Source organism: Xyrauchen texanus, chromosome 49 (assembly GCF_025860055.1).
Source record: "Xyrauchen texanus isolate HMW12.3.18 chromosome 49, RBS_HiC_50CHRs, whole genome shotgun sequence".
NCBI classification, from domain to species: domain Eukaryota; kingdom Metazoa; phylum Chordata; class Actinopteri; order Cypriniformes; family Catostomidae; genus Xyrauchen; species Xyrauchen texanus.
This window is the reverse complement of record NC_068324.1, coordinates 16,133,265-16,205,353: the sequence shown is the minus strand read 5'-3', so window position 1 is coordinate 16,205,353 and position 72,089 is coordinate 16,133,265. Positions and strand designations below refer to the sequence as shown.

General features: G+C 37.6%; 2 protein-coding genes and 1 long non-coding RNA gene across 7 annotated transcripts in view; all 3 read left to right on the top strand.

Annotated features, from left to right (window-relative positions):
- The window catches only part of LOC127640192 (nuclear receptor ROR-alpha A-like), a 429,438-nt gene extending 414,188 nt beyond the window's left edge, over positions 1-15,250 (top strand). For both annotated transcript variants that reach the window (XM_052122627.1, XM_052122628.1), the window contains 6 exons: positions 533-654; positions 985-1,117; positions 3,878-3,985; positions 5,543-5,653; positions 6,516-6,628; positions 7,859-15,250. In XM_052122627.1, coding sequence (XP_051978587.1) covers positions 533-654; positions 985-1,117; positions 3,878-3,985; positions 5,543-5,653; positions 6,516-6,628; positions 7,859-8,023 — 752 coding nt within the window. In that variant the 3' untranslated portion in view covers positions 8,024-15,250. The remainder of the gene's footprint in view (positions 1-532; positions 655-984; positions 1,118-3,877; positions 3,986-5,542; positions 5,654-6,515; positions 6,629-7,858) is intronic.
- Positions 15,251-17,496: 2,246 nt separating this feature from the next.
- On the top strand, positions 17,497-25,858 carry LOC127640204 (uncharacterized). 3 transcript variants are annotated; one of them, XR_007970080.1, is made up of 9 exons: positions 17,497-17,544; positions 18,289-18,467; positions 18,604-18,731; positions 18,907-18,977; positions 19,076-19,588; positions 19,931-20,112; positions 22,604-22,767; positions 24,130-24,259; positions 25,784-25,858. It is a non-coding gene; the product is annotated as an uncharacterized LOC127640204 (long non-coding RNA). The 3 variants fall into 3 exon arrangements; XR_007970079.1 differs by having other exon boundaries at positions 17,497-17,665; XR_007970078.1 differs by having other exon boundaries at positions 17,497-17,924.
- Positions 25,859-26,281: 423 nt separating this feature from the next.
- Positions 26,282-43,498, top strand: LOC127640197 (annexin A2-A-like). Of its 2 annotated transcripts, XM_052122636.1 has the most exons (16): positions 26,287-26,353; positions 27,006-27,056; positions 27,417-27,657; positions 35,927-36,746; positions 38,282-38,342; positions 38,699-38,789; positions 39,534-39,628; positions 39,728-39,841; positions 39,956-40,046; positions 40,135-40,214; positions 40,378-40,437; positions 41,434-41,527; positions 41,945-42,040; positions 42,527-42,585; positions 42,774-42,896; positions 43,052-43,498. In XM_052122636.1, exons 5-16 carry the CDS (start codon positions 38,292-38,294, stop codon positions 43,109-43,111), a joined length of 1,014 nt encoding a protein of 337 aa, XP_051978596.1. In that variant the 5' UTR covers positions 26,287-26,353; positions 27,006-27,056; positions 27,417-27,657; positions 35,927-36,746; positions 38,282-38,291; the 3' UTR covers positions 43,112-43,498. The 2 variants fall into 2 exon arrangements, 1 of the variants encoding a protein (XP_051978596.1); XR_007970076.1 differs by lacking the exon at positions 42,527-42,585 and having other exon boundaries at positions 26,282-26,353.
- The last annotated feature ends 28,591 nt before the right edge of the window (positions 43,499-72,089 follow it).

Sequence of the window (72,089 nt, the reverse complement as noted above, 5' to 3'; positions counted from 1 at the left end):
AGCTATGAGAAGTTGAAGAACTCATATTGGACTAATGAGTTCACAGTGTATGTGAGCACCCATATGGTTTGGACAAAAACTCTAGTTAATATTGTAGAGATGTCTTTATCGCGTCGTATCTGGTGAGGACACAGTGGTAATTCTGTAGCTAGGAATGTCAATAGTCAACAAGCTTCTTAATTGTCATTAAATCATAAACAGACACAAAAAGCAGGTCCTTGATTAGAGACTCAAATAAAACACTACTTCTATTGAAAGATCGTTTCTTCAACATTTCTGTGAGCATAATTGAATCCACCGCTTGGAACGACCTCTTCATACCATTAATTGGAAACAAATGCCATCTCTCTTGTGTGCACACACACACATATACTGTATACGTGCACATATATATATATATATATATATATATATATATATATATATATATATATATATATATATATATATATAGTACAGCTCAATATGTCTGTACAGTAAGTGCATTCAGGCATGACGGAGGATTTTGACGGTGCGTTGCGTTTTGTTTCAGAGCATCTGGCCCAGAACATTTCCAAGTCCCACATGGAGACGTGTCAGTACCTGAGAGAAGAGCTTCAGCAGATGACCTGGCAGGCTTTCCTACAGGAGGAGGTTGAAAGTTACCAGAACAAGGTACACCAGCTTTTTTGAAGAGAGACAAACAGTTGTTTCTATAAGTGACTGCAGCTTTGGTAATGTCTTCCAAGATGTATTCCACTTAATGCTGTAAACTTGCAGAAACATAGATATGGCAATGTTTTGGGGATTGTAAATGCCATACTGGTTACACATACAGAAAGAACTGCTACTTAAGATACAATTTTAGATGCTATCTGGACTTAAAAGCAAAACATAAAATGCAACAAAAGTGTAAAATATGGCCTCTGTAGTGCACTTGTTGAAGCTATGTTGAATTTAGACATTTTAAGTGAACAGGGTATTTGTGTTGTGTTTTCCCTTCAGCCCAGAGAAGTCATGTGGCAGCTGTGTGCCATAAAAATCACAGAGGCCATTCAGTACGTGGTGGAGTTTGCCAAGCGAATCGACGGCTTCATGGAGCTCTGCCAGAATGATCAGATAGTGCTACTCAAAGCAGGTACAGTGCGTTGGTGTGTTCACATCACTATCATCCCATCCTGGCTTGTTTTACAGGGCTCAAACACAAATAATCCTTTGCTGGAGTGTTTATGGTCATGTTTGAAATAGCATGCTCAACTAATCTTACTACTTCTACAGTACTGTATGTTTACTGTGCATTGTATGCCAACTATATTTGCCAAAATGTCAAGTATACAACCAGAGCCCACTGCAAATAGTATATTCCACAATTACATTTAAATTCAAATGAGCATTATTGGAACGACCATATACAATGTACAATGCCATGTTGCAATGTAATGTGGCATAGTAATATTTTAAGTGTTTGCCGTTGCATTCTGCATACTGTTTTACATACTATTTTTATTATTTTAGTCCAAACACAGTCTGTGTCACACACCAGGAGGCACTGTGCCTCAACTGTTATCTATATACTGTATGAGTGCTGTATGTCTGCAGGAAAACATGGTTTATCGGGACACTGTCAGTTCTTAAATATTGTGCACTAATGAGATTATATCCAGCATTGGAAACTGTCTACTCACATATGATGGGACAAATTGCTAACAAACACACACACACACACATGTTGTGTTTTTTGTTGACAAAAAAACAAAGACAAAGATCCCCCATTTAGCCTTAACAGACTGTAGGGGCAAGTGCTGTTAGCGAGCACCTATGAAGGCCGGAACGGTACACGAGCACACAAACACACACACACACACACACACACACACACACGCGCGCGTGCACACTGTCATGATCGCAACAGCTCTCAGTGTTTCTGTTTGTGTCAGGCACAGCCAAAATGTATAAAAATACTGAGTGTGAGCTCTCTTCTGGCATGACATTTTAAACCAGCGGTATCTTCCTTAAGCTCCATAATGGCTTCTATTAAGTGGCTTTTATCCTCTAAGCCCGTGCTCACTAAAGCACTCTGTTGTAGAATTGCTGTTCTCACTCACAACACTATAGCAGCAAGGACAACACAATATGTTTTTGTGTGTGTGTGTGTGTGTGTGTGTGTGTGTGTGTGTGTGTGTGTGTGTGTGTGTGTGTTAGCAATTCCGATTGTGTTTGGAAAACTCTGATTTCGCCAAGAGGCATGTGTATAACGTCACACAAGCATGTCGTCACCCAGGAAGATGTAAAAAATAAGTGACAAACGTTCACTTGTTTTAAATAATATCGATAAATGTGTCTAAGTTCCTACATTAAATGATATTTAAGCTTGTTTAACAAATGTTAGCAGAGTAGCAGTTGTTCAAAACATGATCAATTATACTCTCTTTTGATAATCGTACACCTGTAGCTCAAATGCTAGTGTTGCAGATTGTTTATGAATTGGGTTGCCATGAGACTTCTCCGGTTACAGTCAAACACCTGCCAAGCTAACAGGAGCATTGCTGGTTTGTTTCCTTAAATGTCATCTTCCGAACATCTGGCATTGGAATGCATTGATGGTTGGAGATCGGAGATATCAAGTAGGAATATCCCACATCCGACTTGAATGGATAGTTTTTGGTGAATGCTCCTATTGTGAATGTTCTGATCATATCATTAATCTGTTTGTTATTATGGAAACTTTACTATAAAGTTATGTTTGTTGACATTATGTAATGCCTTGGGTATTATGAATGAGAATAACAATTAGAAATTACAGCATTTATTACTCGTTGAATGTTAATTTATAAATAAAGTATTGTCCAATGTTAGCTCATAATATATTAAAAAATGGTCACATGATAACATTTTGCAATAAGGTTCCATTCATTAGTTAATAAACCAAATTAGTTAACATGAATTAGCAATATACAATTGTATTTGTTATTAACTAACATTAACTAAATATTAATTAATGCTGGGAGAAAAAAATGTCATTGTTTGTTCATGATATCTAATGCGTTAACTACGTAAAGTCTGCAATCAGAAGTCAGAGATTTCAATATGAATTGAGACATTTCTCATGTTCCACATTCATTTTAGGCAGATACCTAAGATGCACACCCCTGTGAAATTAATGCTATATGCTATTTACACCCCAGTGCAAATAGTGGCAGATGGTATTTGCACCCCAACCCTGGTGCAAATATTGGTAGATACTAATCACTGTACATGGTTAATTGCATTAAAAATATGGTCAAAAAACATGGTTACTATAATATTAGTGGTCTCATACAGTGATGCAATATACACACAAGCTGTGGGAACAAGTGCGATCGACAGACCCTTCCTCCAGATCAAATACTCCTCTTCACTCCCTGACATTCACTGTGAACAAATCACTGCAATGAAATCAACATTTATATGAATTTGTATCTGTTATTTTAAGTAGTATTAAAGGAAATATGAAGAGTGGAAACAGGAAATCGGATGGGAAAAAAGAGTGGGATAAAGTGCGGATTCAAACCGTGGCTGCTGGGACAACACTACACATTCACACGCCATCTTTACACCCTACACCACTGCAGCGACACCTAATGTTTGGATCGTCATATATTTCTGTATTTCCACCAGACTTTTGGGGTGCAAATAGCTGCACTGTGTGGCAGATACTATTTAAACCAGGGTGCAAATAGACACTAGTAAAAGACACACTTTTACTATATGTTAACATTTGTGTCATTTTGTTCCTTTCTCCAAAGGTTTTTAAAGAAACATCTAGGAAAAAGTTCCATTAGGTCTCCTGAGCTATGGAAGAGCAATTTCAGAGCAATCAAATTTTCATCTGGATTATTTCACTCTCGCTTTTGTGTAGGCTCTTTGGAGGTGGTGTTTGTCAGAATGTGCCGTGCCTTCGACCCTCAGAACAACACAGTCTATTTTGATGGAAAGTATGCTGGGCATGATGTGTTTAAATCATTAGGTGAGTTCAGAGTTTTATATGTGAAGTGGGAATGATTTTTCCAAGTCTCTTTGTGTTTGGAATTGTATGTGTGTGTTTTGTTTCTTTGTGTAATTTTTGTTTGGAATATTGTGTTTTGTTGAGGACTGAATGAGCCACACCTTACCACACGTGGCATCACCATTCAAATATAGTTAGAAACCCAACCAATTTGCCTAACTGCAAGCGGAGGCAGAGTCCGCACGTGCATATGTAGCAAACAAAGGCCAATGAGTCGGCACTACCTTCCCGTATTTGCCATACCTGGTGTAAAAGAATAGTTCACACAAAAAATTACAATTATTTTACTCACCCATATGTTGTTCCAGAGCTGTATGACTTTCTTGTTTTATACAGAATAACAAAAGGAGATGTTTAAATGTATATCACGTGAGAAATCCTGTGTTCATGTGAGAGCTTGAGTTGTTTCTTAGTGCAATGCAAATTTTACATGAACATACATGTAAACTATAAACATGCTTTTCTCATAGTATTCATAAACATGCAATGTTTCATGGAAAAATTACTGAAATTTCAGGTTGTTTCTCAACAGAATTGTGAATGATTCAGAAGTGCACATTATTCCAAATAAATATTCTCTATTTTCCAACCGCCTGTCATTAATAGGTCAAATTTTACCATCTAATCAATTCCCATTGGATAAAATCCAAATCCTAAAAAGTTCTGTCTGCAAAAGTGCTAAAATACCGAAGTAATATGGGCTGCGAATGCCATTTAATATTGACTTTAAACTGTCAATACTGATGATAGCGCTCAGTATTGCAGTTCCACGCCTGTAGCCGCTACATATGGCGAGCGTCTGGAAACAGCCTAAGCAAGATTGAGTGTCTACGGGGAGCATTTTATCAAACACACCATCTAAACAGCCGTAGCCCGGCCGCTGAGTTTCTCTTGTGTAAGCAAATAACATTTATGTTTGAATGCCGTGACATTTGTTAAATCCCTTCTGTGTAGTTCCTCATGCACATTCGAAACCCTTTGAGGCCGAAAGCTATTCAAATGCCAGAACTAACGCAAATGGGAGAAATCTAAAGACAAGAAAGATGTGTGTGTGGACAACGTTCAACCATATAACCATATCTCACGCTTTGTGTGTGGATGTCCTCAGTCTTACAACGACCGCTCTTATTCCTTGTGTGGCGGTATTAACAAGCCTGCATCTGTTCATCAAGTCTTTGAGAAAAGGAACACGAGTGTCTGTAGTCTATCTCTCTGTCTTTTTTGTGTGAACTCTGAGTCACGGGTTTACTGAAAGTCTTGTTAGTGACCCTAGTCGTGGTTACATAACTCCTCTCATTCGCTAAAGCATGATTAGTCAGAAGAAAACAAATGTAGAAGGAAAGATTATTCTGTAACACTGTAGGATATTATTGTTTTCATTCTGTGCCATCCCGACATATTATGCTAAAAGAACAAGCATCTACCCAATGCTGTCTCCTGCTTCGTCTCGATCCTGTCTGTGTCTGGGTTTTTTTTTCACTCTCTTTGTCTGTCTCTTTTTCTGTCTCTTTGTGACAGGCTGCGATGACTTGATCAGCTCCGTCTTCGAGTTTGGGAAAAACTTGTGTTCTATGCATCTCTCTGAAGACGAGATCGCCCTGTTCTCAGCCTTCGTGTTGATGTCGGCAGGTAAAACCATCTCAGCATGTTAAAAACTGTTACACACAACCACCTATTTACTAGTATTTACATTGTGCCAAACCACCACATATTTATGCCTTCAAGTGCACCATGGAAGCTCCTACGTCTGAGATGGGCATTGGTTATTAGTCAGAAACAAAACAAATAAAGAGGCGAAAGGCATTTATTAATGCATGGTATCTAACAAATAATAAATTAATTAGCATGTAGCAAACTGTGAAGCTTGAGTCATTTGTTTTTCATTAGCTGACATGATTATTTAACACATTATTGACATAAAACAATGAAATCGAAATAATTCCATAGTCTTTCATGCCATGATAAGGATGACTTTGTTGGTCATTAATGTGTTCGTAACTCCAATTGAAGGGTCGCATAAGTTCATTGTGTAACTTAAGGTGGTAGAGCGGGTTGGCCATTAATCGCAGGGTTGGTGGTTCGATTCCTGGCCCACATGACTCCACATGCCGAAGTGTCCTTGGGCAAGACACTGAACCCCAAGTTGCTCCCAATGGCAGGCTAGCGCCTTGCATGGCAGCTCTGCTGTCATTGGTGTGTGAATGTGTGTGTGAATGAGACGCAGTGTAAAGCACTTTGAATACCGCTAATGTTAAAAAGACGCTATATACGTGCAGACCATTTACCATTTTTCACATTTTCCAGAATGTTCATGCTGGTCCATTTTATGCTGGTTAGTGCTGATCTGGTGCTGGTCTAACTGGTGGATTAGCATAGGTGTTGTGGTGAAGCTATTCTGGTCTTTTTTTTAGCAGTATATACTTGTACATATATGTTTAGGTGTGTAATTATAACTAATGATGGCTTAAAAACAAACCCCACTTGTGTTTAGACCGGTCCTGGCTCCAGGAGAAAGTGAAGGTGGAGAAACTCCAGCAGAAGATCCAGCTGGCCCTGCAACACATTCTCCAGAAGAACCACAGAGAGGACGGCATACTGACAAAGGTAAACACATGAAGAAATAGGATATGATGTCAATAGATGTGTGTGGCAGGGTGGAGGGCGGGGCCGGGTCGTGATCCTACACACCCGGTCCCGTATTAGGCTAATTATGCCTAATACGGGACATGTCCGCTAACGATCTCTCTCTCCCGCACGGCCCTCTGCAGTCAGCCTTTAAACCTCACGGAGGCATAATTAGCCTAATATGGGACCGGGTGTGTAGGATCACGACCCGGCCCCGCCCTCCACCCTGCCACAATGTGTTAGTATTCAGTTGCCAATTAAGACCTAATTAATTAAAGACAACATTAAATGGCATTCACAAATTTGCATTCGTAGCATATTGTGTCGCATATCTTAGTACAACAGAATATTCAATGGGATAATCAGTGATTTTATACATCTGGATTGTATTGGATCGTGGAATGTTTGGCTGTGATGTTATTGGTTAATATAAGGGCTGTCAATTAACAATTAACATGTTAATTTAGTGTGATGAATTATATGAAAAATAATGCTTTAAAACACTGTAAATCATGCCTCCAACATGTATGTATACTCTGTAATAAGAAATGATCCTTATATGGAGACATTTCAAGCTGGATGTAACACTCAAGGTGTTTTGTGCGAATTTGTGGTAGTAGGGGGCAGTCAGCGCAACTCCAGCTGTACAGACAACGCACCTCATCAAATCAATGAGAGCAAGCAGCACAGCCTTCCACAGATGCGCTTTTGCACTCAAAGGCAGCTGGGCTACAACAGAATGCAGCGATCTCAAGACGCATTTTCCACATTTTTAAAGTACTTTTGACGTGACACGGCTCATCATGTAATTAATTTGATGAAAAACTGTAATAGATTGACAGCCTTAGTTAATATATTAAGACAAGTATTTTCAGAGACAGAAACCTATTAGATTTTGATAAAAGATTTAAAAAACTTGTTTACAATAACATGCACTGTTGCATCGCGCACAATAAGACAGGAATCAATTTTGATTTTCAAATTGTCTTCGGTGGATGACTTCACCTAATTTGTTTTTGGTCAAGCAGCCTAAAGATTAGCTAATGTTATCCCCCCAAAAAAAAAAAAAAAAAAAACCTGGGACCATCTGTGATATGTCTGCGGATTAGAGAGTCTGTCTGTTGCCTTTTGACCCAGTACCACAAGGTCCTTTCCACTGAATTTAAATAACAGACCTCTTTCTCTTTTACTCTCTCTCTCTCTCTGCAGTTGATATGCAAAGTCTCCACACTGCGTGCTCTGTGCAGCAGGCATACGGAAAAGCTGACAGCGTTCAAAGCAATATACCCAGACATTGTCCGCGCCCACTTCCCCCCATTGTACAAGGAGTTGTTCGGATCAGACTTTGAGCAGTCCATGCCCGTGGATGGGTAGCGCTTCCCTGCGCCCGCCCTACCCGGGGGAATTCACACCGTGGGGAATGTCAAGCATAAATCTAAGACACTTTATCAGTGCCCTGCACATACACACACCTGGACAGCCGACACACTGCACACACACACACTTTTCCCTTTTTCTCAATTTTACTTTGTTTTTTCTTTGTTTTGTTTTTTTCAGGAGGAGTTAATGGACTGGATTTGACTCCAGCAGTTTATTTTTGGGGTTTGTTCCCTCCTTTTACTGACACAGGTGGGATTTGGAGCCCAGGGGAGTGGATGAGAAGATGAAGACACTTGTTTTTCATACGCTCCCTCTCTCTCTCGCTCCGTTTCTCTCTCTTTCTTTGGCTGAACCTGTAAAGTCCATGCATACGATTCGAGAGCGGTCCCATGGCGATTTGTCACGATCAGCATAAATTGTTTTGACTTGTTTCCAAAATGGAAAACAATTCCCTGAGCGTATATTCTCCTGTATCCAGCATTTTAAATGTTTTTAGTAGCAGCAACAGACCTTACAGCCCTTTTCAAGCCAAGAAAAATGAAATGTGTTTTTTTTTTTTACTTCAAAAATTCAGTGACGTCTTTATAAGAAGAACTATTCCAGTAGTTATTGTAGCATCAGAAAAGTTCTACGTAGAAATGTATTCAGCTTGTGGCCCATACAGTATGCATGGTCCAGGCTCAGCCAATAGCTTTATTTTAAAAAATGTAAGTCTTGATGTCAGACTATAAACCAGCAGTGAATGAAAAATAATACGACATGAGCGTAATACAGGAGACAAAGGAGAGAAAGATGGAGAAGTAGTGTGAAGCAGAGCAAGTCAGAATTTGGTGTCGCAAAGCAGCACCTTTCTACGGACAATCGTCGAAAAAGAAGGCAGAATTCTGGTAATTCTAGTTAGATAAAGCCGTAAAAGGCGCAATTACTTTAAGCTGTCTGAGACTCCATCTGCCATAGTTGCTTAGTGATATCATTTAAGGCCATCTGCTATTAAGTCCCTTTTTGGAATGGTGTTAATGTAACGCAACGGTCCGACCACCAACATCGATGCAATGCAAGGGTCCATTCCACCAGTTTTCTAACGTATTACAGGGTAAACACTCATAAGTACAAAACTATACAGAAAAAAAAAAATGTTTATAGAATCTATTTTAAATAACATGTATGATATTAGTAGCTAGACTATTCTTAATTGTGAAAAAAAATGGATAAGGCACTTTTATTTGCACCTTTCTTTAATTTGAGACTTGTATATTTATCTAGTGATGTGTTGCATGTATAAATACCACGGTTATGGAGATTGAGTGCTAGAAAACCCTAACGCTGCTGAGGGTGGTGTGTGTGTGTGTGTGTGTGTGTGTGTGCGTGTTTGTGTATTTGTGTATTTATTTGTACGAGTTGGAGGTTGGTGCTGGGTAAAGGCCGATCACAAGCGTTCCAGAAGGGGACTATTTTTAAAGCAGCTTCAATGCTGGAATACTGTTCCTAGATCAGCGTTGCGTTTTCGGCACTCAGCAATGACTATTGAATTTTTTGTGCTAAATATACAGTACCCACATAGTAGAGATGCTTTGATCCAAGCTTTATCACAAAAAAGGTTTTCAACATAATTCGATATGTGCTCTACCAAATTGTTTTAAGGGTTCAAGCACACCATGCATTTTTGAAGGGCTGTTTAAAGAACCCTTGTTCCTATAAAACAAAAAGGGTTTCAGATCTGTTTATGAATTGCAGAGATATTTCAGTACGTCAGCCTCTGTTCAATTGCTCCATCTAGCGGTGTTGCTCCACATGACCATGGTTTGACTATTTTACACCACTCAGTCTGGTTTATAAGTGGTTGATCTGGCATCCACCCGTTCTTATATACACACTCTACTCCATCTGGACCTGGGATGAAAGTGTCTTTCATGTGAATTTTCTTTTTAAACCGGCTCTTGCAAAGGTCTTTGCCCAGCAACAATGCTCGTCTGGAACGTAAGAGTGAAAAACAGAAGAAAAGACAAATATTCAAAGCCTTGTCTGGTTGAAATCCTCTATTTTTGTAATATTGTACAGTGCTTATGAAGCCTATGAAAGACAAAAGGGAAAGAGTGAAGGATGATAAAGCACGTAATCCTGCAATAATGAATTAGAATTGGTGTGTTTTTTATGATTTTTCAAAGAACAAGACAATGGTACTAATAGTGCTATTTTTTGTAATACCTAAATGTCATGTGTTGCGCGTGTTTGTACGTCTCTTGAATGTGCCATAGTCAAGGGCATAGGTTTGGCTTGAACATTGGGGGGTTGCAGCATCAAGCATTTACATATTTCCATTGATCATGGTATAAATAATGGGGGGTTTAATTCCCCCCATCCCCTCTCAAATCTACGCCCCTGGCCATAGTGGTCTTTCCTGCTTTTTTGAGTCTGAAAAGAATTGTTGTAACATTCCAGTAAAACAATGTTGTGGCTTTTAGAAAGTCCCTAAATAATCCAGAAATAATAACATCATTGATAACTTCAGCGACCTACTAACAGACATTTTGACAAACCTTGAACTGATCTTGGTAGCTTGCTTATCGTCCAATTAAAAATCAGACACTTTCATTCCGTAATCACATGGTTTTTCCTATTACACAAAGTATTTTCCTCAGGGAAGAGTCTGTCTAACTAAATTCTGAAGCCGGTAGCTTAAACACGTTAGTCAGCTCTATGTTAACGTCAATAATTTGATCTCAAAAGCATGATCAGGGTCAGTACAGTAAAATCATTATATGTATGTGTACTACATCAGAATACTACTGATGGAAAAGCTTTATTGTTATTGGTTGTGAAATTCATTGATTGCGTCCCTCAGAAGTTATGATTACTACAGTAAATCATCAAACTGTGAACAACAATCCAGGTTCAAGTTTAGGTTCTTGTAAATCAGCAGCATGTGTGTACAACAAGGCTCAGGGAGAGTAATGGTGTGATAATTGAGAACACTGAAGCAGGTAATACCGAGGGATAATGAGACATATTAACTCCAAACATTAACACCTGCATAGACAGTATACTGAACAGTAGGTGCACTCTCGAAGACTGTTCCAAACCTTTTTTTATAATTTATTTATAATCCAATAATAGTGATTTCATTCCATAACAAAAAGTTACTAAAAACAGTTCAGTCTGATTTAAGGTACCTAACCCAATATTAGTTTGTGCTATGTATTTCTATGGTTATTAGATTATTGCATTGTTAGCTTAGCCACATGCTAACGTGCAAAACACTACTGGGAATCAGTTGTCGAGGTTTCACATAAGGAACCTCATTTGAGTGAGGTACAGAGTTGCTGCCAATGTAGAGCGTTCCAAATCAGTCACTTATTGGGTCCCATTTCCATCATGCTCCCTTAGAAGGCATCTGCCTATAGTAAACAGCAAGACAGAACTATAGATTAGGTTCTTCAGCCAGCACAAGAATCCAGTGATGGTGCTGTATGTTAAAACTCCCAATTGGGAACGCATGTTCATATGTTAAGAAAATTCCTGTCACTGCTTAGTGGCTCTATAGTTCATGTTTTTCAAACATTGCCCTTTGGGATATTTCCTCCTGCTTTTCATATTTTGCAATTTACATGATCATGTCATAGCTTGTTATTCACTAGCATCAGAGCTGTCAGGCCAAAAGAAGACAGCAATGCATCATAAACAATGCGAAAGTGTCATTTAATTCACTCGCACCACAGGCCACTGGCTTTATCGCTCAGCAAGCTCCAAGATCTAATTCCCTAAAGTCAAACAAAGCAAGATAACCACCTCAACCTTACTACGAATGTACTACGCTATTTTCTGGCAAGTTCATTTTTTTCTTCTCTAGATTGGGATTGTTCTAATTGTCACTCGTGATTGTTTGAGTCTATGTGCCAAATACCTCCTCATGATTTGCTCCACCTTCAGACGTCCACATAGGCACATTAGCCTACCGTGCGTGACAAATACGGGTTTCTAATGGGTAACCACTGATGTGGAGTCCCCTTTTGATGAACAAGCTTTGATGCACAGCAGATTGTTGTCCAATTACTCATATAGACGTGTCCTGAAGTTAGTTTGTACGACCCTTAGATGCACCACAAAAGCTGTTGTAGAAGTCACGTTTTGCCACATTTTGCATGTTGTATTTTGTCAGTTTAGTTTGTAATAGACATTTTAAAGCAATAGAGGCTATGAAATAGAAGTTTGGATACATTTATTTTTTCAAATACAAGCAAATGTACTTAAACATCTCCGGATCTGTGGTATTTTAGATTTGTAACAAGAAAAGCTGTATGTTTCTCTTATTGGTGGAAGATCCGTAATTTCCCCAAATTCGTTATTGTAAATTGTGAAACGTTCTTTTTTCTTCTTTTATGTATATGTGTGTGTGTGTGTGTGCGTGCGTGTGTGCGTGCGTGGTTTTCCCCTTTTTTATCCTTGTTAAAAGCAATATATATCTGTGGTTGCGAGAGTGCGTGTGTGTTTGTGCTATATGTAATGTTTGCTTAAGGTCAAACCCCAGACAAGGCTTTAAAAGATAAGATGCAGCAGGGTCAGATGGTGATTTGTATGTAAGATCTTAAGTTTTCCCAGAATTTAAAATGTTTTCAGTAGCACTAAGCTTGAACACTTTGAACAGCTGAACAAGCATGACACAATGCACATCAATGTTAACAATTCAATTAGATGCAAACAGGCCTATGCACTCACGTTTTATGTATACCGATTTAACTCCGTAAACTTTAGCGAAGGCACTTAGATATTCCGAAATTTACGTTCTAAGGATTTAACGTGTCATGCTTGTGGCGGCATTTCGATTTGAAGTTTAAAGTGTTACTAAGATGTACATCAATCGTTTGCATTTTATAAAACAATTATTATTATGAGAGTTTTCTTTCCAAAAGCACAGCTGATACGCTATTAAAAGTGAAATATGTTTAGAAAGTAGAAGAAATGAAAAGTCTTTAGCCATAATCGAATGTCAAGCAATAATATATATGTGTATTATTATTGATTTTTGTGCATAGACTTTAAACATCTGCATGTAAATACATTTCTTATTTATCGCGTTTGTTTGTTTTTCGGTTTATTTCTCTTTTTTCGCTCTTTATTGTCAATTTGTTTCATTTGTATGTTGACTAGTTCAGTTCCCTGGTGGAGAACTACGAACGTCCAATGGCCTGTAAACTGTACAGCTTAATTTAACCTTTTGGCTTTTAATTCACGATATTTAATGTTTTATTGATCACATGTATAAAAGTAACTTTGTAACTTCTGTCTGTACTGTATAGGTAAGATGAAAATACTCCTAAGACCTGCTCAGTGCAAATATGTATCTGTTTATCAGACACATCATGCTGTACGATATCTCTGTGTTTAGTACACTTCTCTCTTTTAGACTTACTTCGATTAGTGGTAGGGTGTGCAGACGTTAATTTTTGTGTTATACTGATGTGTGGTGCTAGGTAATTTACTTTTGTGAACCAAAATTATGGATTCATAGATTAGGCCGCCCTCTTAGTCCATTCATTAATTATTATTAATATTAGGACATGATAAATAATGATTATAATGATAACGATAAAGTTAACGATAGTGGTAAATTTTGCTTTCGAATACCAAGCAAGTACCTGTATCAGTGTGCTAGTCTTGGGACACGACTAGTTTCTTTCTCACTTTTAAGATTATTAGCTAAAGTAAATCTCTATGAAATGTCGCATTCTGAATCTTTGCCATGAAGAAAGTAGTTTGTGCTTAAAAAAAGACAATATGGAACAAAGAAGCAGTATTGATTGTCCGAACTTGTAGCTGAAACTGTTTCTTGTCCGGTTCGTGCACACAAAACGTTTACCAGTACTTGCGTATCGGACGCTGGAAGGACTTTAGACACATGATTCCACAAAGTACTGGATTGTCTTGAAGTTTAGCCCTTTTTTTGGCACCCTCAATTTCTTTTTAGTTTCTTGTACCTAGCAGTTCCTTAAGACTCTTAAGCATTTGTTTGTTTCCTCTTAAATTCTACTCACTCATAAGGTCTCATTATACACACACAATGGTTAAGCGTTATAACAAAATTGTACAGAACAAATGCAGTTGTACAAGGTTTTGTGCGACACTTCCTGTTTCTCTTTGTAGCAAGGCAGATTTAACTTGCAATAATACATAGAAAACTACGCTGAGTGCCTCTCAGTGCTACAGGATGCAGAAACTATATTCGTCCGTCGTTGTTTTCACTGTTTTCGACGTACTCAAATGACTGTGTTTGCACATGTAGGTGACTTCTGTCTTGTGTTATCAACTTTTCTTTTCATTGGCTGTCTTTTTATGTAAATGAGGTATATCATGTTTGTTTATAGCCATGGAAACAGCATTTTATTGTCTCATGTGGTGTCCTGCATTTCTTACCGACAGAGATCAGTCGAAGTTCTCGGTGTCAGATGTTCCTTTTTGCTTCTCCTCCGAACAACACAATTGAAACTTGGCTATGGGACATGCATTGTTGCATCCAGTCAATTGCACTCTGGTTGGATTTCTTGGTGAATGGCAGGACCCTTTTTGGATATTTGCCAAGACAAAATGACGGACAATAGGCAATCCACTCTGTGTTCTCCTATTCTTTCCTGCCATTTAGGTTAAAGGTCATAATTACAAAACAAAAAAATGACTAATGCAATGTAACTGAAGTGTTCATTTGTGTATGTAAAATTATGCATACTACACATCTGGATCTATTTACTGTTGTCTGTTTAATATGAGCTGAATGGGAGAGCTGGGGCAGGACAGGTTGGATTGTGCATGGGCAGCATCAACTGTGGGGAGGGGAGGGGGGGTGGGGGGGCAGATAACAGTTTGTGGATTTTTCTGTCACATGTTTGCTACTGATCTTATAATGGGGACAGTTGATCACGTACATTTTTATTCAGCTCTTCAGAACTCTCTTTAGGAGATAGTCTCTTCTCAATAGTGGTTTTGCTCCTTATGTTCGTCCGATTCTTAAATATGAAAATAAGTATTTTGATTCATTTTGTAAATACCGCTGTAAAGAAAAATAAGAAATTTAATGTTGTCTTTTAAATACTTTTCATTCTAATATGAATGTTGTTATATTGTACTTAGAAACTGTACCTTTAATATTACCTTTATTAAAAGTGCATTGGACACATCAATTTTAGATGTGATTTATGTGCTGTTATCCCATAATAAAATTTACCGCTTGTAATGGGCTCTTATTTCAATGTGTCGTACTTCTTTTTGTAGTTTATATTGTTGTAGATGTAGCTGTTTCAAGTTCCACACAACCTTCAAAGAAATGGAAAAAGTGGAGATTGGAGAATCAGAGAAACACAACATTACAAAAAAATATTCAAAAATGTTTATATTTAAATAACACTTGAAAACGTACCAGATAATGTGCAGTCAACCGGTCATTATCGCATAGGTGTTTTATCACTCAGAAGCTTTCTGTCCAAAATTCTGCTTATTGAATGGCTACTTAAAAAATACTGTAGTAAATAAATGGATATGCAATATTGATTTGAGTTATAATTATTTTAATATCTTATACTTCATGATATTATCTAATCAGCCAATCATGTGGCAGAAGTGCAATGTATAAAATCAAGCAGGTATGGGTCAGGAGCTTCAGTTAATATTCACATCAACCATCAGAATGGGGTAGAGTGTAAAGAGAATGGTGCAAAAAACATCCAGCGAGCGGCAGTTCTGTGGGTGAAAACGGCTTGTTAGGATAATGGCCAGACTGGTCCAAGATGACAAGAAGGTTATATTAACCCAAATGACCACACTTTACAACTGTGCTATGCAGAAAAGCATTTCTGAACATAAAACACATTGAACATTGAGGCGGATGGGCTACAGCAGCAGAAGACCCCTCCGAGTACCGCTACTGTCAGCTAAGAACAGGAAACTGAGGCTGCAGTGGGCACAGGCTCACCAAAACTGGACAGTAGATGATTGGAAAAACATTGCATGCTCTGACAAATCACGATTTCTGCTGTGACATGCGGATGGTAGGCCCACTGCAGCCTCAGCTTTGTGTTCTTGGCTGACAGAAGTGGAACCCGACGTGATCTTCTGCTGTTGTAGTCCATCCACCTCAAGGTTCGACGTGTTGTGTATTCTGAGATGCTATACTGCTCACTGCAATTGTACAGAGTGGTTATCTGAGTTACCGTAGACTTAACCAGTAGCTCAAACCAGTCTAGCCATTCTCTGTTGACCTCTCTCATCAGCAAGCCATTTTCGCCAACAGAACTACCGCTCGGTGGATGTTTTTTGGTTTTTGGCACCATTCTGAGTAAGTTCTAGAGACTGTTGTTTGTGAAAATCCCAGGAGATCAACAGTTACAGAAATACTCAAACCAGCCCATCTGGCACCAACAATCATGCCACGGTCCAAATCACTGAGATCACATTTATTCCCCATTCTGATGGTTGAAGTGAATATTAACTGAAGCTCCTGACCCATATCTGCATGATTTTATGCTGCCACACTATTAGATAATTGCATGAATAAGTAGGCATACAGGTCTACAAGTAGGCATACAGGCTGAATAAAGCAATTGATCAGTCCGAATCGAGTATTCCAGAGAACAATGTAATAATAGTGAGAAAAGTAACAGCTTAAGCATATCTTTTTACAAAGAGAAAACAAATGATAAATGTTTAATTTGGAGAAAACACACACACACACACACACACACACACACACACACATACACACACATACGATCAAATTAACTCAGCCTATTCTGGTTTTAGCTGGACTGGTGAAGATGGAATATACATTAGGATGATTATTCATAAATACAAAAAAGTACTGAATTTATTTAGTTGTTTGGTGGGGAACGATTGGGGGTCTGAGAGGTCTAAGTATTTACATTGGACTAATAATTTGGATTATGGGTGTATAGTGTTTCAATCTGCAGCCAATTGTATGTTGAAAGAATTTGACAAAATTTAATTTCAGGCATTAAGGATATGCACAGGGGCTATTATTTCAACACCAACCACAGCATTACAGATTGAAATGGGAGAAATGCCTTTAGAATTAAATTATTGGGTCAGTATACAAGGTCACAATCAAGAAAACCCAGCTAAAGTCACTATAAAATCATGTTGGGAGAAAGAAAAGCTGGAAGTTCAAAGTTTTGGATGGAAAATACCTAAGATATCGGAAGAAATGTAAATAAATAAGACTCCTAAACAGGCAACAGATGTTACTTTCAGATCTGAAAGTGGAGATTTAGAGTAGAAAAAGGACTTAAATATTGATCTGTTTCTCATGTTGTTGATATTAAGGGGTGGGGGCACATCGGATCTCGGCTAGAACCGCCACTGTAGATCAGTCAGGAGATACATTGTATTTGTACTAAGCGATTCATTGCTCCAACCAGCAGGTGGCAGTAATGCGCCTTTAGTTTTATGCCAACCGCCATAAAACATAATAAGAAGATGATTCGTATTTACGCTTTGTTGTTGTTGTTATAAAGGTACGTTAACGTGCGAGAGAGGTCTGAGTGAATCCCGAGACTGCACATCGTAAAATATAACATAACACTTTTTAAAAATCTGCCGCCATGGCGTTAAAATGGTAGGCGAAGACACAATTCTGTAAGCAAACGCGTTTTATTTTTAAATATTAATATAGTTGTATGTGTGCAACATGACAGGTTAGAAAACAGAGCTCATAACACTTTGATAAAGTTATAACTTTTAAAGGAATAGGCCTATTTCAGCTTGCTCTGGACAAGTTGTGTCTATACTGTTATAATAGTCATCAGGGATGATGCTCCTGTCACAATCCTGTTGATGTGTTTGACAAATTCACTTTTGCACTCACCATTAAGGAACAGTATGCTTTTTTACAAAGGTAAGTGACTTGGAGAAACACTGCTTGCTCAGTGCCCAAATGTATCATAGTTTCCGTATAATAACCAGTAATCATAATAATGGTATTTGTACCGCAGTGAGACAGATCCATTATTACAATGTTATTTGTTGAAAAATCTAAACGGATCCCTTATTTGCTGTAGTTTTAATTAGGTGAAGTAAGGTTCCTGACATGCCACCTTATAGATTTAGTGTGAATCTGCAACAGTTTGCCAGAATACAGTGACCCTGCCCTAATGTGATGTAGATCTACAAACATTAGCATGAGTATTAACATTGGAATTTTTTAATTGCCTTAACATGATCATATATTATTGTATTATTTGTGATAATTTCCTTCAAAGCCCTGATGTAAACAGTGAGGAGACAAGTGAGAAAAGGCCAGATGGACCCTCATCAGAACCAAAGACTGTCAAGAGTGAGAAAGCAGATTCAGAGCTCAGCCATGAATCAGTTGAGCCCATATCTAAGAGCAAACCATCTCAAACTGATGTTAAACCCAACCCTGTGAAGACTAATACGAGTAAGCCTTTCCCTGAGCCAATAGTGCCCTACCCCTTCTTTTCCACCCTTAATGCATATGACCGAAGGGCATATCTCAGCCTGCTCAAGACTATATAAGGCAGTTTTCATATAGTTAAAGCTTTCTCTCATTGCAGCACATCAGAATATGCTGGAGCGTTTGAAGAATGAGGTGGGACAATTTATGAAGTACGTTCATGATGTTTCTAGAGCATGTGCTGATGGGTACAACTATATGCCCTCGGGTGGCACTCGCTACTCTGAGGTATTGTTGTATTTATTTATTTATTTATTTATTTAACTATGAAAATAATCTGTCTGAACTAAAAACATTATGAACTTTAACTTTTTTGATTATTTTTTTTTTTGTTTCTTTTTTGTGTTTTGTTTGGTTTATTTTTAGGTAATTTTGTGATATTTTTGTACATTTTCCCAAACAGGAATATTTCACAGAAATTACTGGCTTGGCTGGAGGAAATGCAATGTAGTTATATATGCACTTCTTGCAATGGTAGATATATTTGTATCTTTCATGGTTTCCCCCTTAAATGTGTTATATATGATATATAGTTGTTTATCTTATCTATCTTAACTGTGCTTTCTTCTCAGGGTAAAATAGACATAATAGAGAAAACAACTGATGGCTGAAAACACCAAGCTTGCTGTTGACTATGAGATAGTTTCATCTGTTATTCCACCAGCTAATAACTTCCACCAGCTAGCTGTTTATACGCTTTAAGTATCTGTGACTATGTGATTGTTTATTATGCAGTCTAGCATTCTGTTAAATCAATCCTGCAACTAAAGCTATGAATACATTGAACCACTAGAGAGCACTGTCACACTCAGTTTGAATTACTGTTAATACTCCATGACAACAGACTAGAAGAACTGAAAATAAATTCCAAATTAGGTAAAGCAGAGCTCTTGAGTCTGAATTTTGAGCTTTCTTATTTGTTTCCAGGCTATTAGCACTGACTGTAATGCAGACAATCTCAGTGCTATATACGAGCCACATGTGTGTTTATCCAGAGAGGCCTTTCTCCAGCTCATAAACAATGACTCAGAGTTCAGTGAAGCATGTTCAGCTGCCTGTTTGTGTCAAAATGAATCCTACCAGAGGTGAGAGCTCACCAAGTGTCAGTATTAACCATGATGTTTGTGGTCTGAAGCCAGTTGCGCTGTTCTTTTACATTTTGAATACCACCAAAATTTGCATTAGCCCCATCCATAGCCATTGATGTTTAGGTCATTTTATTACATGGACATCACCACCAAATTTTAATAGAGGATAATGCGTGAACTTTAACACTTCACAGTTGTCTGATGTCAAATCTTACACTGCAGCACACTGTTGTAAACAAGACAACTTGGTGTTTTTTCAGAGACTGCTTTATTTTAAGTCATTACAGAATATTATAAACAAGAATAGTCCCTCACAGTAAATACTGTGTTTTTTAATAGGCAACAGTCAGAGTAAGACTGAAATTGATCCTCTTCTGCTGAAGCCAGAGATGATCTGGATAAAGAGAAGTCTGCTGTTTCATGAAGAGAGTGTGAAACTGGCACTCAAGAGGACAGTCTCTCGCCCAGTATTTTTTCTCACTACAGATGACCTCTCTAATGAAATTGACCCACCACCTGAGGTAAGATGAGCTCATTAAAGGGAAAGTTCCCTACCCAAAATGTTAAATTCTCTTATCATTTACTCACCCTCATGCCATGCCAGATGTGTATGGATTTCTTTAGCAGAACACAAACAAAGATTTCTTTGAAAAATATCTAAGCTCTGTAGGTCCTCACAATTCAAGTGAATGGTGATCTGACCTTTGTAGCTCTAAAAATCAAATAAAGGGAATATAGAAGTAATACATATCTTCAGAAGTGATATAATAGGTGTGAGTGAAAAACTGAATTTGTTTTTAACAATTTAAGTCATTTTTTATGCTCAATCTCCACTTTCACTTTCAGATGTGAAGGAGATGCCATATTCATTTAAAATTGGTTTATAGGACAATAGTTGCAGTTATGGTATTTTGGCATAAAACTTTGGTTACCAAGGGACTTTTTAAGGAATGCATCTATTAAAGAAATGAAAATGTATCTAACAGTGAGTGGAATATTTAAGATATAATACTTTATATGTATAAATTATAAGTTATACTTTACAGTGTTGGGAATGTTGCTCAAAATAAGTAATCCACCTAAAATGACTAAATACTGCTTTTAAAATGGTAATCAGATTTTCTGATTACTTCGTCGAAAAAGTAATCACATTACTGATTATTTAGCTTTTAAATTTCTTTTTAATGTTTTTGTTTTTTCACTCAAATTCAGAATAATGTGTATATTCCCTCCTTTTTCATTGTTGCACACCCTTCAGCTGTCATAGAAATGCAAACAGATGTACCTATGAACATGTGGATTCATATGTTAAATGTATTATAGATATTATTTTAGAAATATGCATAAGCAATGTGCTTAAAGATAATTACTTTAATGGGAATTCAGTAAATGTAATCTGATTGCAAGAATTTAAAATGTAACACATTACACTACTTTTTCAGACTTAAAAATAATTTGATTACAGTAACTAATAACTATAATTGTATTACAGCCAACATTGATGTTTAATTTGCTTTGCCCGGGAGAAAAGCTCCAGAAATATTGTTGAATTTGATGATGCTGGCATGGATTTTGAGGCAGATTTTGCAGACCTGGAATCATTTGGGGAGTCCTGCAAGCCCAGTAAGAAGATGAAGGAACAGGATGAACCAAAAACAGCCTTTACAAATGCAGCTGAAGCTTCTTTTCAACATACTTCAAGCCCCAAGAAATGAACAAACTCTCTAGATCCAACCAAACCAAAGACAATCTCAACTTCTAAAGAAAATCCTGCAGAACTCCTTGATTCTACAGCGGCTGAAATCCATGAAGAGTCCGACTTGTCTTTGACTGATGGAGAAAATGGTGTGCTCGATAAAAGTTCTGTTTCCAAAGAAGAACGTGTGAAGAAACGTTTAGAAGAGAAGATGGAAGTGCTGCCCACTGTTCAATGCCCCCCTGCCAAGTGACCAAGAAGAGTGATGAAGACAAGTTGGATCATAATTCGGATTCTGATGATGACCGACTGGTATAGATCATATTGGCACCCCGTCGAGACCCCAAACCAGATGATTGAACCATGTCCAGAAGTGTCTTCACCCTAAGTACTAGACCCAGACACATCAAACCCTTTGGGCAAAGAAACAAAGAAGGGTGTCAAAAGGCAGAGGATTTCTGGGGAGTGTGATCAGCTAGGGCAGATTTTTGCGAATACAGGCTGCCATGTTGAAATACACTCCGAGCAAGAACCACTGAAAATGCAGGTCACAGAAGACAGACCTCCAGAATACCGAACACACTCGCTGGTCAAACCTGGCGTCACTTCATACCTAGAGTCCAGAGAGGGTCAGGGTGAGGATGGCACAATGTTGACCCCCGTTCCTGTGCTTGCAACCACTCACTCATAATCAAAGATTACTCAGATTTCTATTCATAAGCATTTAAGTAAGGTTTTCAAAGCATTGATTTGCTTGGTCATCTCTTCTGGTAATATAATTAAAGCATCTTCAGGCCACCTCCAAATTTGTGTAAAGATACAATTCCCCTTTAAAATACATTGTTAAATAATGCGATTCTGACTAGAAGTAGACCGTTATATCGGTTTTACCAATTCATCAGTGCTGATAGTTGCTTTTTGGTTATTATTATTCTTCAGTGTTCCTCTTTGGCCAGTGTTGGAGGATCTACAGTTAGAACAGTTTGGTGCTGCAGAGTAATAGTGGCCTTTAGAGGTGAAATAAATCTGTTATCAGCCTTTCCATCACCTTAGTTATCAGAATCTGCAAAATCCACTATCCGTTGACCTTTAGCTCTACCTTCATTGCTGTCTGTTATCAGTGGTGGCTCTGATGTGGCTTTGGTTCTGTGAAAATGAAAGACAATTAGTGTCATGTAAAATCTATGCGAATGCTACATAAATAATCTTTTTTTATAGCATGTATTTCACTTCAGATATGGCTTTTGTGCTGCATTTACATTGTAAAGATGGCTTTATGGGAAGGAATCCAAAATCTGTGTCTGTTTCACTTGCAGGTCTTCTAAAGGAGGCAAGTGCAGAAGATTAATTAGACTGTGATACTCCAGCAGAGGGCAGCGTTCTGTACAAACTCTATGTGTTCAGCAGTGTGCACACACCCACCCGAGACACAATAGAGAAGGACCTCAGATGAGGTGGACCCATGATGTTTGTCTATGCTGTAAGTGTACTGAATATTTGTTTTGGCTCTGGTTGAGGGATACGCCCAAGGGTCTGCTTTTAAAGTTGAGGGCTTGTCAGACACATCAGCTCCTGTGTAATCACTCTCTTTTTTTATGTTGGCTTGACAAAGCCAGCATACTGTTATTTTTTTCTCAACTTTGTTGAGGGTTATTTCTAAATCTCTAAACCAAGACCAACATTTGTAACACTAACTCCTTAGAGCTTTGGCACAGATTTTCAGACTATTCTGGAATAATGGTTTTTGCACAGCAGACTATGAAAAATCTTACATTTGACGTAATGTTGAAATGGACCAGCGGAATGCTCGTTAATTCAAACACCAACTTTCAAAAATTCAAATGTAAACAAACCCACACAAGGCTTTTAAACTGCTTTAAGACTGTCTGTCTGTCTATCCTTTTTCTATCTATCTATCTATTTATCTGTCTGTCTGTCAGTCACCTATCTGTCTGTCTGTCTCTGTCTTAGTTTATGTAAGCTAGCTAGATATTTACCTATCTAGTTTATATTTGTCATCTCTGTCTGTCACTTTTCTCTTCTATTTTCCTACATTGGGAGTCCCATTTTACAAAGTTTTACATTGCAAAGTTGCAGTGTGAGCTGGGCAAAATATTATATTCTCATTTTAGAGTACATTCAGTTGCAAACCTTAAGATTTCAGGCCTATAAAGTAATCGGCTATGGTTAACCCAACAGCGAAAGAAGAAGGTGGTGTACTGGATAAAGAAATGAAGAACAATACAACCAAAAGGTTTAAACCAAATATATTAATAGAATATAGTTCTAGAATAATTTAGGTAAGGCTTCTGGCCAATTAAGGAAATGCTTAATGCATTCCTGGGAGGAATTTGAGAGAAACAAAATAATAATTTTATATATATAAATACTTTTTCTCTCAAATTCCTGCCAGGAATGCATTAAGCATTTCCTTCACTCTGTGTGCCAGAGCATGTCTGTAAATTCAGACCTTTTAAACGTCTTACATTTCTAAACCTGTCTGTCTGTCTGCTATCTATCTGTCTGTCTGTCACCTATCTCTTTAGTTTATATTTGTGTCCCGTCCCCCCAACTACCTTTCTTTAAAAACTCTACTTTCCTGTTCAGAGCGGTATCTACTGCTTTTAAGTCTTATCGGTGTATTAACAGACTCTTTCCAGTCTGTGCAACACAATCACAGGGCAGAATTTCTTGAAACAAGAAAGCACAAGGCGGTAAAATCTTCATTTTACTTGAGATCGGCTTCTGGTCACATAAATAACCGCCTACATCTCTGTTTTAACAGCACAGTGACTCATAACTGCTGTGTGAGTTAATGATCCTTGAATCTGTTTTCATCAAGGCCATTCCAGTGCATGTCTTAACCAAGCTGGAATATCAGCTGTGCTACGGAGCCAAGATTCTGACCCACACAGAGGCCTGGCTGCTGTGGGCCGAGAAAATTCTGCACTCCTGTACTGTGTCTTTCATAAGTAAGAGACCTGGATTTTTTTTATGTCTGCCTAACATCTATTTTCTTTATTTTAGTCATTTAGATAAACTGTCATGAAAGGTAAGGACTTTTATAATGACTGAATCTGTTTGTGGATTATAGAGGCAGTTTAAAGGGATGGTCCACTAAAAAATGAAAATGTTATCATAATTTACTCACCCTCATGTTGTTAAATTAAACATTGAAATACAGTATAAGGGCTTTTTACTTTACATGATACCATCAGGAAAGATTAAATCTCAGTTTAATATGCAGAAAAACAGTAAGTATGAAATAGTAGGATTATTTTCTTGAAAAGTGTAAATAGTGTGGCTTTGTGGCACCATCAATACATTGTTAATTGTGTGTTGATGCAGAAATTACACACTTCTCCTTTAAAGACCCATGATATTTACCAGCAACAGACTATACCGACTATATAAATATCTTTTGGATTTCTAAAGTACCCATATTTGTCTTTGAGTGTTAGTTTCATTAGAAGTCATCACAAAAGAGAACTTCCTGCAAACACCCAGGATGCCTCTCTCATGACTCACTGTTTGTAGCCAGAGTTTCCATAGCTACCAGTATTTCAACTTTGCAAGGGCTGCAAAAGAATGCGACCACATTTTTGTTAGCTTGGTGAGGGTATACGGGGACTTGGATTTCACCATCAGTAGAGAAAGAGGAAATGGACACAACCTTGCTTCTTTTCTGTAGATACTTTAGCCAAACTTCTTAAGTGAAGTTTTTGTATAGTACAATAAGCTTCATACAGAGTCTAACATCACACTAGACTGAAGGGGTTGTTCCAAAATTTATAAAACACTTCCTACTGTGAAACGCCAATGGAAGAGTTTAGCAGATTGTCTGAGCTGCTCTATATCCTAAGCTTTCTGAAGAAATATGTTAGGGTTATGCGAGGAAAAGACTGAATATAAGTCGCTATTCATTGAAAATCTTATATTGCTTGGAAAAGAGCATCAGGTTTCATAAGGGTGAGTAAATGATATTTCTTATTTGAATAAACTATTGCTTTATGAAGGCTCATAATATGAATGACAGCAGCTGGTGCCTAAAGGTAAAAGATTGAGATTCCTCTAGGCTTAGAAAAATAATCTAGTCTTTTCTTTGGGTCTAGGCCTGGATCCAGCCTTAGACATAACATAATGGGCTGGAATCCTAACATGGGGGTTTTGTACATATTTCTGCACAGTTCAAGATGTCTCTGTACATTTAACTGAGATTGCATGCAGCCTTTAGAGGCAGATTAAAGCAGTAATAATTCCTAATAACACTCCTTTACCATGGTAGAATCACTGTAATGCAAGGCCTAATGTAAAATCATAAAATTCCATAAAATCATAAAATGGCTTTTCAAAAAGATGCTAATGTTGAATGAATCACTAAAATTCACAATAAACATTTCTTGCCCCAATTCATATCTTGTATTAGCTCAACCCAAGGCTTTTTGCGGTTTCTAGCTATGTAGAAATTGGCACATAACAGTGTCTCTCTTTATCAGATGAATAAACAGGAGTGGAGATCATTTTCTTCAGGGACGAACTTTGAATGACACCAGTGTGAAAAATGACGAGGCAAGTATTGCAACAGACAGACACTGTTACATTGAGCAGCTATAACAACATTGGGAAGTTTCTCGCACAGAGATTTTATGCTACAGTTTGTGGCATGTCCTTTCAGCTTGGTTTTCCTGGGCTTGATAGCAAATCTGCATTCACCTGTTGACATTAATTAAGGCTTTGTGAATTCTTTAGCATTTGGTTGCATTACAGCAAATAGGAATGAATCTTATCACTTATGACTAATGAATGAAGGTATTATCAGATTATGCTGTTCTATAGATATTATAGATTACGAGATTATTATAAGAATTGAGCAATCTTTCCCATCCTAATTGTCAAATACTCATTTGGGAGGATTGGCATTTAACGGCTAGCTTTTTGGAAGATGTTTTGACTTTGTGTGTGTGTGTGTTTATATGTGTAGGTCGCATTAATGCACACACTTCAGAAGTGACTCAGATCCAAGAGCTGCAAGCTGACTGGATTCAGAACACCACCTGTGACTTCAAGTGAGTGAGTCTGTGGACCTCGAGTGTCTTTGTACAGGTCTAGGTAGATTACACATTGGGCGTGGGGGCGTGGTTGTTTGTCGGTCTGCGGGAGAGAGAGAGAGAGCGGTAAGGCTTGCCACCTGGTTTATAATCAACAGTATCACCTGTGTCTTGTTATAGTGATGCGAATAGAGACATAAAAGGAACGCAGAGTACCCAGAGAGGGAGAGAGAGAAACCTGCAGACAGATATTCGACCACGCCCCCACGCCACAGGGTACAATCTAATTGTAATGCTTTATTGCATAAATTCTGTGTTGAGACCATTTTGGTCTGTTCCTGGTGTGTTTGTAAAGTTTGTAATGTTGTGATTCATCTCAGCTAGTTGGTTTAGTTAATTGCTAAGAGCTCTTTTATGAAGCATTTTATGAAATCCCTATGGAAATAATGAATGGGAAAAATAAGTCCGGAACCAAGTGGAAGAGGGCGGGCACGAGCTCTATTGTTTTACACAATATTGTGAATCTGCCAAGTGGACAAGGATATGATGCCATGAATCTCAAAATGGCTAAATATCTGCCAAATAAAGGCTATTTCTTTTCTACCACTGATCAAAATCTCTCCAAATAAGTTTGAAGGTCTTTTAATATGATTCGATATTTCCTTTTCAGGCCAGCTAGATGTTTAAACACGCTCTACCACTTACTGAAGAAAGTCTCAATGTGAGTTTTTCTTTGTCCTTCACTTTTTAGATCTAGTCCTCCATTTACAGAATGCAACATTTGCGCTTGCTATTGTGATCTTCAGCATTGTCACAGCCAAAGAACTGCAGTTCGGCATTTTTGTGGTGTAATCCGTCAGTTTAAATCTTGGTGGTTAGTTTACGTCGTAAACTTGACGACCTAGTGGCAGGTTGTAATACTAAATGCACGGAGATACATGAAAAGAACATGTTGGCCGAACCTTTATGTTAGAAAGCTTGTGTCATCAGCTTCAAATTCCCATTCACTAAATGTGTTATTTCATAAAGAAACTATCAAATCTGTATAAATTTGTGCTAATGTCTTTTAACGCTTCTCTAGGTTACAGGAAGGATGATACCTGCTGGTCCACAAACCACGCAAAGGTTTTGTGACCATCTCCAATGCCAGTGATGGGGACAAACCCTCTCGTACACTCTACCACCTGCATAATGTGCACTGTGGACCCCCTGCTGTGCCATCAGGTGTGCCTTGGGTTCCCCTGGACTGCGCACATGTGCTGCCGTTCCACCAGAAGCACAACAGACCACCCTGGAACTTTCCTCCACTCCCACCCCCTCAGGTATTACTTTTCTGTTACTTGGCTGTGGTGCAGTGTAAAAATGATATGATGGTGTATCCCAAGAAGTGTTTATTACGGTGCAAAAGTATTTACAGTTCAAATATTTACATAAGTATAAACAGTAACTACAAAAAAAAAAAAATTGCATCAATGTGCAAAAATGGCTAAACCAACATATGGCCCATGTCCACAACACTGTTCCATTAACCTCTTCTCAAAATAGAAAAAAGAAAAAGCCCTGAGCTCTATCAGTACACTTTTAAAGGGTAACTAAACCCTAAACCAACTTTTTTTAGTTAATGATCTGTAAGAATGGGGCTTTATTAGTACTGGTCATTGATTCAAGTGATTTTTTTGACATTTGTGTATAAAGTGTTTTAATTCTACAATATATGATGTAAAAACGTCTGAGTGCTGCCCTCTTCAGGTTGAACGGTGGCTACTGCAGTTGAATTTTCCTATTGGCTGTTTGCGGTAGTTCGTGACGTAAGCGGTGAGAGCTGACGTAAGCAGGTTCCAGCTCACCACGCCCTTGGTACGAGCTAGACACTGGCCCCATTCTCCCTTGCGCGCCTGCTTCGCTAGCATCGTCGGATGCCGATCGCGATGCAGGAGTTAAAACCGCAGTTTGAGCCAGCGGCTCGAATTGATATGGCTCCGGCCCTGTGTCCACAGACAATTCACCCTCCTCCACTTCAGGTGAAGGTGGGGGAGGAAAGTCCTCGACTTCAAAAGACCGCTCCGTGGCAAAGCTACTTGCGTCACTTCAGTCACTCTCCATTTTAGAGTCTGACAGCAGCTGTCAATTAATCCGTCACTACGGGTCTCAGGTGCACGCCCCCTCCGCGGTTCGTCCCCTCTATCCCCGCTGGGGTCTGCCCACTTTTCCAGCATTTTTCAAATATTGCTAGTGGGTGGAGTCAGACTCTGAGCAGGGGTTTAGTTACCCTTTAATAGGGTCTAGCTCCTGCCTTAGAATGAACCAATGTGGGGGGAAAAAAATAAACAACAATTACATGTTTAAACATACAAAATGGGGCCTAGAATATCAGGCCACCCAATATGCAACTAGTCCACACAACAATTGATAACAGAAGGGAAATAAATAGCAAAACAAAGACAAAACCTGCTGTTATAAAAGTTCCCACTCTGACAATAATAATTAATGGTATAGCCCAATTGGATCAGGAGAACTGTTTGGCTATACAGCATGTGAACCAGAAAATGATCAGCAGGTGGAATGATTGTGGAAATGTTATATTAAATAAAGGTAACTGACATTTGATGAAATGTTGTGGCCTTATTTGAATATGTATCTAAATTGTACTGAAAAGAAAACAAAACCCAGAACACAAAACCAACTGGCACAATGACTTAAACACCACAAACAATCACAAAACACATATCTGATTTAAAAATATTGTAAATGCCGGCATCAATCAGTGTATGTGAGATGTGCATGTGTTTGTGTCAAATGTTGATTTGTAACGTCATCAGGTTAACCTGTGACATACACCTTTCACTCAAAGATATCCATCCACACACAAAAACACTTATACAGCCAACAATATACTCTTATACTCTAAGCTGAGACCTTTCCATGATCTTCTAAAATAGGGGTTCTCAACGGGGGTGGTACCATTCAAAGGATGCCAGGGGGCGCTGAGAGCAAATTAGTAGAGAGGGGGGCGTTGGGTTACAAATGAGGGGTGTTTATCTTTCATAATAATCAAATCTATAGTCAAGTTCCTCTTTGCATAAAAACTTTTATTTAGACTTGGAGTATATCAGATGGTTCTCGATTATACGGGTTGCTATGCATTTGTACCACGGTTCATCTGATTTTTTAGACCAGCGCGAGTGCAAAGAAGGTGCGTTTTTTCTTTCAGACCGGCCAGTATGGGGGCATTCTTCAAAAAAATGTGGCGAACCACTGTTCTAAAACAATATTCCTGCACAGAGTGTCCACACCCATCTGGTTTTCAGTAAGGCAGATGCTGTAGTCATGCCGTTAATCTGTTGGAGTAACAATTGATAGTGTAATAGAAGTTAACACATTTTTGAACCAACTTTTGGGTTTTTCACTTAAGTCAGCTAGCAAACTAAATGATAATTATCAAAATGATAATAGGCCATGTTGCAAAAATGAATACACCCTGCTGAAAGTTACTATATAAAACTTATAAATAAATAGAATATTTTCTGGTGCTAGTTGAGGGATAGACATAGTTGGTTAAAGTGTGAAAGTTTGACTTAACCCATTGAGTCACTCTCAGACTTGAGTCACTCAAGTAAATGAAGAAAGAAAATGATTGAATTGCACAAAAGGGGACAGTGGTACAAGATCATTAGCAAGTCACTGTTACTTTGTCAAAACACAGTAGCAAAAGTGATGCAGAAATTCAAAAAGTATGGACATGTGACAAGGTTACTGAAATGTTCACACCTTCACTGTAAACTTTCACCTCATGATGAGAGATTTTTGCTTGGACTTGCCAAGCACGTGCCTCAGAGCTGGCAAAATCTGTGGGAAGCCAAACTGGATTGACTGTTTCATCTCACACAGTAAGACACACTCTGCAAAGAAGTGGAATGCATGGTGTCAGCCACGCAGGAATGCACTGCTGAAGCCAAAGCATAAAAAAAGCTTGTTTAGCCTTTGCCAAGGCCCATATTGATAAAGGTGCCGACCTTTGAGAATCTATAAGCTGGTCTCAAGAGCCCAAATCTTATTTTTTTATCCGATGGAATCAAAAATGAAGTATATATGTATGTGTGTGTGTATATATATATATATATATATATATATATATATATATATATATATATACACCAAGGCTGGTCTGAGGGCTTGTAGGCCTGTTGTAAGGCAGGTCCTTACCTTACATCACTAGCAACAGCGACGCCTATGGGCACAAACCCACCTTCGCTGTACCAGACATGCCTGGAAAAAAGTGATCTTCACTAACAAGTCATGGTTTTGTATCACCAGGGGTGATATTCGGACTCGGGTTTATTGTCGAAGGAATGAGCGTAACACCGAGGCCTGTATTCTGGATTGGGATCAATTTGAAGGCGGAGGGTCCATCATGTCCGTCGGTGTGTCACAGCATCGAGCTTGGTGTCATTACAGGCAATCTCAATGCTGTGCGTTAAGGGGAAGACATCCTCCTCTCTCATGTGGTACCCTTCCTGCAGGCTCATCCTGACATGACAATGCCACCAGCCATACTGCTCATTCTGTGCATGATTTCCTGCAAGACAGGAATGTGAGTGTTCTGCCATGGCCAACAAAGAGTCCAGATCTCAATCCCTTTGAGCACGTCTGGGACATGTTGGATCGGAGGGTGAAGGCTAGGGCCATTCCCCCCAGAAATGTCCGGAAACTTGCAAGTGCCTTGGTGGAAGAGTGAGGTAACATCTCACAGCATGAACTGTCAAATCTGGTGCATTCCATGAGGAGGAGATTCACTGCAGTACTTAATGCAGCTGGTGGCCACACCTGATACTGACTGTTACTTTTGATTTTGACCCCCCTTTTGTTCAGGGATACATTATTCCACTTCTGTTAGTCACATGTCTGTGAAACTTGTCTTAGTTGTTGAATATTTTTATGTTCATACAAATATTTACACGTGTTAATTTTGCTGAAAATAAAAGCAGTTGAAAGTGAGAGGACGTATCTTTTTTGCTGAGTTTATATATGCATACATTTACAAACATGATTAAAGTTTCGCTATTTTTTTTTTTCTCTCAAATATTAAGATGTACTCCATTTGAATGAACAAAATGTGCATTTTCATATGTTAAAATATGTATATAAAAAATCAGTCATCAGAGTCTAAAGGGGTCATCTCTGATTTGTATTTGTTTCTTTTGTTACTTAACTACTTGCATGTTAGTTACACCACTAATATTGTAGTATTAATATTCTAACTAACTGTTTCACTCCTTATTTTTTCTTTAAGAGATAGTAGTAAAGTTTATTCCAAATTACTTTAAAAATTATATGAATTACCAATATTTCTTTTTTCAAGAATTGAAAAATATTTTTTCTGTCTCCGATGGTTATAAAACAATTTTAAACACTGAAACTGAAAACATATTCATCATAGTCGAGGTGTATTCAAATAACTGTTTTGTATGGTTTGCATTTTATATGTTATTTTTTATAACTTAATAGATCCAGACCAAAAAAATAAAACAAATGACACATAATTGGCCCATTTATCTTATTAACTCTTCAGGTAGTTTAATCAGAATTATCTTTAACATACTGTACATCTATTGATACATTAGAGGAGTATTGTTGCATTTCCTGCATTCTATCCACACTGAACACAAAACTAAAGCACAACAGGGCACAATCACAGCCAGTCAGGACATATTTGGTGTTTAATGTACAGTTATGAGGATCTGAATTTTGGACCAATGAGAGTTCACAGTGGGCAGGGCTCCCGTCCCAATGCTGCAGAAATAGAAACCATGATGACAGAATATCCTGTCGCTTTTTGTGGTTGGTTGAAGAGATACCGTTGCGTTTGGTAAGAACAATTTTGATTGTTGTTGCCTTTATGGGCTGGTCTAGCATTTCTCCTACTCGAGCATGTGCTGGGACATGCCCTGAGCATATCATACACGTCTTCCTTTACATTCTGTAACACTCTTAAGTCATGCTACATTCCATTGGTGCTAACTGAGTGGACTCATAAGGGAACATGACTCAAAAAATTGCATTGAAGGTTAGCATCGAAAAATGTATGCCTTAACAATTTAAAGCACTCCCAAAAGCTTAGAGCTGTTTGTTAGAGATTGTGCAATTCCATTGAGCACAGGACTCTAACTGTCCTATAGAAGCATGCCCATGCATGTCCCAAGGCATGCTAGGACTCTGCAGCCACATTTGCAATGTCTGCTGTGTGAACAAACCCAAGAGACAGATAAGAGACTTCAGTTGTTCTGATATAGATGTTTGCATGTGAAAATGTATGTGTGTATGTATTGTAGTGAGATACTAACTTGACTTGACTTGCTACTCTTTGAACATGGAGTGTGGTACTGCAGATGTTGGTATGACAAATTGTTTATTATGTAGCACATTTGTTAGTCATTTGGGCCTAAAATTTTTAGTAGTTTAAGAGTAGCTGGACTATTTTGAAATTAGTTTTTTCAGTAATAAGTAATATAGACGCTAGATAGGTTAGACACGTATTTTATTATTTTGCCAAAAAAACAATGATGTGATGAATAAACGCATTTTGTTCAAGAGGTCGACCGATATTGGATTTTGCTGATATATATAGTAGAGAGAATTATTTATTTCAGCTTTTATTTCTTTGATCACATTCCCAGTGGGTCAGAAGTTTACATTCACTTTGAAATTGTTTAACTTGGGTCAAACGTTTTGGGTAGCCATCCACCAGCTTTTCACAATTAGTTGCTGGAATTTTGGACCATTCCTCCAGACAGAACTGGTGTAACTGAATCCGGTTTGTAGATCTATTTGGTCAGATTGCTTTTAAGAGTTCTGCTCTCAAATTTACTTGAGATGTTGCTTCAATATATGAACATAATTTCCCTTCGTCGTCACCCCAAAACATGATGCTGCCACCCCCATGCTTCACTGTTGGTATTGTGTTCTTCGGCTTGCAAGCCTCACCCTTTTTCCTTCAAACATAACAATGGTCATTATGGCCAAAATGTTCAATTTTTGTATAATCAGACCAGAGGACATTTCTCCAAAAAGTAAGATCTTTGTCCCCATATGCACTTGCAAACTGTAGTCTGTTTTTTTATGGCAGTTTTGGGGCACTTCTTCCTGGCTGAGCAGCCTTTTAGGATATGTCGATATAGGACTCGTTTTACTGTGGATATAGATATTTGTCTACCAGTTTCTTCCAGCATCTTCACAAGATCCTTTGCTGTTGTTCTGGGATTGATTTTCACTTTTCGAACCAAACTACGTTCATCATTAGGAGCCAGAATACGTCTCCTTCCTGAGTGGTATGATAGCTGTGTGGCCCCATGGTGTTTACACTTGCATACTATTGTTTGTACAGATGAACGTGGTACATTCAGGCATTTGAAAATTGCTCCCAAGGATGAACCAGACTTGTGGAGGTCCATAATTTTCTGAGGTCTTGGCTGATTTCTTTTGATTTTCCCATGATGTCAAGCAAAGAGGCATTGAGTTTGAAGGTAGGCCTCCACAGGTACGCCTAAAATTGGCTCCAATTAGCCTCGCAGAAGCTAAATTAGGCTTGACATCAATTTCTGGAATTTTCCAAGCTGCTTAAAGGCACAGTTAACTTGATGTATGTAAACTTCTGACCCACTGGAATTGTGATGTAGTCAATTATAAGTGAAACAATTTATCTGTAAACGATTGTTGGAAAAATTACTTGTCATGCGCAAAGTAGATGTCCTAAACGACTTGCTAAAACTATAGTTTGCTAATATGAAATCTGTGGAGTGGTTAAAAATTAGTTTTAATGACATCAAGTGTGTGTATATACAGTGTATGTATGTATATATATATATATATATATACATACATACAGTGTATGTATGTATATATATATATATATATATATATATATATATATATATATATATATATATATATATATATATATATATTATACTTTTTTCTTCTTCTTTTCTAGAGCAAATGGTTTTCCTAAAAATGAATGTCCACATGTGTGGACAGCAGGACTAAGTTCAATTTTGATGGGGCGGCTGTGGCTCAGGTGGTAGAGCGGGTTGTCCACTAATCGCAGGGTTGGCTGTTCGATTCCCGGCCAACATGACTCCACATGCCGAAGTGTCCTTGGGCAAGGCACTGAACCCCAAGTTGCTCCCAATGCCTGACTAGCGCCTTGCATGGCAGCTCTGCAGTCATTGGTGCGTGAGTGTGTGTGTGAATTGGTGAATGAGTCACAGTGTAAAGCTCTTTGAAAACCGTTAATGTTAAAAAAGCGTTCTATAATTCCAGACCATTTACCATTTATTTAAATGTATGTAATACCAAGCTATATAAAGTTGATTATTTTATTTATTTTCATCAAATAGTTTATTATGTGTACAGGAGTGTTGTCTATTCTTGTTTTTGAGACGTTATAGACTTTACAGCTGATTTTCTATAAAGCTGAATTAATAATTATTGTTAAAAGTAATGGCCAGCATCATCAAATAACTGCCAAACATGTTTAAATACAATTTTGCATTATCAAATTCTGATTCTATGTACTGATTATCATTGTCTGAACGTCATTGTAACGGGATCAATGGAAAGGAGGAGGCGAGAACCGGCTTTTCAATATAAATAATAGTTTAATGATAAACTTAAAAGACAACATAAACACACACATGACGGACATGTCCGTGAACTATCTCTCCCGCACGATCCTCTGCAGTCGACCTTTATCCCTCACGGAGGGATAAAGGTATTAAATAGCCTAATACGGGAACGGGTGTGTAGGATCACGACACGGCCCCGCCCTCCACCCTGCCACAGTCATGTTGAACATATTTCGAGTGAATGCACTTAGCTGCATAGAAAGCTAAAGGATGCACCCTTGCTCCCTATTTAGTGAATGACTTCACCTCCAGTGTGCTTTCTGTCTGCTCTGGTCTCAGAACAATTAGAAATGCACTTTATTTTCATCCTAACTCTGTATAAAACCTCTGAAAGGATATTTTTTTAGCTTTTGCATGAATTAATCTATTCTCAGTGTGAACATGCATAGTAAATATATGAGAATGCATTTACTAATGTTTATGAATAGAACTGTATTGTACAGTGATAACAAATTAAAACAATAAACAGATTGATATTAAAATGAACAGATATTTTAAAGCGGCATATCAAACAAAACTAGAGATACTACTCTTTACAACCAAACATGTTTCAATCCAAAAACTTAGAGGTTTCTTACCAGAGGCACTTTTTGAAGGCACTCTTCCTGGAAATCAATGTCATGCTGTTATGTCAAGTGATGCAGTGCGCCAGAAGTTAAGTGTTAAACTTGTGACTAAATGACAGTGTAGAGTCTTGCGAACAGTATTCAATCAGTTTTATTTAATTTAAATTATGCGTTGAGTATAGCGAAGCCAAAGTACAACATCAATACATACCTACTTGAATATCTTAAATTGAATGGTAGGAAAATTCCATGTTACGGAATTTGCGTGTTGAATAAATGCATTAAATTGACAGCCCTAAATATAACTCTTAATTTTAATGTTCTTTTTCTCTCTTCTCATACAGGCAAAAGATCGGAAGGGGCCACATCAAGGCCTGGGAACAAAAACTGCACTCAGACCACCACAAGAAACCAGCCTAGCAAGAGCATTTAAATATAATCAATCATCAAAGAAGAAGAAGAAGAAAGGAAACCATCTGAAACGGAGACAGAATATGGATGAGAGCATGCGGGTCAAGCTGATGATGGACTTGGAAAAAAAACTGACCGAACCGATGAAAGTGAAACAACCTTATATTAATTTGTGGACTTCAATTGTAAAGAACTTGTACATTTTATTCTTTCAAACAAATTCACAGGTTTTAAGGGGATATCATGTCTTACATCTCTGATGCCTTCAAAACCTAACCAGATGAAGGCATCTTAGTTTACAGGAGGTTATGTAAATATTGGATTCAGGCGTGCCTTGATCATTTCCTATCTCCTTATACAGTTAAATGCAGTCTTTTTCAGGTTTCAGACGAGGCCTGCATCTACCAGTCTTTTTAGTACATCCATTGTTTTAATTGCATTCATTGTCACATATGTACCACATCCTTAAATTCCATCATTTCAAACAAGAATCCATGGGCAGCAGTTTCCAAATCCCTTTTATGTTCCGAGGTTCAATAAACTCATTGTGAAATCTGTCCAGACCACGATGTGGATAAAGTGAATGGGGTGTGTCCTAGTGAGGAGGAGCCCACCTCCATTTGCAGAGTATGGAAGGAAAAGATTCTTGGCATTGTTGATAAGCACCGCCTCTGGTATTTAACCACCACACCCATCTAACACTCCATAGCAGGGACTATTCTGCACAGCATCTTTTCTCTGTTGGTCACCAAGGTAAGTTCATTCATAGTTCTTTTTTTGAGGAATTGAATGCTTATAAGAAGTTAGACTACTTTAAAAGAAGTTTCATATATAAAACTTAAGGACAGGGGTTCTGACAATCTATTTAAAAGATCCATTGCTTTGAGATAAAGTTATTTCCTGTAACAGTGCCACTTTAATTTGCTTATAAAACTGACTCCTAGAGATAGACTCCTTTTAAACTTCTCAGACTGCTGATGTGTGTTAAAACTCTCACCATTTGTCAGCGAGACATGATTGAGACATAGATGTCTATGGATGTGCACAGACTTTTTGCTGGGATTTTACCCAGCATACATTCACATGGGTGTGCCTGTTTGCCTGGTTTTAGCAGTGGCCATTTTTCAAAATGACTGTTTACTTTGAATCTGTTATGGTCTTATTGCCTAGCAACTGCAGCATGGTGTGTAGAACTAATAGCATTTTAAATTGTTTAGATTCTATGTCTTAGAGGAAAACCAGCAAGTTTGTCAAGCATTGTGAGGAGGTTTAGGGTTTTCTGTTATTAATTATAATGTTGTTGAAGGCTTATGATTTACTGTAATATACAAGCCAAAGTGTGCAAAACTGACCGTGGGCATATCAAATATGTTTAGTGTAACAAAAATCTAAATAAAAATGAATTGCAGTCCAATCAGGTAGAGAATGAAAAAATCAGGTATTTTTGTTGCAATAGCTTTGTCTTGTGACTCATGGAAAAATGGCATTATGACAGCATGAGGTGACTAATGTTTCCTTAAAAAGCAAGCAAAAGCAAAATGGAGTAAATTGCTGTTCTGCTTGTGAGCAAGCTTGCCCACTGCTGGTACTGCATATTACATAACTCTCAAGCATGTGATAGTGAGACTCTGAAAGTCTGATTTATTAAGTCTGAGTCTCAGTTCAGTGTAGGCTGCAGCAAACAAATGCAATTAATACATTAGCTAATCCACACAGTAAAGCAGATATCACTCTGAGTAATTATTACAGATTAATTACATGTAAAATGTATTTCACATTAAACATATTTTATGTTGATTATTTTATATTACTTAAAATTACATTTATATTACTTAAAATTACATTTATTAAGTAACTTCATATAAAACATACATTAAAATATTAAATACTATTAATAATGTTTGAATTAGAATATAATATTATTTATAATAATATTTTTTCTATAAATTAATTATTTGTACTATTACTTGGATGTGTGTGTGGACATGGTTAAGTAGTTTACAAGGACTTTGGTAATTACATGGGTATTATGCTATAAATGTGGTATAGGAGGACATTTCTAGTATCCCCATAATTTAAATCACTTTAAGGTTTAGGGGTAGGGTTAGGGGATAGAATCTATAGTTCATAAAGTATAAAAATCATTATGTCTATGGAGAGTCCTCATAAGGATAGCTGCACTGTGTGTGTTGATGTGTTGGCAATATAGTATGTGAAAGATGAAGTACTTATAAACTGAATATATTGACATATTGGAGTTTGTTAATAGGTGTAACTGCTCTTTACAGGACATCAAGGATGGCTTTGGTTTCTGAGTTCTTAGGTCAGCTCACTCTGAATCTGGGTGGTGTAAGTATTCATACATTAATTTTCCATTTTGAAAATGCTAAAACTATATTTTACTGTAAAGTGTTACAACATGTGAGTTTTGTCATGACCAAATGACAGATTTATGTTGAATAAATCAATGCCATCTACACACAAATCTTTATATAAATACATTTTTTTTTTTTTTTTAAATCAATTTGATGGAACATTTTAAAATTCAACTGCGTAGATAAACACAAAAATAAGCTAAAGTGTTTTTGACTGTATGAATAAGTATAAGTATATTTATTTTTATATAAACCTTATATAAAAGATAATGAGAAATATTCAGTTTGAGTCCTATCAAATTCTAATATTACCATATTGTTCCACCCTAGGGGGAGCCCACATACCCAACAGTGGTGCCAGCGGGGGATTTTGACCCTGATAAAGATGCCGCCAGAATTGAGACCGCTATCAAAACTAAAGGTAAAAGAGTTCAACAGCTGCCCTAGAATTACAAACCAAAATGATGTAAGAGGGTCATTCATATTTTTTGCCAATTTCCTGTCTTGTTAAAGCCTGTAATTTGATAAAAACCCATTAAACAAATAAGAGACATTCAGATTTAGTTGAGAGATTTGCACCCATTCTTTGTGTACCATACCCCATAATGAAGCTTAAGTTTACCACAATGAGCATTATTTGTAGGAATGAGTCATCGTCCTGCCTGGAAGAGTTTGAACCACATAGGGATCATTTCCAGGCCAACACCTCATTGCAGCACACAACCACATTACTCCTAGTCCATCCCTTTATATACTGTTTTGCTTTATAAACTCACATAACATTCATGAACAGTGACTATTATATCTATACATTTAAAGGAAAAACATTTTTCTATGTTAAAATTATTTTTTAAATCACAGTTCAATGTACAGTTATAAGTAAGTTATTTGTGGGTTGACTTGTCAAAAACCAATGTCGCTTTCAAAACATTGTTCTTTGTTTGATAAGTTTGGCACATCTGGCATAACCAATGGTGTGAGTTTGAGACAAAACTGTCTGTTTGTCCATCCATTACCATTTTTCAGAAGGGGCAGTGTTTGGGAAGCCTATTTGGAAACGATTATTTTTGCAATTCAGTTTGAAGCCACTAGTGGCGCTAAAATGACACACTTCACCTATTGCCTAAATTGGTAGCTGGATTTTTAACAATGAAAATATTTTTAGGGGTGGATGAGCAAACGATAATTGATGTCCTCACTAAACGGACATACAACCAAAGACGAGAAATCGCCTTTGCATATGAGAGGACAACCAAGAAGGTCAGCAAATAAACAACATACAGCACTTCTGTGTTTAGCATCTCCAATATCCATCCTTTACCGATTCCTGTAATGATGCTTATTCATCACATTCTTCAGGATATGATCTCAGCCCTAAAGGGGGCACTGTCTGGCTCACTGGAAACAGTTATTCTAGGCCTCATGAAGAGCACTGCACAATATGATGCCTCTGAAATCAAAGCCTCCATCAAGGTATTCCAAGCTCTGATGGCATTATTAATTTCCCCAAATGGTTCTAGTGGAAAACTCTATTTAATGTGCACGTGTCCTATTGTAAATCATTCTACTGTATGTGTGTGTTCGCAGGGTCTTGGAACAGATGAAGAGACACTGATTGAGATTGTCTGCTCTCGAAGCAATCCAGAGCTTGTAGAGATTAAGAAAGTCTACAAGGAATGTGAGTGTTGTTGGTCTCTGTAAGTACAGAGCTCTACTGAATCAACTATGGTTGTATTGTTTGGATAAACCTGTGTGTCCCATCACAGTGTTCAAGAAGGACCTGGAGAAGGATGTGGCTGGAGACATTTCAGGAGAATTTGCTAAGCTACTGCTAGCTTTGGTTGAGGTGTGGCAAAGGTCTTTTTCTCCCATAGATGGACAAAAATGTATTTAAATATAGAACATGTAGTACAATCTAAAGTCTATATTAATAGTCAGTCATGATCTTGATTTCTGTCTATTTGTCTATTACTAATTCACAATGGACACATGACTACATTCCACATCAGACCAAGAGAGATGATCCTAGCTCTATCGTCGACAACCAGAAAATCGACGATGATGCCAGAGTACGTTTTTGTGGTTTATTTCTCTGTATGCTAACACAGCATTTCATAACAAGCTAATAAATTAACATCTGGATTTAATTTGCTGGTTTAGCAATTCCTTCTAGAGCTTTCAAGATGCATCCTGCAAACTTGGTAGAGACATTCAGACTGTTCAGACTTAGGCCACATCCACACTAATCTATTTTCATTAAAAAACTCAGTTTTCTGTTTCCTAATGATATTCTACTGCATTTTCGATTCACTAAATTTTCAGTGGAGGAAAACGGCATTCTGGATGAGTGGTGTAAAATTGCAAATTCAAAGCGTTTTCAATCAAAAACGTATTAGTGTGGACGTGGCTTTAAGTGGGCTATATCTTTTCTAACTGCTCTGACATGTGCTGCATCCAAATATACATACTTCCCTACTATATAGTCTGTCAAAACCAGACTGCCAATGGAGGAGTAGGTCCAAATCCTCAGTATTCATAAAACAGTAATCAAGGAACACCAGGTCAGGACACTTTACAATTCCATAATGCCTCAGAAGCTGAGACAATGTCACATTCAAAATGCTGGATTTAAAAAAACACAGGCGAATCGTGAGAGTGCTATATATAAACCAAAAAATACGTTGTTCCTTGGGAAAAACATGCACATCAAACAGATGTATGGGTGATGTTCGTGTGCTGTCAGGGTACTGTTTTACCAGCCGAGTAGTGAGTCCTTCATCAAATACATTACATATTGTGAGAGTACGTGGTTTCTGATGCAGGGCTAGTTTTCCCAAAGCAAACAACCGAAAATCCCTCAAATCCCATAAACTTCCATTGACAATGTTTAAACGGTCCAAGTCTTTTCAAACTCCAACTGTCTAAAATTCAAATGTAACCAAACACGCACAAGACCTTCAAACTGCTTTATGTAGCTCACTCTATCGCTCTCTTGCCAGTCCATTCATCCATCCAGTTCGTATTTACAATTTGATATTTTATATATTTTAACTTCTTCCATGCAGGCCCTGTATGACGCTGGAGTCAAAATAAAAGGCACAGATGTAAAAGCCTGGATCTCCATCATGTCAACGAGAAGTGTTCCTCACCTCCAGAAAGGTTCTAGACCCTTTTAATCCTTCCTATCTCATTATACAGTATAGTACTTCATACGTCATTAAAGGTGCTGTAAGCAATTTTAGCCATTCTAGAATTTCCACAAGCTGACCTGTTGGATTAACCATCACGAGCAGGAAAGGCGCAAAATGATTGACAGGCAGAAAGCATCATTGTCCGTGGCTCACGAACACATTTTTTGTTTGCTGTTTACAGAGTCTAGAGCTGTCATAGAGACTGGTGAGGTATCTCATGACACTTATTTCGTTAATATCTTTCAGGGAGTTGTACCATTCACAAAAATCACTTACAGCACCTTTAATGTGTCTATTGGTGGAATGAATTTGCCCATTGGTACTGAGGCACAGAGCGGGGCATCATGCGTATATCCCAAAATAAGGTTTATGTTTTCTTTTGCAGTTTTTCAGAGATACAAGAGTTACAGCCCCTACGACATGCAGGAGAGCATCCGGAAGGAGGTGAAAGGAGATCTAGAGAAGTCCTTCCTGACTCTGGGTAAGGCTGCATGAAACATTATGAACTGTCTACATGCAGTGAAATGAAAATGAATATATGAAAGCATACAGTATCATATAATGTTTATATGTAATCATATAATGCCTATATTATTTGGGGGGTACCTCCCCCCATCCCCCCCTGGAATCCACGCCCTTGCGCTCAGTGCAATCTTGTTGTTCTTCTGATACTATTCATTAATGTTCTTTAAACTACAGAATGTTTTTAAGATATAGGCCACGTCCGCACTAAGTTTTCGTTTAAAAAAAAAGAAGCAAAAAATACAAATTTATTTGGCTACTTTATGCATCCCATCCACAGTAGACAGGTGTTTTCCTCATTCGAAAACGAAGACTTTCGTAAAATGCTCTCCATTGCACATGCTCTGGAAACGATGATGTTAGGAAACTGAAAACTTTTTAGCTGGGGATTTAAGAGTTCTAAAGGTAACAACCAATCTAATCTCGCCGTTCTCTTCTCCATTAGTTCAATGCTTTGAAAACAAACAGCTCTATTTCGCCAACAGACTGCTAGATGCTATGAAGGTAAAATGTGTTCCTCTAACTTTGCTTTCATGTTGCTTTTTTATTCTTTCATAGGTTTGGAAGAATGAATTCAAAAGTTTGCCTCTTTGTAATCTATCTGCTGATGTTGCAGATGGGTTGCACTAGGGTTTCATCAGACGGCACGGTACTCTTTTAACTGTCTATATTACGTATTTTCTGTCTTTTAGAGCAAAGGCGCAAAGGAAAAGTTGCTGACCCGAATCATGGTGTCTCGATGTGAGGTGGACCTCAAAAAGATCAGACAAGAGTTCAAGTCACACCACGGGAAGTCTCTGTACCAGACCATAGCTGTAAGTTTCAGTAACGCACAAATGACCAAATGTTTGTGACTGGCTAAATACCATGCTTCATTTGGAGGCAGATATTCCATAAAACAAAGGGATTTGTGTCCAAACTTTTGGCCAGTTGTTGTGTTTGACCTCTCTGTGCTGTGGTTTTCTGTTAGGAGCACACAAAGGGAGATTACCAGAAAGCCCTGTTAAGTCTTTGTGGAGGAGACGACTAAACTGGACCATCACGGCTCCCGGCAGTCTCCAGGAAGGCTCACGAGTAGGATTTGAACTGTGGAGGGCTAGACATAGACATCTACTGTGCCTGGCCTTAAATGTTGTCCCTACCCTACTGCAGCTTTAGAGACAGGCAATCAGTAAACATGCACTCGCTTAGACAAGAATTAACCATGTGTTATCCATTACGAACCATTGCTCTTTGTAAGATTCAAAGTTTCAAACCCCATCTAGTGATAAGATCAGCAATTAAGTAATCTGTTAATGTCACATTTTAAAGTGCTTGATTGTCACAAAATTACATATATTGTACGGATATGGGCAGAAATTAATTTCGTTACCCTATTTTCTATGCTAAGAAATAAAAAAGTAACACAATATAATAAGTTTGTTACAAGTTGTTTTAGAATGAATTGCTGCACTCAAACAAAAATATTTGAGCCTATTTCAATGTCATAACAAAATTCAATCAAATTGAATTGTCTAATTTTTACCAAGTTAAATTAATACAACTTAAAAACAATATATATTTTTTATTTTTACTAGTTAAATTAAATTTGATGGAATGTTTTTATGAAATTGAAATGCATAAATCCTAAAAATATTTTTTTTGAGTGTGTGTGTGTGTGGTGTTTTAAATCTAAATGTCGTTTGATTTTAGGAATATGTGATTTGCTTTTACTTTCCATTTTTACGTTTTAGTAAGATTATGCTCATTGTGCAGTGGCCACAAAGTATTTGAAATGTATGAATACCATTGCATTAGATACAGTATCAAAATATCAAACCAAGTGGCATCTGTAAGCATATGATCTTTTCTTGTAACTAACTTCACTTTCATTTTTTTACTAGGGTTATTTTATTAGCCAATTACTTTTAACAAAATGGTCACAAAGTGCACGTCCCAGTCGAAAGTGATCATCCCTCAGCCATATATTGTCTTCGAAGACTTCACCATCCACTGCGAGAGCTTTGAAGAACTGAAAACTGTGGGGCTCAAAAATAATGCTCATTCAGAACTCATTTTAAAGTGATTTTGATTTTATTTTTTTATTTTTTAAACAACCTATCATGATTGCTCTCCATTGCTCTTCATTTATGCCATTTGGAATGCAGGGAAAGTCTTGAAGTCAGTTTCCCTCAAGTTCACATAGGTGAAGTTCATCACATTTACTATGTTCTGTAGTTTGACAACCAAAAAGTGTCTGAATACTTCATTTTGAACTGTATTTCTGTTGATTATTTGAGCTTATTAAGCCCAGCTTGATGAACTGTACTTGTGCTAAATGTCTTTAAATGAAATGCCACTTGGTTTGATTTTTTTTTTATCTTATGCAATGACATTCAAACATTTTAAGTGTGGCCTAAGTGTTCAAATACTTCTTGGGAGCTGCCAATTGTGCATTGCATTATTTAGTTTGTCCACTAGAGGGCGAAAGAGCCTCAGCGTCTGTAAATCCAGACAAGCGCCGGAAACCATCTATCGTTTCCTGTGGGATTGCTTTGATCGTTATTTTTCATTTAATAACAAATACTTAATGTTTGATCTCCAGTGAAATTTACATATTTTATCCCTTTCTTAATTTCAAAACAAATTAGATAGTTGTTACTCACAAATAAGGGAGCAATTCTGCTAATGTTTTGATAGTCCTCTTGTGGTGAAATTAAATATGCTTTAGCTCAAAATATTACACATCATGCCATGGTCCATACAAGTCAAAATGTCACATTGTCATATTGAGTACCAGCCCTGTTACACATCATAACATAAATTAATTTGAAAACACTTTCCCTGACTGTATACGTGAGGGAATCACACACAGTATTTTAACTCCCAATAATTTCCATGATAATCACCTACAACATATTGGCAGGCCTCAGCCAGTCCATTCATTTCACTACATAAGCGGTCAATGACTCAATGTCACAGATGTGAATTCCAGCTCAAAGTGCTTCATGGGAGCAATAAAAAAAAATTCACACTGCCTTCTACTCATTCTTCAGCGAGGCGGCTTTATTTAGATGTTTTAATCATTAGTGTGTTTTTCTGTGTTTGTTTGGTGCTAATTTTTTTTAATTAAAAATGTTAATTTAACCTCCAGCTAACACGATTAGCATACCAGAGGTTTCTCCACTAGATCTTCTCCTGTTTAGTTTGTGGTCTCTGAGGGTGATCTATCCACGAAGAGTTGACAATGCATTTCTAACGTCCCCAACAGGCCTAATAACTTCCTTCAGAGATAGAGAAACCTAATGAGAAAAGAACTTTTGAAGTAGGGTTGAATAGAAATGAAAAATTTCTTTTTTCATGATAAATAGAATGCTCACCTCTTAACAAAGGCAGAGCTTTCTATCTAGGCAGCCATGAGACACGATTTCCTATATGACAAAGCAATGTACTTCATGAAATTTCAGGTGTTTAAAAAAAAATAAATGAAATACGTTTGTCATGATTATTAAAAAATATAGTTCAAGGCTACAGAATCAGGAACAAATAGTAAGAGCAATTACAGACTAAATAGATTTACTTTTTTGCTAGATGAATTTGCAATTGTAGCTGCAGCAACATTTCTCCAAAATTCCAAATAAAAATAATAATTTAGAGCATTTATTTACAGAAAATGACAACTGGTCAAAATAACAAAAAAAGATACATTATTTTCAGATCTCGAATTATGGAAAGAAAACAAGTTCATATAAATTTTTAAACAACACAATACTAATGTTTTAGGAAGAGTTCAGAAATCAATATTTGCTGGAATATCCCTGATTTTCAGTCACAGCATTTATACGTCTTGGCATGCTCTCTACCAGTCTTTCACATTGCTGTTGGATGACTTATGCCACTCCTGGCACAAAACTTCAAGAAGCTCAGCTTTGTTTGATGGCTGGTGGCCATCCATCTCCCTCTCGATCACATTCCAGATGTTTTCAATAGGGTTCAGGTCTGGAGATTGAGCTGCCCATGACAGGGTCTTGATCTGGTGGTCCATCCACACCTTGACTGACCTGGCTGTGTGGCATGGAGCATTTTCCTGTTGAACAAAAAAAAAAAAAAAAAATATATATATATATATATATGCTTTAAAGATAAATATAGCAATACAATAAAGATATAATATAACACATAGAACAAAAAATGAATGAAACTATATTTGTTGCAATGAGAGAGAAAAAAGTATCAAAAATGACTGTAATTTCAGTATCATGACCTCTGCAGTTACAGTGAAATAATACTTGAAAGATGCAGACTTTTGAACACAGTTGTCAGGGACCTACATTCAGATCCATTGTACTTTTTTTCACCCGAGGATGAAATTCATTCCAAAGTTTATAAGCCTTAAAATGTATTATCATTTTGTGATAATATTGATGAGGACATTACCCCTTTGTGCTGTTTTATGTTTATTGGCAATAAAAGATAAAATACAGAGTAAAGGGGGTTAAAACCGTATTTTGCAAAGCATGCCTGAGATTTATTCGCAGCTCCAGTGACAGATTAATTTCTGCATCATAAAGAGGAAAGTACCTCTCATATTTTTTCCTTTTTATGTGGATGTACAACATGCTGTTCTTCTCGAAGGCTGCCCCACAGGGACCAGAATCCAGGGGGAACTCTCTCCAGATTGAAATGCCGCAATTTACCCCAGCAAACACCGGCACTCAATCATTCAGATAAGACTTGGAGTCCATGAATGTCAAAAGGAGACCACAGTTACAGCAATATGAAGAAGCCTAACTGCAACATGTCAGTATGAGAAGAGAGAATGATTGACGTTTTCAAATGGCAAGTGGTCAAGTATGTTCAAATATGATTAAATTAAGCTAAGGGGAAAGAGGATTTCTCTCCAAATTTCAAAGGGGGAAACACACAAACACATACACTCACTTAAAGGATTATTAGGAACACCATACTAATACTGTGTTTAACCCCTTTTCGCCTTCAGAACTGCCTTAATTCTACGTGGCATTGATTCAACAAGGTGCTGAAAGCATTCTTTACAAATGTTGGCCCATATTGATAGGATAGCATCTTGCAGTTGATGGAGATTTGTGGGATGCACATCCAGGTCACGAAGCTCCTGTTCCACCACATCCCAAAGATGCTCTATTGGGTTGAGATCTGGTGACTGTGGGGGCCATTTTAGTACAGTGAACTCATTGTCATGTTCAAGAAACCAATTTGAAATGATTCGAGCTTTGTGACATGGTGCATTATCCTGCTGGAATTAGCCATCAGAGGATGGGTACATGGTGGCCATAAAGGGATGGACATGGTCAGAAACAATGCTCAGGTAGGCCGTGGCATTTAAACGATGCCCAATTGGCACTAAAGTGTGCCAAGAAAACATCCCCACACCATTACACCACCACCACCAGCCTGCACAGTGGTAACAAGGCATGATGGATCCATGTTCTCATTCTGTTTACGCCAAATTCTGACTCTACCATCTGAATGTCTCAACAGAAATCGAGACTCATCAGACCAGGCAACATTTTTCCAGTCTTCAACTGTCCAATTTTGGTGAGCTCTTGCAAATTGTAGCCTCTTTTTCCTATTTGTAGTGGAGATGAGTGGTACCCGGTGGTGTCTTCTGCTGTTGTAGCCCATCCGCCTCAATGTTGTGCGTGTTGTGGCTTCACAAATGCTTTGCTGCATACCTCGGTTGTAACGAGTGGTTATTTCAGGCAAAGTTGCTCTTCTATCAGCTTGAATCAGTCGGCCCATTCTCCTCTGACCTCTAGCATCAACAAGGCATTTTCGCCCACAGGACTGCTGCATACTGGATGTTTTTCCCTTTTCACACCATTCTTTGTAAACCCTAGAAATGGTTGTGCGTGAAAATATCAGTAACTGAGCAGATTGTGAAATACTCAGACCGGCCCGTCTGGCACCAACAACCATGCCACGCTCAAAATTGCTTAAATCACCTTTCTTTCCCATTCTGACATTCAGTTTGGAGTTCAGGAGATTGTCTTGACCAGGACCACACCCCTAAATGCATTGAAGCAACTGCCATGTGATTGGTTGATTAGATAATTGCATTAATGAGAAATTGAACAGGTGTTCCTAATAATCCTTTAGGTGAGTGTATATAGATCTAATAGGTATCAAGGTCGTACAAGATTAAAAATTTAGGAATTTTTTACCTATCCATAGATTAGCTGGAATTGAAATTGACGACCAAGTACCACAGGATCTTGAACTGCTTTGACAGGAAGAAAAATGTACTGAATTGCAAATGAAAGAATTCAACAGTCACACAAAAGAGGGATATTTTTTCGTCAAGCACAACAACGCAATAGGAAAGAACAGATAATTTATGTGTTCAGTTTAAGATATCAATTAAATACAAATATATATTTGTATTTTATACAAGTGGCATTGCTAAAGTCACACAATATTCACCCTCAACCAAAATGTGCTTAAAAATACAAAAGAAAAATCCAGAGGCTTCCTAAAAACACATTCAAGGAGGAAAAAAGTAAAATATGTCTTCAATTTCTATGCTTAGGGTCTCTGAGAGTTAATTTAATTTATTTTATAAAAAGCACTTACATTAATTAAGCTGTTTTGAATAGTCGTTTAAACGGTCATGGCAACAAAGTTGTAAAATTGGACATAACTTGTCACAACTTTACAAAGGTTAGTAAATGATCACACTAAAATCATGTTAACACGCATATTGTTTGCATCTTGTTGCTATACTTTTGAAACAGTAGTCAGTTACACACAAGCTACTACCAAAAGTAACTGACTGCATTGAATGTATTTAAAGGAGCAATGTCTTTTTAAATATATAAATGATGTTTTTTATAATTCATGTCTACAATCAAAGTAGTAATTGGCACAACAATATGAGATCTCAATTATGAATTAAACTTGATAGATAAAGTGACCCTAAATACTTAGGGGAAAAACGTAAATAAATTATCAGGGAAACTTAAGTGATTTTGGTTTGCAGAACTACATGTGGCAACATACATGTGAATATTTCTCACATATAGCCACCAAAAACTATTATGTTATATGATATTATATGATATTAAAGCAATATCGCAAGAGTGCTGCAAAGCCCTACATCAGCACGGCTGTAATTCAGCCGCAGGTAATCACAGGTGTGCTGATTTAGGGCCATACAGCACAATTGCAAGTATGCTATTGGTTTTATACAATAGTTCAATGAACAAGTAAATAAAAAAAATTAGGAAAAACTAAGGTCTGTCACAAAAAAACACTCATGGAAATGCATGGAAATATTTTCTTATCCCATGGATTAGGATCTGCCGTTGTTAGTTCAAAAGATGTGCAAAAGCCTCAGTTTACTAAATCGAAAACATCACTTTAGGATTAAAAACGATTGCTTGGGCTGTTTCTGACAAGTCATTGGAGAAACAAGGATGTGTGTTTGAGAGAGAGAGAGAGCGATTGAGCGTGTGCTATTACCTGCATGTGTCGCGACTCCAAGCAGAGATGAACAGTAACGCTATAGCCGTTTAACTTTATGCCACAGCTGTAGTGTAGTGTTAGCTTGCTGAAGATAATGGAATTTTTGTATAATTTTTCTGTGTAAAAATAGCCGTCCAAGTATTTTGTGGTAGTCTGTGCGTACTCTCCTCCGCCATGTTGAATATTTACATTTCCCAACACAGACACTCCAATAGGATCAGGTATGCTTATGCGCAATTACTCAGCCAGTTGTGTCTCTGCTGTGATAAGCCTTAATGCTGAAGCTGTTATTTCAACTGTATTTCCCAGCTGTGATGTAGTAGTATTAATCCAAGAGAACATGGAGTGAGAGACAATGCCAATGACTTCAAAGAAACCGCTCGCCGACTGACATGCACTGACTAAATGCACATCAAACTTAACTGGCTCATCACACATAACAATGGTCTTTTGTCACTACCTGCTGGCTAAAATCTTCAATGTCACAGAGATAAATGAAAAGACACACATAGCTGCTCTTATCTGTGCTGCTCTCTTACACTTTTTTTCAGAATGGCAAAAATACAAGTGAAGTGATAAAAACAGTGAAGCATCCGAGTGCTGATGTTCTGAATGTAGGGATCTCGAGATGCGACTTTCAAAGTTTACATTTCTTTTAACTAACACAGCTTCCTAAAAATGCAGCATTTGTGATGCTGAAGCTTCAAAAGTTTAAAAAAAAAGTTTAATGGATGGCAAGAAATATTTATGTACGATCCAAAGACCTTTATCAGTTCACACATCATTTGCAGGGGTCAAAAAGTAAATGTTTTACCCTGTTTACTTGCCAACACTGGTATACATGTGCATGTGTGTGTGAATCTCCTGCTGGCAGCCTTACTCTTGTGCTCTGGAAGGCAGTATCTCTGCAGTCTAAGCCAGAAGAGCTTCTCCGCCTCCTTAACAACTAACTAAAACGGGCATTCAGAGTGCACCAGTTTGATTAATATTTCCTTTATACTCATTAATTTTCTATATCTGAGGTCTCGGGTGTCTTATGGGTTCATTAGTGGTGTAGTCAGTGGAGCGTATGGTAAACACAACCCCTGCCTCTGTACTTTAGCCTCTGGGCAGACGGGCTCCACTGAAGCACTGACTTGGTGAGATGTAGCCTGTCACCAGCAGCCATTCTCTGGATGGCGAGAAGGGGCTGGTTCCTTTGGTGTTGTCCTGACTGCTTCCTTTTATGAGGCTAAAACTCAGACAACAGAGGAAGCTCTGCTAAGAGCCATTGTCACCATGGCACAGGCTTTAAAGTGAACAATGACCCCAAAAAACACTATCGCACTCTGTCTCTGTCAAATGCTATTGGGTCCTTGGGAATAAAAGCATATGCTAAGGGATTTATACTAAATGTCTTTCTCTCTGTATAGAAGCCCTGTTCAAAAACAGTGAGATGCCTACCTAGACAGCATTTTTAGGCATCATGGGCACTCCTGATGCACAAGATGTTCCAAACAGTAGGCAGGAACATTATGCAGCCTTCTAAAACCACGGCCACACTAATACATTTTTGGTTAAAAGACATTATCGTTATCGTCCTAACATTATCGTTTTCCACATACTGCAATACTAGAAAGCATTTTTAAAAGTCTTCATTTTTGGTGAAATGTTGAATGTTGAAAATAAAATATTCAGCTCGGTATCGAAAAGTATCCTTAACATAAACTATTTTTTAGCACACAATTATTTCTTAATATGTGTGTGCTTTGCATATTTATTAATGTAAGATACACAGATATCATGTTACTAGCTTAGCAACATGCTAACATCACTATTCCAAATATTGGAATTTATGTCACCTCTTGTGAGGAGTGAGGACCACTATGACTTTCATATCTTTTACTGTACTGGGGTATCAAACTATACAACTTTAGTCAGCCAAAAATGGTTGGAAACACTAAGTTGAAGTGCTGAACAAAGAAAGGGCAGGTGCTTCAGATTCCTTCAGTGAGTGTGATCAGCAATATATAATGCTTTAGGCCTGTCTTTTCAAGGGCTGCTACAGGGAGCCCTGTCTTTTTTTTTCCCTGTGCGCTGATGCTTAGAGATCTCCCTGTGGCAAAGCCTAGGTTCATCCTCTCTCCTTCTCTATCTTGCTCTTTCTCAGCCTGTTTTTAAGCCCCAAGCAGGGATACAGCAGCACTGCTGCATACTGAAGACATGTAGATTTTATTTTTTGGAGTCTTGCAAAACAATACAAATCTTATTATGTGTCCCAAATGACACAATATACACTATGCAGTTTGCAATAATCACTATGCACTCAGCCATGTAGTGTCTGAATTTTCAAAGTGTAGTTTTGTCTCAAATGGAACACCAACATTTTTTTTTACTACACAGAAGCATTCAATGTTATTCTGCTGAAAAAAATTGATGCTTTGAAGCTGGTTTTGGCGAGTTAGTCAAACTAAGTTTAACACTTATATCTCAAATAATGGACATATTCACACAGCATGGGGTGATGGTATTTAACTCATACGTTGTGAGTGTTTTGCCATAGTTTAGCTAGTTGCCATATTCACCATTAATTACAGTTGATTTGTAAGAACAGCATTGTGCCCAGGTAACTATGCAGTTTTCGCTGTGTATGTCAATCCGCAGCCTTTGAGGTTTTTTTAGGTTGAAGATGTATATCATTTGGGTATTCATTATATAATTCTTTTTGTTGTTTTTTTCAGTGTATACATAGTCCTTGCACAATTTACAATACGAAATGGCATAGAACAAAGTAAACAAAAGGAATTAGAACGGTCCAAACTAATTTTCTGATCCTTTCAACAAAGACTCTTTTTCAAGCTAAGTCAGTCCACTCGGCGGCCATCTTTGGAATGCTCTTGGGCAGTTTGTGCAGCTATTTTTCTATGTAAACAAGCATCATGAAAGTTCAGCTCCTATCTACTTGAATGGGGATAGACCAAAATCTGCAAAACGGTTTGTCAAGATTACGATGAAAGAACATATTTTAAATAAGCAGTAAAATCTGTCAACACTGTGTGGCAGGGTGAGCAAGAGATGGACACAGTGGATGTGGCATCAGACCTCGGAGAGGCATTTATTTAAAATGTCCAAAACAAAGGGGAATCTGGGGCATTCACGGTGGAAAGGGCTAAGTGAAGGAAGAGTAGTGAAGACAAGGGAAGGTCCAGGTGATAGTTCGTGGGATCCCGGTGGCCACGGCAAGCTCCCCTCCCTGGGCCTCGGCACTTGAGGGTGCGTGGTGGCGTAGTGGGCTAAAGCACATAACTAGTATTCAGAAGTTGCTGGTTTGATCCCCACAGCCAACACCATTGTGTCCTTGAGCAAAGCACTTAACTCCAGGTTCCTCTGGGGGAATTGTCCCTGTAATAAGTGCACTATAAGTCGCTTTGGATAAAAGCGTAATATATAAATGTAAATGTAAAAATGAAGGGAATAACTCGTGCTGGGGTTCCGGGGTGTGGGTACAGTGATGCATCTAATTCATGCAAGATCCTCCCTGCTCCATTCCTGAAACTGTGAAGACACCAGCAGGTAGAGACTGATCTCTCGAGGAAAGGTGTGCTTGGTGTTTAAAGGCAGCGGTGATGAGGCTCTTCATTGGGTTCAGATGAGCCCCATTACGCGCTGCCAAATGGGGAAAAGTCACCGCGGGCGACGATGATCAACGGGAGGGGCATGTCGCAACTATCAGTCACTTGTCCATCACAACTGGTATAATAAATTGCACGTCTTTAACTCAGAGTACGCTAAAAACAAATTTTTACTGTATTGTATTGCTAATGCGCATGCACGTTCTCAAGTTGATTGACAGGAGATTTCTGGATCTAAAAGGCGATTGCCTATATTACCTGTAAGGTGGGTCTTCCTTTCTACATCCGTTGACCGTTGGCTGCCGTTGGGCAGAACATTTTCAATTAAATAAAAGAGAAACTAAATCTGAAATTCCAAATGTTAAAAGTCGTGGTGTAGTTGTGAATAAAACTTATAGCTAATAAACTGGATGTTTTATATTTTTTATTTTGCACCGGCACTTCAGTTTTGCACCGACACTGTCGCTTCTTGTGCGCTGCGTCTTTACACAACCGGTGTGTGACTTGTTTTCTTCAGCTTTGTCAGCTGTATAAGGATTAACAATCAACATTCAAGCATGTCATAGGCCTGTATTCTTACCTGCATGATTTTTTTTTTCGTGTAAGTATTTGCCTCTGTGCCTAAAACTAAAATATAGTAAAAGTAAATATATATTTTTGTTTTATGCTTGGATCGATTATCACAGTACCCCTGAATACTTCATTAAATGACTTGAACCCCAATGTTATGCTTGGGAGAATTTGATAGATTGTCTAACTACAGAGTAAAAAAAATGTAATAGCTGTTACACAAATCATTGGCTTCTTTTCCATTTCCTCTGTACTGGTTAAGCGGCAGTCTGTGTCAGTATGTGGGAAGGTGGCGCAAAGCCAACGGCGCTAATCATGATTGCTTGTGAAGTGGCTCTAATCATCTGTTCAGCTGCCGCATCTCTCCGGCTTATTTGTACAAGCCAGTGACTCCATGCTTAGTGTGTACAGACAAGATATTTGTAATTGTAACTTCCTGAGAACTGGTTAAGGCAAACATTAAGGGAGGTTGCATATTAATACCGGCTTCTTCATTGTAAAACTCATGGGGCCTTCTCTTTAGGGTTAATGAGGGGAGACTGCAGTTGCTGCTTGAAACAGCATTTAAGATAGCCACATGGTTTTCTTTGAATAGATGTAATATTACAACTGACTAATTTTTTAAATAATGTTCGGATAAGCCAGATAATCAGATATGTTGGTTTCCCCAAAAAAGTGTAAACACTATGGTCAGTTTGAGCATCCTGACCAGCCCAACTTAGCAAACATGGGCCAACCAATGGCATTTTTGAGTTTTGGGTGGGACTATCTATTTGACTGCCAAATCAAAGACAGGGGGTGTTTGGGGAACCTGTTTGAAAACAGTCTCTGTTTTTGATGATTCAATTTCCATGCAAGAGTGGCACAAAAATCACACACTTAACCTTTAAGAATACTTCAATTAATTTTTAACAAATAAAAAAAGAACGTCCATTATTCTTCATAATGTATATTTAACCAAATACCACAGGTCATTTATGTAACCTACTTCATCCTATAAATGTAACAAATCGTGCTTTGAATAACATTTTTGTTGCACTAAATGGTTCTCAGAATAAAAAAGAAATAAATAAAAAAAGGTAAAGGACAAAGCCCTGCATGTAATAACCAAAACACAATGACATTTGTGAAGAACGCAACCTCCCACTTTGAGTTGCGAAAGTCCCCTTGTGTTTCTGCATGTGTGAATTTTACCATCTGCCATTGAACCCCTAACCTGTGAACCCCTAACCAAAGTGCTTTTAATACACGATTGTCACGCTACCTTAATCCCGTCTCCTGAAGACAGGCCCATCGCCAGTGTCCTTGTGAGGCCATGCGCTAGACTGCCTCAGTCATTCCCACACTGATACACACACACTAACCCACATATTCAGCATTAACGTCATGCAAAATAAAAAAAATGGAAACCGTGCCCACGTCCACTCAAGCATGAACCAAATGTCAGACGCAAGCCTGTAAAAGAGAAGAGCAAGTGTATTAATTAGTCCACTGAAAAAGCATTTTTACCTGTTCAACATACAAACGAAATCTCCTTGACATCCTTACCAGGATGCTTTGTGACACAATTTCAAAATAATTTTTAAAGAGATATTTTAAAATTTATTTAAGAAGTACTGTATGGTTATAGGTGTAAGATGGTGGGAATGGGGGACTCTTGAACAAGATAAAACATTTCAACATGATCTCGCTGGAAATCGGCATATTGGTTTTGAATTTTTAGGCCTCAAAATTTGGCTCCCAAGTGCCACCAATGCCTCAAAAATGAGCTTTGCAGTGTCTTTGACATCACATCCCTTTTGATGTCTGGCTGTTGAGCTATTGCATGTGCAAAGAAATAAGGGAGTGAAATAATGCAGTTTTGGTCTCAGTAGTGTTAGGTTTTGGGTTAGATTTGGGGTAAGGAGTATATTAATGTAATTATAACTAACATGCTTCTTTCAAATAAAGTTTGCTAATGTATTTGCACTTATGCAGCACACATGTTTAACTGTAGTTCCAACTTCAGCCACTGGAGGCAGTTCAGAAATTCAGACTGATTTTATCAGACAAAAATTCGACCTCCTGTCGCCGAATTCCCAAGATATCTGTCTGGAAATGAAACAGGGCTAGAGACAAAACTATCTGCGAAAGTGACAAAAATTGCCCCAATGTTAAAATGTGCAAACAAAAAGTGCCCTGTAGTGCATTTATACTGTTTGTTTAATTTTTATTAAAATTTGATATATTTTCTAACATTCTTTTCTAGGCCTATCTGGTTATTAGATTAGTATAGATGTTGTGCCTCTGCAGACACCGTAGTGACCCATAGCTGTCGAATATCTGTATTTTTCTATGTTAAGAGTGAAGTGTTATTAAATGTGTAGCTAAAATGATATTTAGTGTTATTTAATTAAAATAACGACTCTTAAATCTATTCTGAAAAAACTAATGTGAAGAATACACTCCCAATAACTCCAAAAAACAAACTATAATCTACTATGATGGCAGACAGTAGAGAGATATATATTCTAACATAAGTATCCACCAATTTATTTAATATGTATTCTAGCATTGTGTTTGTTGTTTTATGATATCTTGTGCTTTAATTACAGCTACTTTTGCTGTAATTGGTTGTTTTATAGGTTATGGCCATAATTGCTCAGTTTGAGGATTTATTTAAAATAAATGAATTATATTATACTTGTTACATTCTATATTTATTTTTCAATGATTGAAATAGTCAATATTTCAATTGAGGTTTTTGACATAAATCGATGACTCGTTTTGTGCTTTAATAAACACTGAAAAGTGGTAACCTGCAGTTGTTACGTCAAAGATCTATTTTTACTTAATCTAGCCAAATTAGTCAGGTAAATTTAATCAGACCAAATACAATTTTGGACTCAAAATAATTCATTTAGATGTTACCACATGAAACACATTATTCGGTTACCTTACAAAACATTTAGTGTATTTAAAAACAAAAAGTACACTGTAAATTTTTACTACATAAAAATCAATGAAAATGTACAATCTGATTCTTATAAATGTACTATTTTCACACATAAATGTAAAACTGGCCCTGCAAAATCAGTTTATTTGCACAATAAAAAAAAAAAAAAAAAAGAAAATCCAAGTTTTAACTGGAAAAATCCTCTGTTAACTGCAGTAAGCCAGAAGTGCAAGGTGTCAAATTTTTAATCCAATAATATCTAATTTATTTTTTTCTGGCACGATGATTGCAAAGTTTCGAAAAGTATCTGTTAATTCATTGCTGCCTGTTCTATCATAAGACTTTGAAAAGAACAAGGGGATTGGGGCGGGAGGAATCCATGGCTGACAACACGTTACCCCTGTGACACTTAACCTATGGAGCTTTTTGATTCTTTCTGATCGTTCAGTGTTTGCTACATGTTAATTAACCCTAGGGCAGAGTAGAGAGTTGCTGCTTTGAAGAAGGAAATATCAGAGAGACATCAAGAGGTGAAATAAAACAGGCAGAGATGAAAAATATACATCTGTATCACTTGCAGTTTTTTTTCAGACATATTCGGCTCACTGCAGTCTTGGCTGGTTTGATTTAGCTGAGGAATAACTCAGAGATATCGGTCTTGGATATACTCTTGTTTATATGAATTCTAATGGTATTGAAGACATAATAGGAACATATACCCAACTTGGTCACTCATAATTTAGTTTGGACAGACACATATTGCTTTCAGCAATGAAAATGAGCCAGGATCATGAGATACGGTTCCTTCCCTACAGCATCTTATAGCAAAATATAAGATGGAGATTTGTCTGTCCTTTTTTTGAATGCTGCTGAAAACATGGTGCCCTTTTCCCCTGCCTTAAAAATACAAAGAAATCTTTCTTATTCAGAAAAAGCACATAGAACTCCATTGCCCAAGATATGGATGTTTCAGCAATTGTGTTTTTATGTCACATTTGCTCTAATGACACTATCAGTTAGGTTTAGGTTTAGGCAAGGGAGTAGAGGTCTGCACGACCCTTAAAATTAGGCCCGCACAAGACCCGTAATCGAGACTGTGTGACCTGACCCGACCGGTACCTTCAGATTTTAAGCCTGACCTGAAACTGCTCACTCTATTTATAATTACTTCTCAAAATAATAAGATGTATGTTAGCATCGTAGACAACATTCGTAACAGTATGTTCACAAGGAACAGTTAACATACACAGGCAATAAACATAACACTGAACTTCTTCAGAACATCAAAGTTTTGTGACACATGCACTAAAAACAAGCTAGAAGCAGCGCAATGAATGAAAGGAAAAACAAAAAAGTGTCTTGAGCTGCGTTTTCTGAATGTTTTGTAACTCAAAATTAACAATGTTTCTAAAAAATACGGTGATCCTGTGTGAGACGCTGTGTAATGGTAAAAAACGTCCATCCAGCACGTTTTTAAAATGATTTTTTTATTAAGGAATACCATTTTTAAAAAGCGGAGATGTACAAAACACATTCGGTGTGAACAGCCCCTAATGGAACATGTTCAACGCTTAAATATGCAGGATTACAGAGATGCCCACTTCATGTCTGAATGTCCAAAGAATATAAACAGTTTTTTTTTACACTTTTGCCACAGAATTGCAACCATATATGGGTGCAATCATCATTTGAAGTCTGTTTGAAGTTGCCGTTTTTTGCTCCTCATCTGCATAAACTTGAGAAATTCTCAACTTTGATGCTTTTGGCCACTCTCAACACTTGCTCCGTGCCACTGTCAATCCCCCTCGCAAGCGTGGATCTTGGCTCCCATTGGAATTAATTGAAAATTCCTGCACAGCTCCACTCACCATGCGACAGTAACTCGTCCATTTGCAAGTGTCTGTGAATGAGAGCGTATACGCGAAACACGTTAGGTAGACCGATTTATTGTTTCATTGGTTTCATTGGTTGCAACCCCCAACCCAAACCCGGACCCGGCCCGAAACCGATGGGTTTTCAGGTCCAGTTGGGCTCTGGTTGGATTGCAGACCTCAAGTACGGAGGTACATTTTGGTGATTTAAAACTTAGTAGAGCATTAATCTTAAAAACCTTAAAATGTGTTTGGGAGAAAATGTACCTAGCTTTTAACTGCTGCTATACGTGTAATGAACCACACAACATAATTTTGTAAAAACGTTGCCACAGTCACGTAATTTTCATGGCAGGATTTTTGCCTAATGGAAGATAAAATGGGAAAAAGGCCAAGTCATATCTAGGGAGCAGAATAACAGAAGTTTAGGGGTGGTCTCTTTAGACTTGGGCCAGTAAACAACCACCTAGAACACCCTAGCAACTACCTAGAAGAAACATCACACTTTACAGCTACATCCTAAAAAGAACACATTAGCAATGACTCACAAACACTCTTGTGTTGTGGCAGAGAGTTATGATTGCAAGCTGTAATACCATTCACATTTTCTTCAGAAAATGTAAACATCTAATTGTGAACTTTGTTTTAGAGCAGTACTCCATCAAAAATGCTCCACAGAATGGCAAGGAAGGTGGGGGTGGGGAGCACTTATGGGCCACTGAGACCTCAACACGCGGCATCACCTGCAGGTGAAGTCTGGAGGTAGGACTGATCAAAGTGCTGCCAAGGGATACACACACTGATCCTGAACCAGCACATTTTCAAATGGCTAGCAGCTCTTTGCGCTCTGGAGAACCCGGAGGAAAAGAGAAAATAGGTTTAAACACACGTTTTCCTTCTGCTCTTTTGAAAAAGCTGTCAGGAGGAGACAGCAAAATGTGTCCTCTACATAAACTGTTTGAGAGATGTGTAGCCCCAAAAATCTCATGGATGTTTCTTAACTTCACATATCAAATGATTTTATGATTCACAAAATGATCAGCTGTCTCAGCTTTTGTCTCCAAAATAAAGGCCTGAAGGGATAGTTCATCGGGAAATTAAAAGTTGGACATTATTTACTCATCCTAATGTCATTCAAAAGTCATAAGATAGCTTTGTGTGTGTAATAGACTCAAATTTAATACAAATGCTATTAACGGAAAAACTTGCCATATGAGGATGTGTCGGACATGTTCAACGTCAATGACACCAAACACAATTGGTTCTAACGTGACTCATTACCAACAGCGATGTGCAACATTTGCATATGCAGAAGTGTGAATTAGATTTAATTTGCATGTATTGATTTGCCTAAGATTTTCAGTGAATAATGACTTAAATTAGGTATATTCCTCATCCATTTTTGCACTGCTTCAGAAGACTTGAAACAAGCGCACAAGATGCATGGGCTACTTTTACGTTGCATTTTTGTCCTTTTAGGAGTTTAAGAGTACCTGGTCATTATATAGTTTCACTCTGTGGAAAAAAAGAAGCATACTTTTCATTCTTTTAAAACCTGTTCAAGGAACATTTTCCATAGAAGAAAGAAAGTCATACGAGTTTGGAACAACATTAGGATGAGTTAATGATGACAGAAATTTCATTTTGGGTAAACTATCCCTTTTAATCATAAAGTGATAAATAATAAACCCATTTCTACTTATGATTGTACCTTTCTTCATAAATAATCAAGATACAGGAAGGAAAAAAAAACAGAAGCATCACCAGTTTTGTTTTCCTGTCCCCAAGCGGTATGCACAGCTAAACTACTTTATCTGTCAGCACTGCAAATACAAACTACAACAGGGAATTTAAAAGGCATGTTAATTAACACTTTTTGAAAATAATAACATGCAGCATGATGTGCCCACACAAATAGAGGACAAAAATATGTGTGCACAGACACACACTTGTCTCTAAGATCAAATATTCACCTCTCACCTTAACTTTGCTTTGCTACTGTAGTTAATACATCATCATTAGAGGTCTTTCTATAACCAACTTTATAGATGTACAGTCTACAGTATACGTATGTATCTATATCTGTATTTGTGTGGGTTACAATTCACACCTGCAGTGATCAGTTTAGTGACATGCTTAATTAAATAGTAATAAAAGCTCTGCATGAAATCAATAATTCATTTGAAATTTATGGAATAAGAAATCATTGACTTATTAAGAGTGCTCAAGTACAAGTGAATCAAATCATTCTTTCTCATCTTGATTTTTTGTTACAATGCTAATGACACCACAGATCAAGACATGGGCATTGTAAAAATTTAATCTTGCTCTACCGATTGTGATCCCCACATGTTTAATCGTGGCCTATAGTAGAGTCTTATCTTTTTTCTTTTTTGGGGGATATGCTAACTTTCCCACCCTAATGCAGTTTTTGATGTGTTACTGGGCAAAATAGAGAGAAAGTAAATCAGGTACCTGGAGCCTGAGGGTGCAGGTGGGATAAAAAGGCCAAACATGCTAATAATGTTAGACTGCTTCCTTAAGAAGAACCTTCATTATACAAATGCTTAAAGAGGACTGAAGCTCCATGGCCATGTACGGGACACAGGAAAATCAAGAAGAAAGGCTTAAATATTCAGGCCTCAAAATTTGGCTGCTAATAATGACGACGTGACTGAACTCTTTCATTTTTTTATTGTCTTTTTGTATTCTTTTTTATATCTGCAGTTATGAATAAGTATAAATAATTAATTCATGTGCCATAGAAGTTGAGCGTTATGATTAATTTGTTCCAGGGGCGCCTACATGTATGAGGAAAGGGGGTGACCTTTCCGATTTTTATGCAAAGATGTTTGTCAACATTTGACGAAACATTTAAGATAGTCAAGCAAAATCTCAACTTTAATTAAAATACTCAAATGCCATGCCATTGATTGATTTGGCTTTTAGGAAATGTTTGTAATGCAACTGTAAATTTTTAGCCATGCAAAAGTAAAAACAAGAAAAGTAAAACAAAAAAAAAAAACATGGGCTCTGTAGATAGTTCAGGAATACAACATAAATGTATCCATCAAACTCTGTCTGTTTATTTTGCTGATTGTAAGATATTATTGGGATAGTATTGTGTATTAAACGTGGTAGCTCGAAGAGCTCTGCAACAAGTCAGCATAAAATAATTCAAAGTGTTCAAGAAAGGTTGAGAAAGCAATATTACTGATATACCGATATGTCTCAACTGAAATACTGAGCTTCTAGTTGGAATCTCTTTGGCTGGTGCTCAAGTGTACAGATGCTTATTAATTCCAGTGCTGAAATGTGTATTTCTGCCAAGGCCTTGAGTCCATTAAACTATAAAAATAAATATATACTTACATTACATTTCAAAGCACTCTGCAAAGCCCTTTCTAGCATATGGAGAACTTAACTCTAGGATAGGAAGCAGATCATTAAAAGCAAGATTAAAACAGGACCTGAAAGCATAAGGATGTGCTCGCCGTTGGCTACTCAGCAGCTCTTCAAAAACATTTCTAAGTGTATCCATCCACAGACCTCTGTACTCCTTTGCTATTTGATTTCTGCTACTGGATCAAGACTGGGCTTCTTGCTGTGGAGTTTTGTTTTGGATAATCAATCAAAAAGGGCTCTGCGACACCACCTTGTGCTTTCAAGCATGAGCAAAGAAGGGAATGTATGAAGGAGGGATGATATAGTGTGATGTTTTGGGACGACGTTCCACCATCTGTCCCTCCTTTAGTCTTCTCCTGTCTTTGTAAATACTCATCCTCTGAAGTCCTCCATGGCATCAAACTGCCATGTTTTGGGGCCAATTATACATGAAAATGCAAATACTTCAGGGAGCTGCCCAAAACCAATGTGAAGTATGTAGTGGTAATTACCTTATCTCAAGTCTTTGTGGAGTTAGCATCCCTTCAAGTGTGGAGGCTTCTGACAGGTCTGACCAAAGATAGTCCATGAACACATTTCTGATGGTCTCTCATGGATAATGGAACAAAGTGTTCATTTTAATAATGAACAAAATTTGACTGCAAGATGACGGGTGTCACTATGAGGATCCCTCATGCTTGGCCCCTCCCTTGTGCACCATCCTGTAGGACGATGCATATGCAAAACACAAGCAAGCCTTTTGGTCTTCAAACCTTTCGTCTGTGTGTCTTGGAGGCATAACGGACTATTATGTGTCTACAAAACTAAGGCTGCTTCAAAGAAGCTTGGGCTAATGTAAGGCACTGGTTTGACCATCGTCTTGGCCTTACTTTCAACTGTCTCTTTCTTTTTGAAACATATTTTAATGACATGCCAACCTACCTCTAATCACTGTCAAAGTCATCCAGACATCAGAAACTTCTATCATGAATAATTCAGATTTTTTTATGCACCAAAATAAATAAATCAATGTACATTTTTTAGAGGCCTTGTAAGCCGTTGAATTATTTCACCTCTCGTTAACGCTGTTTACTTCTACTATTTATATGAAGTCACAGAGACTTTTAATTTAAAACAAATATTATTATTATATTTTTTACTTCCAAATATAGACCTTTAGGGTATGTTGTTTAACAACATAAGTATAGAAAAGCGTATGGAAAACTATAGTAATTATTGGGATCTGACAATGACTATGAGTAGTCAATTTACAGCGTTGTTGATCCTTCATTACTTTGAGAGTACATTTTGGGTTGACTTCAAATGAAATCTGAAGTTTTCCTTTTTTTCTCAAGTGTTTTGGTACAGACAGTATTTACAGCCTTTTTGAAGTGTGCAGCCGTGTAGCGAAAATATCTGCCTTTTCATCAGGGATGGTTTCTCCATCCTCCAAAGACATTCAGGCCGAATAAATCTGCACACTTTCGAATTGAAAACGTCTGATTTGAAAAGTTTCACTTTTAAATTATGTAAAAAGCCTCCTACCACATGCCAGTTGGGAGTACCTGCTACACTCTCCTTAGTTCCTGTATCTCCTTTGCCCATTAATGAAATGTCTCAGAATATGATTGGTTGGCCTAGAATGCCTTTAGTGGAGTTCTGCAGGGAAGGAAATCTGGAAATTTAAGTTCTATCCAAGAGTCAATCCCTTGTGCCAATCAAGTCTTGCATCCTCTCAGAGACAAAGCAAAGTCCTGCAGTCACAAGTCCCTTGTCAAAAAGACTGGCTAATGGCTTTTATCAATGTTGACCACCTTGGCTTGTGTATTTCTTCAAACAGAACCACCTCTGGGAGGTAAGTCTTCTCCCAGTTCTTTGTTGACAGGGGTCAACGGTGTGCCACCATTGTATCCTGAGAATAAACGGAAAGTAAAGTTCTCTAAAGGAGTGTTTTATCAAAGTATTAATCCTAAATCTCTAGAGATGGGAGCCTTTCTTGATAAACCTGTTAGTGAAGAGAACGTTTCCAAAAGAGAGAAGAAATGTCACTATGAATACTGCAGTAAAGCAGTTGTTGCTTGGTGGTTACTTACTATCCCAAGTCGAAAGTTACTTCCTGGATTCCATGGAACCAGATCCTGTGTCTCTTAGATTGCTGGCGTGATGCACTATCAGTAGTGCCACAGCAAAAGGTAGACATAATTGAATTGACAGAAAATGTCTGATGGGGGATGCCCCTAAGTTATTTTGCCATCCTAATCTCACAGTGAAATCGGAAAGTGTAGGCCAAATATTTTTTGAGTATGTGATGCATTTATACATTGACGAAATGTAAAACACTGCCCACAGTGGGCAAAGTGTGAAGTGTTGTAGGGTTGATAGGCATGTGTAAGCGCCATTTATGTCCAGGAGAGTTTGCCTAAAGCTAGTGTTCTTTTCAGCTGTACAGGCTGTAATACAGTGAAGAGGAATGCATATGTTATGGACTTTACCACCTAACCCAAATACAAACCAAAATCTAACCATCAGTGGAGTAATAATGTAATGTTAGAGGTGAAAAGCAACCTCCAAATCGTATATGTCACTAATTATGCAAATGTGATTACTTCCTGGTTTCAAGCTGGTATCTGATCCTGGGTCTCCCACACTGCTGACGTGACGAGCATCCAGTCACACCACAGGTGAAGGTAAACACGCTGAAGTTGATGCAAACATCTCAATGCTTGTCAGTGTGTTGGCATGCTGTCGCCGATCTTAGTGTACCAGTGTACCATCGGAAATAGCATCCCGACCTCTTGTGTGATCATATTGATTGTGCAGACTGGGGTCGATTTCTATTTCGAGTATATGATCAATATGAAGCAGTAGGCCAATTTCCAATGTGATTATGTTGATTAAAATGCAGGCCGTAATGTGTATATTCTGAATAACTAAGAAGTGTTAGCCCGATTTTTGAATGGGCCACAGACAGTTCATTCTCTCAGGGAGAATCATTAATTTAGCATCATTACAACATACAAGCAGCCAGTTATCTTTGACTCCTTTTCTCTCTGCCTAGTTTGTTTCGCCCTTTGCAAAGACACACTGCAACTGTATTCTGCACTGACGAGGCCTCCTGGTATCACCATTCGCCGTGGTAATGGATAGCCATTTATAATTCATAGGGTGGCACGTCCCCAAGTTAATTTTGCCCTGGGCTCTGTTTATTTCTGCTTTGTACTTTGTTTAAAGTCAGTTGTTGACAACTCTTGAGCATGTCAAACTATCATCGCTAATAATTGCTTAAGGAGATGTAACTTTTGCAAATGTTGGTTCCAGCACAAAAATACATTCTACTCACCCTATCTAGAACTCCCTCTGATGAATTTTTGATTCCTCTCCCTCTTATTCTTAACAAAGATTCTTCTGTAATTCAAAGCAATAGCTCTGAGTGAAAGAATAAAAAAGAATAATGTAGTATTATCCTCAGAACACGGCTCCTTTTAATGTGCGGTAGGAAATTTGTCAAGCGTGTCTTTTTATCCACCGACTTTATTCTCTCTCTCACTCACTCTCTCTCTCTCTCTCTCTCTCTCTCTCTCTCTCTCTCTCTCTCCCTTTCCTTTTTGTTATTGACCAAAGAGACTAGGCTATGCTTGCAAAGGCAGGTGGATCTAATATGCAGCTTGCCGCTTGTGTATGAATGCAGCCTACGGCAGTACCTATTTCTGTGGGTCAATGGCACTTCTTTTCTGATCGCGACAGTCACTCAACACACCCAGTAGCTTGATTAGTGCCAATTAGGCAGCCTGTCACTTTCCCCCAGTACACGGGACCAGGGACCCACCCAGTCCTCAGTGCTTCCCATCTGAATCGGACGTGTGTTGCTGTGATTGCTGTAGGCTTGGGGGATTATTTTGAATACACGGAGAAAACAAAAGAACCAAGGGAAGAAGACGCGCAAAGACTTGACAATCAGATCTCTCGCATACTTCCGAGACGGCTGTGAAAAGAGCATATCATTTCTTTCCCTGAATGTCTCCTCAGGGTTCACCCTTCCTCCCACAAACAGTGCCTTCCCACGTTACCTTGTCTCCCTTAGCGCTCAGAAAGTATACTGAGAACTGCTTCTCATGCTGTCATTTGCCAAAACTATAATTGTTTAGGAAGGCTGAGTTCATGATAGGTATGAATAATTGATTGCATGTTCCAATTAATAATTTTTAAATCACTTTTGAATAGTTATTAAGTTGTTGACATTATGAATGGGGCAAAATAGGCCACCTTGAAAAGAGACAGTGACAAAGTCTTGTCAACACATGTTTACTCAATAAGGAAGGAGTTTGTTTAGCTCCTTTTGTCTTGTTTTATTTTCAAATCTACTTATCTTTGTTCCTTTATGTACCTGTGTTGACTTTAAAATGAAGTTTTCCAGCATTGGGTGTTTTTATTCCATTCTATACGCTCAGAATAGCAGACTCAAAAGCACTGTGTTTTCTGTGAGCCGCTGAGGTTAGCTTTAATGTTTCTATCTGCAGGGGAGCAAACAGTAGTGCAAGAGTAGAAACAAGTCACAGAGACTTTATATTTAATTCTATTAAATATTCATGAATATTTCATTGTGTGTGATATGTCAAAGGGTGTTTGTCTATTAGTATGAGGCAAACATTTGAAACAACAAAAAGTTTCTGAATTTTAAGTGAATGTGCAGTACAAAATAGTATGTGATGCTTGAAAAGGTGTCTTTTTGTCAGAGAAAACTGACCTATACTGCAGACTCCGTACAGATGTGTCAATTCACTATAGTTGGTCAAGGACATTTATAGCATGACATTTTACATTTTTATGGTTAAATTAGTTTTTAAATAGTAAATGCAACCATATAAACTTTAAAATCCTCTTCATTAAATACCTGATATCTATCCACTGCATGTATTTTGCTGCATTTAAGATGGAGAAATTTTTTCTTGAGGGGAATCTGTCAGCCCTTTCAAGGAGAAAAAGTCTCCCCCACGAGCCCCTGCATCAACCGCCTTGGGGAACACGTCACGCGGACAGAATGGCGGGCTTTTGCGCTTATAATTGCCACCTCCTCCAAACAACGCCATCGCGTATGGTGATTTAAAAAAAACTCACTGAACCCAACTCATACCTCGGAGGCAAAACAACACGCTCCTTAGGGATGGCAATCGCCGTGCCCTTCTTCATGCGATTTGTGAATTAGGGTGGTAGTAAAATGAAAACAGCTAGGACATAGCTTACCTTATCTTATTAAAATACTTCTGTGTTATCATAAGTAATCTTTTATACATCCCGATATTTATGTGAATATTAGTAAATATAAAACTACACATCCATAAGTAATTTAAATACAAGTCAAAGCATCTTGCTAGAGAAGATCTTAAGGTTCTTAAAATATCCAATATCCCATTATTTAGGCCTTTAATATTCAGGGCCATAAGGCAGGGGATGGGTGGGGACAACCGGGAGTGTTGTTCTGGGCCCTGTGATGAGGAGGACCCACTTATATTTTTTAGGGACAAATAACTTTTTTAAAGTATAAATATTCCACATAGTCCCTTAAATATGAGATCATAAAAAACTACATGTATAAAAATAATCATCCTAGAATTGCTTAGATCACTAATTTAGTCTGGTACTTCTTTTTTTATTATTTACTATCAATTTTATTTATTTTGTTTAGTTTAATTAAAGATTAGAAGTTTTGATATAATGTCCATCCTGCTGTTTAAAATTCTGGCCTCCAGAATAACTAGAGGAAGCACAAACAACATCACATTAGCCTGTGAATCACTGGCTATGTTAATGTAATTAAAACACCTCACACTGTTTCCAATTACTATGTCATACTACGCATGCTACCGTCTGCAGCATTAGCGGTTTAATATTGGAGCTCTATACAATCACAGTGATCTAGATATGGGTTAATTAAACATTTATATACAAACACTCAGCAATCTTTTGTCCTCTGCAATTTATACCATCTATATGCTCTTTTATCCGAAACAAAAGGAAGGGCATATGTTTGCTTCAAACATAGGCCTACTAATTGGCACCATGCTGACTCGTTGAAGTGTATTGTAGAGAGGATGTGCAGGGCAGCTTAATTCTTAAACTCTTTTGTTTACAAGTGCAGGACAAAATAACTGCTTGCACCGGATGCCTTCTTTCCTATATGGAATGGAACAAAATGGAACAGAACTCTGTCAGGCACATTTCCCAACGTTTTAAAATGGGCTACTTTACACAGCATTTTAAAACACCAATGCTCATGAAGTGAGATGCTGAAATAATAATAATAATAATAATAATAATAATAATAATAATAATAATAATAATAATAATGACAATACAAATTAAAATGGTGAATAAGGAACGCAAAAACATGCCTGGAAAAAACTGTTTTCAGCTGACTGGAAAAATCGCGGAAAAGATAGCCGCGCACGCACTTCCCGCCAATTCTCTGCTCTAATCAATGAAATTCACGGAGAAACCTAGAAGCCGGAGGCATTACTCCAAAAAGGGGCGGTCTAACCCTTTCCCTACACTCCATAAAAGTGATAATCCCGTGTGTATGAATGTAAGAGCTGCTTGAAACTCCTGAATAAGGTTTTTGTCCCTTTGTTTCACATCTCACAGCGCAGCACTGAAGGTATGTGGAATATTGGTCACAAACATGGCGGTGTGGTCATACAGTGACATCACATGAAACAGGTCAGTACCGACTTGGAGAAACCGGCACATCCAATTGAGATCGCCACTTTTCAATTGCCAAATGCTAATTCCTCAAAGGATGTGAAGTGGAAATGAAATTACGTTTAAAGTTTTCATATAGTTCCTCAGTCTATTGAGAGAGTAGGAGTGGAAATATGGCCTTTGGCAATGACAGAAATATCTTTCATCTTTTTCTCCACTGACTTAGATTCTTATGTTAGATGTAATTCTGATAAAACACAACAGAATAAATCACATTTGAGTTGTATGTGAGTTGATGATGTATATTATTTTTATAGCAGAACATAAAATAAATTTAGTTAGCCTGTGAATGGTAAAATAAATATATATATATATATATATATATATATATATATATATATATATATATATATATATATATATATATATAATAATTGTGTTGCTGTTTCATAAACCCTCCGCTAGGGGACAAACAATACATTTGCAGCAAAAGGAGAAATTAGTCAAAAATCACTTTTAAGTAGTTGACAAATTACATGGACATAAACGTTTTTTTGCAGGTTTAGGCTATATTTTTGTACAAGTATAATGGAAATTATTTATATTTTTGGCAGTGGCGAATTTGCATTTGCAATTAGAATCTAACATGCAAAATAAAGAAATATTTTTCATCCTTTCATCAATCACCTTTTTGCATATGTATTTTTAATCGCTTTCCACTCTTAATTAATCTACAAACAAATATAGAAAAACGAAAAGTTTATCCAGTCAGAATTTATTCCTTGATGCTTACAAGCAAAGTGTGACAACTGTTTCACAACTCACATGCATGAAGCAGCATGAGTTTGAGCTCCACCCCTTTTAGGCCTTCAGAATTTCTTCAGAATCCCTCAACAGTGCAAATGAATGAGCAACTACAGTCAGCTTGTCAGATTCATCAGCCAATCAGATTGATTTATTTGTTCTTGGTGGGTGCGAACTTTAGAATATGTCCCAGTGGAGGCCTTCTAGCTGGCCTTGAGTGACGCAATCACGCTTTAAGTGATGTACCTAATTCAAGAGCAAAAAGCGTGAGATCAAGCTGTCTGACGAGTGGGCAGTCATCACTGCTGGTATCGCCGTTCAGAAAGAGATTCTTATGGATTTGAAAACAGGAGATGTTCTGCATGACCTTGTGATTGCTTAATTTATTAAACAGGTAAGGAGGACTGATTTTCACTTCAAGTAAACTTGTAAGTTCTTTTTGCATTGTAATAGCAACATCTGGAGTTTTCTAAGTGTAAATTAGGCTGCTTGAGCATTCAGTGTCAGATCAAGTTTTGAAAAGTAGTGCATCTTGAAGTCAGAATTATAACTTGTAGGCTCATGCAGAAATTCTCAACTCTGATTTCGGCAAGATGCAGGGGCATGATGTCACACAACATGTCGACACTCAGGGAGAATATACAAAGTAATTGATAAACATTCACTTCATGATGTAATATTGATTAATGAGTTTGTTTCCACATACATAATATTAAAGCTTGTTTAACAAACACCTTTATTAATATTATAAAACATTATAATCTCTTTTGATAATTGTCCCCCATCATGCAGCTAGTGCTGCAGCATTGTTTATCAGTTGAGTTGCTAGGAGACATCTCTAATGATCCTTAAACATCATCTTCCGAATATTGGGGAATGGAATGCTTTTATGGTCAGAGATATCAAGTAGAAATATCCCACATCCAACTTGAATGGAACGCAGAATGTACCCTGAAGATTTTTTTTTTATTTCAAGCAACATTTGAACTGCAAATATTATTATATAGATTTTTCCAGGTATTATAGACCTCCTTGGTAGATTCATATGTAAAATTATGATTTTTGATGTTCATTTCACAAAACTGTTATGCTGCAGTTAAAATTAGGCTTGCTTGAGCAATAAGTGTCCTTTCAAGTTCTGGCTTTCGTGCGTGGACGTGTTTTTAAAATGTCAGTTGGTATTATTAGTTAGCTGTGACATAATGTATGAAGCCCAAAGGCATAGGGTGTCTTATTCATTGTGAAACTGTGTTTTCATAATGGCATGAATCGCACTGAAGGTCTAGACTTTAAATGCACGGCCCACCACTGATTTTAGATGCTATGGTCACCATTTCTTTTAAGTTGTTCACATGATGCATTTAAATCGTAGGTTAATTTAAATTTTAGATGATTTTAGTTAACTTTTGCAGTTCATTGGCCCTTGGGTGTGACAAATACGTTTTTAAAATGGAAAATTATTAAATGAAGCCTCTCAATAAATATAAGGTTGCTAAAACTGCATGAATAACAAAAATGATAGAAGAACTGGATAAATAGTTGGAGATGAAGTATAGCATGTCACACTCATTGATTGTTATGTAATTTCAACTACTCTTTTGCAGGTTTATGAAGTCTGATAAAGAAGTAAAAACTGTCAACCAAATGATTCTAGAATGCAGGAATTGAGAGACTATATTACTGTAATTACATGGAAACTGTACTTTACTGTACTTTTCAAACCTAAGAACTTCCTGCATTAGAAAAATCAATGGTGCCTTATAGTCAAGCTTAAAGAAGAAAATAAAATTATAATACCATGTTTTAATAAAACAAACATTATACATAATGTTTTTAAAAACCCACAAATACAGATGACCCATGCATCACTGATTTATGTAAATATGAAGTTTAATGAATACTAATCTTTTATCTAATGTGCTTAAATAATTAAATGTCCCAACCCGCTATGTAGATGGTGAACAGGTGTGGGTGAGCCAGGACAGGGACATATTTGAAGAATTGATGAATTCCCCATATCGTTTGATGAGGCGTGGTTCATTAATACAAGATGATGTTCAGAAGGGATGCTGCTGATCATTCAGATGGGACCAAAAACACCACTGGGTATTCTGGACGAACACCAGACACCAATGAAGAATAATGGCATAGACACAAACACATCCAGCGCTCCCAGAAGTCTTTTATATCTTTGCCAAGCATTGGAGCCTAGGGTGAGATTCTTACTCTATCCAAATCCTGAAGGGCTCTTATTGTGTACCAATAGTGGTGTCTGTCTCTCAAACATGTGGCATCAGTAAACAACATGTTTAAGCCTAAAACAATGTGTGTCCCTAATGACTCAAATTATTTATGAAATCAAACAGAATCTGGCTGTCGGCCATGTGGGACTATCCTTCAACTTTTTTTACTTTTCACTTCCTCATGGATCTTATTCACTTATCTTCATTCACTTTGTGTCATCTCGTGCTCACGAAATCCAGACATGTGACAAAAGCACAGATTTTGACTGCCCATTAGAAATGCAACAGTCACAACCAGTGTTCTGAGCAGTTTTAACACACTGCTATGTGATTGCTGTGGGTGGTTCCTAGGCGAGATTTATTATTTATTTTATTGTTTTTGTGCAAAAAAATAAAGATGCATTTCTAGTTT

What these genes read in the sequence shown, in the direction of transcription:
- LOC127640197 (XM_052122636.1), top strand. Translation starts at nt 38,292, where the DNA reads ATGGCTTTGGTTTCTGAGTTCTTAGGTCAGCTCACTCTGAATCTGGGT. An exon ending in GACCGCTATCAAAACTAAAG is followed by an intron (nt 38,790 to 39,533) that starts GTAAAAGAGTTC and finishes AAATATTTTTAG; the next exon opens with GGGTGGATGAGCAAACGATA. An exon ending in CTCTGTACCAGACCATAGCT is followed by an intron (nt 42,897 to 43,051) that starts GTAAGTTTCAGT and finishes GTTTTCTGTTAG; the next exon opens with GAGCACACAAAGGGAGATTA.